A 67,823-nucleotide genomic window follows, 5' to 3' on the forward strand; every position below is an offset into this window, starting at 1 on the left:
GGGTTGCTTGTGTCGCCCCTGGGTACACCACCTCATTGTGCTGCCTTCCCTCCTGACACTATCCTGCCTGCCCAGAAAAGCTTCCTGCAGCCTGGTTATCTCTGTCTCAGTCTCACCCAGGCCAGAAGAAGCTCTAAACACAGCCCTGTGCTCCTCAGAGTCCACGTGTAGCCAGGGATGGGGCCAGCTGGATTTAGAGATCACAGCCCGTGCAAAACCCTGAATTCCCTCCTTCTGTCCTGCCCAATGCCCCCATGACAGCAAAGAGGACTGGTCACTGGTGGTATATTTATATATCAATACAAATAAAAACAAAACAACTCCCAAAAAAGTAACGACAACAAAAAGGTTTCTCTGAGAGCAAAATAGGAACATTTACAAATACTTCTGGCTCCGGCTTGGATCAAGTTAATGTTAAATACAAAAAAAACCCAAAAAAACAAAAACCTAAAAAAAAAAAAAAAAAACCCACAAAAAAAATCCCAAAAGAAAAGAAAATAAAACCTCCCAAACTCTGTGCCCTCCTCCCCCAAGATTATAAAAAAATAAGAATATACACATTCAAAGAGCTTATTACAGTATAAAGTTGGGGAGGCCCAGGCAGTGGCGGGGGCTGGGGCCGGGGCAGAGGCTCGTTGCCTCTCCAGGGTTTGGGGTTTACTCTTGCTCAGCGCTTTCCCAGCCCATGACTCAACGCAGGGCTGGGCCTGCGGGTTCCCAGTGGCAGCTTGGGAAAGCCGGGCAACCTGGAGAGCCGGTCGGTCCCCACGGCCCCGTCACCTCGTACCTAGTGACTCCCTCAGCGGCACCCAAGGGGCAGGGGATGCCTGCGAGCTCAGCACCCCCTGGACAACCCAATCCTCCAGATCCTCCCAGGAGCACAGCTGCTATCTCTCCACGGGGAAGATGAGACAAAGAAACAGGGGGGACACCATCAAGTATCCTTGTGCCTCCTGCGGGATGGGCACAGGAGTGGGTACTGGGTCCCAGCGCTGCCCATGAGGGGAAATAAGGGGAAGGGGGAAGACAAGACAGAGCCAGGACCAAACTCACCCCTCCAGATATCACAGCAGTGAGGTGGCAGGACAGCGGGGACCCTTGGGAGCTGCTAAAGGGGAGGTTGTATATATGTATCTATATAATAGCCAGGGGGTCACAGCGGGGGTATATTATATACACACATACATACAGACACACAGATGGAGCGTCAGGTGAGACCGAAGCACGTGCCTCTTCCTCAGCCCCAGGACTGGGAATACATTTCCTAGGACTTTGCAAAGCCCCTCTCTAGGTACATCTTAGGTGGTCCCAACAACAACAAAAAAAACTAAAACAAAACCAAAACAAAAGAACCCAACAACTTGAAGAGAAGACAAACCACCTCCCCAACCATCCAAACCCAACCGAAACACGACGGTGAGGAGTGAGAGCCCCTTCCCGTGCCGGCAAGCGGCAGCCACCGTTTGGGTTGAATAAGGCACAGTTCCATAGCAGTGCTGACAGCTGAGGTGCTCCGGCACCGCCGCCCCCACGGCTCTGCTGAGTCCCGGCGGGCACCGAGGCGACACGGGCAGCCCCCGAGGACGGGCAGCGGCGTCTGCAGGGAGGCGGAGGGTCTCAGTGCCCCGGCGAGCTCTTCTCCTGGGCGGCCCGGCTGTGGTTGGTGAGCAGCAGGCCCTCGCGCTGGGCGTGCTCGAGGATGGCGGTGTAGCAGAAGTAATACTGCTCGGGGGTCTGGATGCTGAAGGCGCGCTGGCTCCGCATGCGCAGCACTGTCTGGTAGATGTTCAGGGTGCCCACGTCCTGCAGCTGTGACAGGCAGATGTCCAGCGCGCAGAAGGTACCTAGGGACGGCGATGGGGATGGCATCAGACACCAAATGGCACCATCACTGCCCCTTGTGAGAACTGGAGTGGTGGTGCTCAGTCCCCCCACCGATCTCCTACAGGCATCTGGGCACTTCTCCCAGGTCTGATGGTTGTGGGAAGTCCTGAGGACACGTCTCAGGTCAACCAGCTCGCAAACACACCGTGAGTCCCCAGGATGGAAATGCCCCAGGGAAGCTGGACTTGTCACCCCGTCATCCCCAAACCTCCCCCACACCCATTACCTGTCCTGCCAATGCCAGCACTGCAGTGCACCACGACTGGGGGTCCCCCGGGGTGACCCTTGAAGCGAGGTCCCAGGGCGCTGACAGCCACTCTCTGCTGCTGCTTCACGGCCCCCAAAAAGTCAATGAGAGTGGCGGCGGAAGAGGGGACGCCATAATCTGGCCAGCTCAGGTACTGGAAGTGGGATACCAGCCGCCGCTCCCTGGTCTGGGGAAAGCGGGGGTTTAGACTCTCCTTCCTACTCTGACCCTTGGTGCCCCCATGCCATTCCCCCAGCAGGCAGCTGTGGCCACGCACCTCTGAGCTGTGGATCTCCAGGATGGTTTTCTTGTAATGGTTGAGGTTCTCTACACCCAGGTTGGTGATGGTCAGGGCCCCAAAGCACACCTGGAAATCCTTTTCCAGGGGCCAGTACTGGCCGCACTTCCTCCTGCCTCCCTCCTCCAGCCTGGGAGCACGACAACGACAAGCTGGTAATGTCCTCCTTGCCCTGCCTCAGACATCTCCCCTGCCACCCTGCCTTGGTCCTTTGGGGATCTCGCAGGGACCAAACAGTCTGTCCTTGACCCAATGTCCCACCTCTACGGGGCTCTGGCTGGCACCACTGCTGCTGGATCACTGCACTGAGCCCAGCGCTGCTTATTCCACACAAAAAAATGCTCCTTTTGCACAGAAAAAGAGGACTGTGTCCCTCCATGAGCACTCACCGGGTTGTCATCACGATCACCAGGACGTTCTGCTCCCACACCATGCGCCAGAAGTCACCGTAGGTGTTTTCCAGAGGCCCTGCAGGGACAACCCACACATCAGCGCAAAACCTCACGGATCTGGGCAAGCCCCTGCCCAGCTGCATCCAGCAACACCCCCATCACCCCCACAGGGAACCACAGCCCCTTCCTGTAGGGGCTGACCCAGCTGTGGACCCACGAACACAGCCTGGAGCTGTCACTGACTGCCACCCCCAGCACCGAGTCTCTATGGCTCAGCGCCGATCCCGCCTCTCTGCTCAGCCTTGGGCAGATGGGGCCAATCCAGAACTGGGATAGGGGCAGGGAGAGGGAGAGGGCTGCTATCATGGATGAAGATGGATCCCCTTGCTATCTCCCAGGAAAAACTTCAGTCCACTAGCTGGAAACTGAGAGGGGAATAAATACACCCAGGGAGGAGTAAATACACCCTGAGAGAAGGGGGACCTGCTGGGCAGTGCCCAGCTCCTGGGATGTCCCCCACGGCCAGTGGCTGACACTGGGCAGAGAGCTGGAACCCGTGGATGCATCAGGAGCAGAACAACCCCTTGTTGGCTCAGCCATACCCTGAGTGCCAATGTAAGCATTCCTCTGCTTGTAGCCATCCATGAAGCTCGCGTTGATGTAGTCAGTCAGCTGCAGGGAGAAAAGCATAGGTGAGATAAGGCCTCCAGAACCCTGGGACAGCTGTGCCAGCTTCCCACAGCCCTCCTGGGCTGGCTCACCTCCGGGCGGCTGTATGGCTTTGCCAGCTTGACACGGGTTTGGTCCAGGCACGGCACGTCCCCGTACCGGTTCTTGTCCTGGTTGTAGGGTGCCCTGGGAGGCGGGGGAGAGGGAAGCAGGGATGTATTCCAGGGAAGGCAAAGGCAGCATCCCTCCCTCTGTGCAAGCCTCTGGGGCCCGTAGCCTGAGCTCTGCTGCCATCACCTGGCCAAAGCCTCGGGAAGCAGAGTCCCAGCCAGGTCCTGGTCCCTGCTGTCCTCTGCGGCTCCCCCTCATTCCCAGAGGCTGCGGGACCCACAAAAGGGGCTCACGCCATCCCTAGGCTGGCCTTCTCTGTTGCTAACCCAAAGCACCACACCATGAAGAGGCCGATGGACCCCCATCCAGCAGCAGAAGTGTGGGGTGAGGGGGAACCCAGGTTTTTGGGGTGAGAAGGGCACCTGGCTCCCTCCCACCAACTCACAAAGAGCAGGCGAAGGTGCCGGCCGGGCTCCTGCGCCGAATGTCTTCGTACTCCTCATAGATGCCACGTTTCTGCTTGTGGCTGACATGATCCAGCAGCTCCTGGAGGGTGATGGACTTGGGCCCGGGGACGTGGACGGAGCCGTTATCTTTGGGGGCTGCCAGCGGCACCAGGATGAGCTCGTCCAGGGGGTCGGGGTGCCCGTTCTGCTGGGGCAGGAACCGGCAATTCCAGCTCAGAGGGTCCAGTTTGAGGGACCCTCCGAGGTACTCAGGGAGGCATTCCCGGGGCAGGTGATCCTTCAGCTCTGACATCTTCACCATCTGCACCTGTGAGAGGAAGGGGAAAGGCAGGGGTGACTCCAAGAAGGTTGGAGAGGATTCGCCGGGGATGGGGACAGGGATGCCAAAGGTCTGGTGCTCGGCAGCTTCCAGCAGATGTTGGCTGCATGGCGCTAACTGCTTCCACCACCCGGTCACGAAGGGAAAGCAGCCTCAGCCCTGCCCGCTGAGGGTCCTGCGCCAGGACAGTCCCATGCCAGGAGGGTCCCCACTCACCCGCTCCCGCAGCTTCTCCTTCAGCAGCAGGCTGATGATGGAGTAGGGCACGCGGAACCACATGGGTGCTCCCACGATGAAAACCTTCTTGAGCCGAGCTGGGAAGGCACCCTGTGGGTGTGAGGAGGGGGTCAGATCCACTCTGCTGTAGCAGGGGACATATCCCAGCAGAGGTGACAACCAGCACAGGGACCCCATGATGGCAATGCCACACCTGAAGTGTGCCTCGCACGCTCACAGCTGTGCTTGTTCTTATGAGTTGATAAGGAACCAAATTGCTTCCTTGGAATTAGGTAAGCAGAGGGTTTGGCTCTGCAGGGAGAGGTGAAGACTGGGAACCAGGATTATGCAAAGAACACACCCCGGCAAGTATTTACTCTTATTGCTTTTTTTTTTCCAGAGAAGGGAGGAGGCACCAAATGCCAGCACGATTAAAAAATAATTTGCATCTGTTTTCCCAAAAGCGCTGCCAGCAGCTGTGAGAGGAATCCAGCCTGGGGACAGCTGATCCCTCCCACCCAGCCACACCACAGCCACAGCCGGGTCCAGCCTGGCAAGCTCCCAGTGCCTTCCCGAGGACCTGCGGGGCTGCAGCTGGTGCTCCTCGGCCGAGACGTGGTCAGCGTGGTCTGGGGTGCAAATTGATGCCAAAACCACAGGACTTTGGGTTCTTGGTGAGCGAGTGGCCCACACACTGTCCCCAGACACCAGTCAACCCCCAGGCACCACCTTGAGCAGATTGAGGATCTTCTTGCTGAGGTCCAGCTCGAAGTTGGTGTACTGTGACCCTGCCATGTCGTAGATGAATACCAGCCCATTCCTTTGTGTCTCAAAGCTGAGAGGAGGAAAAGAAAGACATCAACCCCACAACATGCAACCACCTGACTCTTGCATCAGCAGCTCTGGCCCACACTGACCCCCAAAAATCCCTTCCCACACTTCCAGAAAGACCCACAGACCCAAACCTTGCTTCTGCACTTCCCCAGCTGCTCCACCATCTCTTCCTCCAACCCTCATTTAAGCCTGACTCGTGCCTTAAGCCTGCCTCAGAAGCATCACCCGTGATGGGTAAGTGAATCTCAAGGAGCAGTGAAGCTGTGGGCACTGACAGAGCTAACGAAGCCACTGGCAGGGTAAAAACAGAAAGAGCCCAGCAGGATAAATGGCAGGAGAATGTCCTGGGTTTGTATTTTTGGCAGGGCTCACGTTACGTCTGGCTGATGGTGGGGCTGCCTCCTCCCCAGCCAGAGCCTGCAGGAATTTAGGACTTTGCTAAAATGAACCCAGGGAGTGGACAGGGCAAGTCTGCAAAGAGCCTGGTTCAGGGCTTGGGGGATTTTGTCCCCCTCCTGAACAACTCCATGAGGAGGACTGGCTGGAGTTCAAACCAGGCAATTTCAAGCCATGGGGAGCAGTGATCTCCGTGGGAGGGAACGTGTTCCCCAGGGACCTTCCAGTGTGAGACAGGGTACCCCTGCAGAGGCAGGCTCACCTCTCCACAGCTCGGTCCAGCAGGTAGAAGAGTGCCTGGAGCACCACGTGCTGCACGCTCTTGCTGGGGTGGTGCAGCTTGGCTGTGAACAGGGCGATGGAGGCTCCCGAGGGGTCCCGCACGCTCTGCCGAGGAAACGGGGTCAGGCTCCCGCAGCACCCCCGGGGAGCAGAGCTGGGATAAGCCACCCAGCTGGGATAACTCCCTGGGGAGTTAACCCCACCTACCAGAATGGTGAACTTCCCGCTGAGCAGCTCCGAGCGCAGCGGCTCCTCGTGCGGCTTCAGCTTCACAATCCCTTCCTTCAGCCGCGTCTCCTGCGGGCAGGGAGGGCGGTGACAGGGGGCACAGGCACAACCCACCTCTGCCCCACAGAGTACCCAGCTGTCCGAGGGAACCTCTGCTCCATGGGATCATTTTCTAGCACACCCCCCGGTAACAGAAGGAACAGCTTTGCAACACCAGGTTGGAAAAGGCATGCATGGATCTATGTCCTTAATATATAGGGAAATGCTCTGTGGGCAGCACACACCAGCCAGGAGGGCACCCCATGAGCTGCTCCCAGAGGAGGGGAAGGGATTGGGATCGGCGAGATCTCCATGGCAACCTGCCTTGGCTGAAAAAGGATTTTCCAGCTGGATAAAACTTGTAAGGGAGAGAGAAAAGGAAAAAGGAGCAGGGGGAGGGTGGTCCTAGGGAGCAGGGATCTCCTGCAGAGCAGGAAGCCCTCAGGTGGGAGTTCCAGCCCCTCTCACTTACCCGGTAGGAGTGGAAGAGCTCGATGGCCCGCAGGACGTCGAACTTGCGGGCCATGAGGAACTTGACAGCCACATTCCAGGAGAGCGGGGACACATTGTACTGGCCTGTCCACTTGTTGATCTCCTCCAGGAACTGCTTGGTGGCCTGTGGGAGAGATCAGGGGCGAGTGATGAGACAGGGTGAGAGGAAGAGGAGGAGAAGGAGGGGTGCCTAAGGAGCATCCCTGGTCATTGTTGGAGGTACAATCCTCAACAGACCCAGCAGCTTCTCGGGGTGAAGCAGGGAACTCCACAACAAAAGGGGTAAGGGCAGTGGTGGAAAGGGAGCAAGGGGTGGGAAAAATGGCCTGGAGGCTGGGGGACACTTATGGAAAGGAGACGGGGAGCAAAAGGAGGATTTTGCAGGCAACAAACTCCCATTCAGACACCGCTCCCCCAGCACAGCCCGATCAGCTGGCAGTGGCCTCCTGGGGCTGCAGCTCCACCACGGAGCAGCGAACTTGGCTGTGGGAACACAGGCAGTGAACATGGAGGGCTGACCCTTCGACCTGCTAGAGGACACGGACCAGCTCGCCCAGTAACACCAGTTTCACACATACATGGAACACCAGGAGGGTCCCAGGACGCAGCTTTGCCTTCTGCTGTGGATTGATTCCCTGTCCCACACAGGAGCCCCAGGGGAGACGGGGCAGCGCAGCCCGGTCTTCCACTGCAAGCCTGCTCAAGGGATGCAGGCAGCATGGAAGGAGACACCAAAACGCCTTGCTCCCAGCCAGGCATATGCCAAAATAAAACAGCTTCCAAGCTCCCCAGAGCGGAGGATGGTGATGGAGAGTGGAGGAGGGAGGGGAGTGCTGAAGGCTGGCTCCGGGAGGCAGGCAGGCGGGGGTGTAGGATGTCAGGCAGCGGCACAAAGTTACCGGGAACTATTCAGAGTTACTGGGAGCTATTGAGCCAGAAAAGCTTGTCGGTGTTAATGACTTCCGACAGGAGGAAGTGAAGGGCCGGGGTTTATCGGCGGCGTGAGGCTCGGCAGGGACAGCGAGCCCCTCTCATGGGATGAGCCAAAGGAGCCCAGCTCATCGCAGGGGTCTGTCTCCCAGCACTCTGCAGCCAGGAGCTCCCTAACTTGGTCCCAGCGTCACACAAAGCAGCCAGGCAAGCACCACAGGAAAATAAATGGGGCAATACAGGAACCATCTTCAGCCTTAACACAGCACACATCCACACATCCAGGAATATATTCTGTCTGTAAACATATCCTACCCAATATATCCTGGGCACACCTCCACCTTGCCAGGGCATCCCCCAAGGCACCAGTTACTCAAAATCCAGGACTGCAGATGCAAACCCAAAATAACAGTGAAGATGATCCTTCCCCAGCATGTGCAGGACGGTCAAGGTATGTGAGTGAGAGCCAGGTACAACTCCCACTTCCCTCGGACAAAGACCAGAGCTGACTCCGCAGCCTGAGATGGCAATGATTCCCCAAGATGATGGGAAGAGGGGCCCAAAGGGCACGATGGCAATGAGAAGAGGATGCAACCTGTGGTTCAGGTCTGCTTCCTCAACATCTAACCCGTCACACTTCACACAATCCCATTTCCAGCAGCTGTCACGAGGGATGAAGGGCTTTTTGCAAGGGGAAGACGCACAAGAACAAGCGCTATCTTTGCAGGGCAGTTCAGCCATGAATTCCAGCTTTCCCTGAGAACAAAACCAAATTCCAAACTTACCAATGCCACCATTCAACAGCAGGGAGCCAGGCATTACAGAGCTGAGCATCAATGCCAGCCACAGCTCTGCCCCCTTCGTGCGCTCCACTGGGTTTCATCATCATTCCTAGCCCAATCCCAAATGATTTATACATGTCAATCCCAGCGGAGCAGGGATCGCTCCACATGCCGGAAACAAAGCCTGTGACCCAGAGCTGCAGCAAGAAGTCCTGTTTTGGCAGCACTGGGAGTGAAACTGTCCGTGGCCGGGCGTTTGGAACAATGCTGGTCTTTGGAGTGCTGGCGTCATCCACGTCCCCGCTGCGCTGGAGCAGGGTGGTGACAAAGCCACTGCTGCCGGAATCCAGGGGTTCTTCCAGCCCTCTCCTCCAGGCAGCAAACCTACCCTCCTTCTTCAGCGTGGGGAAGTGGGGGATAAATCTGTGAAAACTGCAGCTGGGCTGAAAACCTTCAAGGAAAATTGGTTTGGCACCTTGGGGACAGGCTGGGGAGGGAGCTGCAGAGAGACAGTAGAAGAGATGTCCCAAGGCTGGCCCAAGGGTGAATTTCCCCCTGGCTTGCTGTTGGTAACAGGGGAAGTGGAGGAAATCTTGATAGTCCTGAGAAAGATGAAGGGATGGCAGGAAGGGCATGTTCCAGCCCAAAGCACCACTTACCCACAAAGAAAAGGAAACTTCTGTTATTTTGGCTTCCAAGCCACCGAGGGCAGCACGAAAGGCAGCCTTCCCCACACCAAGCTGATGACCCAAACCTGGAGCCATTATTGCAAACATCTCTTCACCTTCTCCATCCAATACTCCCAAACAAACCAAACATCTCAGATCCCTCTCCTGGGACACTGCTCCCAGACTTTCCTGCCACTGCAGGATCTCCAAAACCCCTATTTCTGGAAGCTTTGCCCCCTCAGTGACAAAAGAGAAACGCAGATCTCAGGCACCTCTGGGGACAGAGGGCAAGGACACTCCCCATTCCTTGGGATTTTATCACCCTGGAGGGAGCAGTGCTGCTCCCAGGAGGAAAAAGCCTGGTAGCTCTGCATTTGCTCAGCACCAGCGCAGGCTGCAGGAGGGGCTCTTCCACGGAGGTTTTCGGCATCTCCGTCCCGGCCCTCCTAAACCTCTCTGTAGAAACGAAGGCTTTTTAAAGGAACCAACTGGAAAACCGACCATTTTGGAAGGAAAACAGGACCTTTTCTGCCTTCGCTCTGCAGTCCCCAGCGCCACCAACGTGGCCAATGTGACAGCCCGAGGGGCAGAGGGATGCCGGCAGCTCGCCCAGTCCCGCTCCCAGGCTCCACATCCCCATCCCGAGGGAAGCCCAGCGGCCGCGGGTGGGCAAGCCTGGGGAAGAGGACAAAGGAGGGGACAGGCAGGGGCTGCTCCGGCCACCCGAGGCGCCCCGGCCGGCTCCAGGGCCCCGTTCCCCGAGCCCAGCGACATCCTCCCGCGGTGACGCAAGGCCGGCGGAGGAAGCCGGGACGTCACGGGAGGCCCGGGGCGTGGGAAGCGCGTGCACCCGCATCCATCCCCACGCATCCATCCCCACGCATCCATCCCCACGCCACTGCCCACGGCAGGGAGGCCTGCCAGCGGGGCCACGCCGCTCGGGGGACGTGGGACCCACGCCCCAGCACCCACGGCACGGGCCTTGCGAGGGCTCCTGGGGAACGGGGGAGGTTGGGGGTTTGCGTGGATGGGGGCTGTAGGGTGGGTGCTGCGTGGGTTGGGAGGCTGCGGGTTTGGCGGCTGCATGGATGGGGGGGCTGCGTGGGGGTGGGGGGGTTTCCCATCGGGAGAATCGCCTCGCTGGGAAAAAAAACAGCCTGGCAACCCGCGCCAGCCAAATAACGATGGGAAAGGAGCGGTGTGGGGAAAGAACCCCCGGGGTCCTGGCCAGCACGACCCGGGGAAGAGGAGCCCGGCGGGACCTACCTGCTCCTCCTCGGCGCTGAGCTCCGCGGCCATGCTGCGCACCGGGCCGAGCCGGGCCGGGCCGGGCCGAGCCGAGCCGGGCTGGTCTAGGCGGAGGACGCCCCGGCGGAGCCCATCCCCGGCGCTGCGGGCACCGGCCCCTCCCGGCGGCGAGGGCGGCTCCGCCCCGGGGGCCTCGCCGAAAGTGCCGAGAAAATTAAAATAAAATGGAAAAAAAAAATTATAAAAAATAAATATCTATGTACGCGTGTGCGTGTGTTTGTGTGAGCCCCCCGGGAAGTTTGGCTCGGCCCGGGAGCGCCGCTCGGCTGGGCCGGGCCGAGCCGAGCTCCCGCCCCGCTCCGCTCTGCCCCGGCGGGGGCGGCGGCAGGAAGCGCCCGCAGCCCCCGGTCCCTCCTCCCCGTCCCCTCCCCGCGGCTCGCCCGACCCCGCAGGGCGGGCGGGGGACAGGAAGCCCTCCCCGGCGGGGGGGCGAGCGGGGGACAGCAGCCGGGATGGGGCCGGAGGGGCCCGGTCCCCCCCCGGCTCCGCGGCGGCTCCCCCAGCCCCGGTTCCGGCCGCGGCAGGCGGGAGCGCCGCCGCTAAAATGGTGGCAGCATCCTCCTCCCTTTGCTGGTGCTGGATAAAATTCCCGGCAGCCGCATCCTCCCTTGCTGTTACTGGATAAAATTCCCGGCACAGCATTCTCCCTTGCCGGGATTCCAGCCGCGCAGCCTTCCCCCCACGAGCAGGAGTCCGGGGTTTCCAGGCGTCTCTTTCCACTCCCTCCTCTACGATCCCTAAATTGCATTTCCCAGCCGAGCGCAGGTGTCAGCGCCTGGATGGAGAGTCCCGAAGCTCCTCCGGGAAGGAGCGGGGATCCCGGGAAGCACAGCAGCGGTCGCTCCAAAAAGCCAGGCCCTGGGACAAGGGGACATTTTGTTCAGCCGAGGAGCACTGTGCTGGCAGCGTGCCTACAGCCGGAGCCTGTGCACCTAACTGGGAGAAAATGGAAGTAGGGCAGAGGGAAGGGGCTGAGAGCCCCGGCTGGATGAGCGCTCCAGGCTGGCTCTGTCCCCCAGCGCCCCAGGCCACGTCTCCAGGTCGAGCAGCCTGCTCAGCCCTCCTGCCCCAGGCCAAATTTCAGCCCCCGGTGGGGTGACCCCTCCAGTGGAGCTGCTGCCTGTTCCAGCTGGGAGTGAGATCGCACCCAGCAAACAGAATAATCACGGCACCAAACTGTGCTGGCCCCTGCGACTTCCGTTTGACACCCTCCCTCCAAAAACAGCCTTTCGTTCCCAACAGGAATTGTAACGCAAATATTTATTTCTCCAGCCCAGCTCATGCTTTTAAAAGGGAAACTATGAGGCATCATCTGGAGCCGTCGGGAAGCTGCAGTCGCTTCCCTCTTGCTCTCCTCCATCAGCGCACACAGCCCCTCTACGGCTGTATTTCCTCTCCTTCCCTCGCTGGAGACCTTGGAAGGCTGCTGGAGGGCAGTAACGTGAGCTGCAGCTTTCTCTGCCCTAAGGGATGCACAAATCTTCCATCCAGATGCCCACCTCCGGGTTTAATTGCCTGACGGAAGGAAAACTGTGCTGACAGAAGGCTGGATGCGGTATCCCGCTCAGCGCTCTCCCTGCAGACATCTGCCAACCATGGAGAACCTGGGAGAACCAGGGAGAAGGTGGGAACCTTCAAGGGACTGGGAGGTTAAGGCAGTCAGGTGCTCATCCTCTTTCCCTGGGCCAGCTGCTTCACATGTTAAAAAAATAAAACTGAAACCAGAAACTTAAGCAGCTGTTTGAAAGCGACAGCTCCGAACACTGCGGGGCCAGGGTGCCACTTCCCTGCCGGGGAAGGGGAGCGGAGGGCAGCCCCCTCCCACAGCCAGGCCAGCTCCTGCTGCCCGCTGCTATCATCAATAGCGGCTGCACGGCCAGATGGTCGCACACAAGCCCGCACGCTTGGCACAGAAACCAGGCTTTTTCTGGGAATAAAAGCCTGGGGGGCTTTTTTCTGGGGGGTGCAAGGGCAGGATACAAGCGCGCCCGCTATCTGCAGGTGGCCATCCGCACTCTCGGTATCTCCTCCAGGGGAATTTCCATAGAGAACTGGGAGGAGAGTCCCCAGCGCTGCCTTGAGCTTGGTATTTCATTTCCCTCCTTTTCATCCCTCTCTGGAAATCAACCTGGGGACAGTGAGAACCATCATTTCATCCCCCCAAAACCAGGGAGGGGGAGCAGCCGGTGCTTAAAAGGTGGGATTGGGCTGGGATGAGAAAGACAGGACAAGAGACTGAAGCACCTCGATGTGCAGAGAATTAAACCCACACAAACGTTTCCTCTGCTCCAGTCAGCACTGGAACCAATTTTTCAATCCCTATTTGGGAGGCACAGCACGCATCCACCCTTAGGTAGCAGGAAGACGCTCAAGAATTTGTCTTTCTGAGAAACCTTTTATTTGGCACGATCAATGGTAGCGTTTTTCAGAGAGAACCCACTCCTTCCTCCCCCCACTGAGAAAAGCCTCGAGGAGAGAGAGGCTTCTGCCGAGCTCGCGCCGCACAAAGCCCTGCTCCGAGGCAGGTCCTGCTGCAACGCAGGGAAATTTAGATTTTCCCAAGAATGTGTGGGTGTGGAAAGTCCAGCCTTTGCATTTACAGCAGCTCACTGCAAACTTTTTGTTAGTAACAACTTTCATTGGAAAGGCCTCAGAAAACAGCTGGATCAATGTTTGAGAAGCCCCGATTTCCAGGGCTGGGAAGGTGGGGCTGCTGCAAGGGTCACAAGCAGCAGCTGCACCTCAGAGGTCCAAGCACTGTTCCTATGCTGGAGTTTTGCCAAGACTCTAACAGAAGCAGGGTCAGGAGCTGAACTGTATCCCTGCGCTATGGGGACAGATCATTTCCCTGCACAGGACTGCTTTAGCGAAGAACCAGACAATCCTGTTAAGGCCTCACAGAAATCCTGGCAAAGTGTATGTAATAACAACAAATACAAAAAATCCAGCAGCACCTGGGGCAAGATATTCCACTATCATGCCCTTTAAACAAAGCCATCCTATCATCATTACTCTGCCCCCTCTCAGGAGCACGAGGCACAGTGAGAAGCAGGGGGCCTTTTCCCTGCTCTCTGCCCAGCTGGCCTCTCCCAGCAGCTTAACTCTCCATCTGGCTCACTGCTCCATCCCGGCTCTCCGGAGACTTTTCTGGCTGAGGAGTGGACAAGTGTTCCAGCTCGTAGTGTCCGTTCCTCGCGGCCGCCTCGCCGCCGGGGTGGCCCTTTTCTGCCTCCAGCTTTTTACTCCTCTTGCTCTCGATGATCTGCTGGAGCTGCCGCCCGGCGTAGTCCGGCTTGGCCGTGAGCACGGTGGCGGGCACGGCGAGCCCCAGGATCTCGGGGACCATGTAGGGCCGGAGCCAGCCCACCAGCGGGGTGCTGCCGGGGGTGTAGTGGGTTTGCTTGTGGTAGAAGAGCAGCCCGTCGACCTGCAGGGAGGAGAGAGAATGAATGAAAGGGCAGAGCTGAGGCTCCTGCAGGTGAATGACCAGGCACCAGACAACGGCTCTGCTCTCTGTTTGCAGGCCAAAACCACCAGCTGGATCATTTTTCCTCAAGCAGTGCAATAAACAGCGGAAGGGAAAGGAGAAACCTGCAGAGCTGCTGCCCTGAAAGATCAGCGACTCCCAGATGGCTTTAAATTGTCAAAGGCAAATGAATCCAGCTTGGTGTCGGCACAGAGCAATGTCCTCTGGATGCTTTCATCCCATTCTGCAGAAAAGCCAGAGAGTTTCTGAATAAGGCAGCCCACTTTACTGGATTAGGGTTATTTTAAATAATACATTTGCAAAGTAATTAGCCCGAGTGTGTGACGCCAAGGAGCCCCGACTCCTCACAGCTCTTTCAGCTGGCTTATGCCAAAAAAATTCTTAATGTTTCCCAGGAGAGAACTTCTCCTAGCAATCAGTGACAGTTAAGGGCACTCAGGACTTCAAAGGTTTAGGCCCTAACTCTTGTGCTACTATTTCCACACTCTGCAGTGCTGCAGCTGGCTGACGTTTTCCCCACTTCCCCACCATGCTCAGGGATTCTCATCGCCCCTCTTCCCACACTTCCCAGGGGTGTGCTCTGCAAGGTTGGATCCTGCTGTCAGGCTGACTAATGCTGGAGGTGGTGCTCCTCTTAGCTTGCTTCACAAGCTCTTAAAAGGCCATTTGGCTACGAGGAAGAGTGGCTGAGTGGGCAGAAGAGAGAACAAGAGCCCACCTCGGGATGAAATGGTCCCGGGCCCCTCCCTGATCCTACAGCCTCCAGAACAGAAACACTGGCTGAGCACAAAGCAGCACATATCCACTTCTGTTCCACAGATGCTAACCTCTGGCAGAGAGGGTAAAGCTTCTAGCACTATTCTGTCCATAATTTTCAGTCACTGTTAACATCTTGCAAAATAATCCCAGAAAAGGGGGGATTTTTGTGCTAGGAAAACACAAAACCAGAACAGTAAACATCATGATGAGCTTGTGCAACCCCTCTGGATATATAAAGTGAAAAGCTTTTCCCCCACCCTGCCTCCTGGGAAGAATCAGATTTTGCAGCACTCCAGTACATCCAGCCCATTCCTGTGGGCGCATGGCACTTGATGAGCAACGGGGATTCTCCAGCACCCACAGGAATGCTTTGGTAAAGATCAGAGCCTGGAAGGCCTTCCAGATCACTCCAAACACCTTCCCCAAGCTGGAGAATTCAAAGGAGTTCAGCCTGGTGGCGTGAGGTCGTGTTCCCCATTCCCCAATTAAGTGCCTCCTATATTCCTTCCCGTTTACTGAGTTTGTTGGCCGGGTCCCTACCCTGAGTCACCACAGTGACAGTGGCCACATCAGAACGAGGACTGACGCTGTCCCTGAGGAACCTGAGGAGAGACTGGCCTGGCAGGATTTAACATTCCACGGCCATGCTTTCCAGATTTTAGGTGCTTAACAGTCCTCCCATTCCTAAACATCAGGGTTTCTCAGAGGCTTTGGCTCCCCTGCCTTCGTGGAAAGCATGGTTTTACTCAGATCTGTGAGAGGGACAGCAGCTCTTAAGACCCACTTCAAAAACCACTTGAAATTCAGAGCCAGTCAACTGATCCAAAGTCTACCAAATTCCAGGGAATAAGAGTCCACTGAATAGAGTGGATCAGGCCCTAGCTCTGAGGTTAGAGATTAACTCTGAAGAAGACCCAGATCTGAAAGCACTGACCTCCTCTGTGGCCACTACACATACGAGATCAAAAGATGCTGGGTCCAGACCTAAGACCACCTCTGTTACCCTCCCCCCACAGTCAGGATGTATTTTGCCTCCTGCAAAGTTTATTCTGTTCTGTGCCGTTGGTAGAAGGTGTTTTTGGGGATTTTTGGGCTCCCTCTTGTGGCACACCACAGAGACCCACAGCTCCCTTCTCCCGTGAAAAAGCACCAAGGTTCCCCTGGTATTGGGGCGGTTTTGAGCAAACATACACCACGTTTTGCTTCCTGGGGTCACACCCTGATACAGCAGAGGGCCTGGGGTAGGGGGCAAATCACAGCTGGATTACACAGCTGGAGTCTGTTCAGCTCCATCTCCTGCTCCAGAGTTTCGCAAGGGCCTCCTTTGTAGCCCAGAAGTTTGCTGCTCTGACTGCAGCGGGCAAACCCTCCTCAGCCTTTCCTCACGGGAGCAGATGCCTCAGGAAGGAATGAAGACTTTGCTCAGGAAAGCCAGGAATGACTGTTTCTATGGAGGCACTTGGAGCATTTATTACTGAGCAAGCCAGCTGTAAGAAAGCTAGGAAGCCTCATCAATCCATGTTCAGAGCAGGGTCTGGCAAGACCAGCAAGGCATTGGGACTTTCCAACTTGCTCTGATGACTGTCCTGGCTTTCACAAGCAGAAAGCAAAGTCAGCCCTCACAGCCAAGTTAGTGCCCATAACTTAAACCTACACCTATTTTAATGGCTAACTTGGGATGGGAGAGCATGAGAAACACTGTCACATCAACGTGGCTTTTGGCTTCATGGGACAAGAAATCTCTGTGGAGGCTGCTCCTGACGTAGGGCTGAGATTGGGCACTCCTAGGAACAGCTGCAACCACTGGAGGAGCTTTGGCTCACAGATGTTGTCACTGTCACCGGGTTGGAATGCCACTGCCTCCTCCATCCCCTTCCCTTGCAGTGACAAGTCAGGCAGGGCAGGCAAAGGCAGCCAGAGCTGATTCACGAGGGCCTGCGACTCACTGCTCACAACCACACGGAGCTGAGCAGGGCGGCACACGGCTTTGCCTGTCCTGCCCTTCCCCGAAGGTCAGAACAGCACAACAGCTGTGCCAGGGGACGTTTAGAGTGGATATTAGGAAATATCTTCCCCCAGGGGATGGTCAGGCACTGGAATAGACTCCCCAGAGCAGCAGTCATTAGCCCCAAGCTTGCCAGAGCTCAGGGAGCCTTTGGACAACACTCTCAGGCCCAGGGTGGGATTCTTGGAGCTGTCCTGTGCAAGGCCAGAGTTGGAGCTGGATGCTACTAGCAGGTCCCTTTCCACTCAGTACTGTATGATTCTACTTTTAAAGCTGATGAAGCAAACGCAGGTGTCCTGCTCAGTGATTTCTGTCACAGCCAACTGCCCCCAGCTCCAGTACACCTCAGGCACTCATCATGAACACCCAAACCCCCTAGAAACTATTGGGATCTTACCACCACCCTTCTCCTTCCTCCTCACCAAACAGCCAACTGCCTTGCTGGAAGCACCAACACCAAGGAAATGCACACAAGCCTGCCCAGGACAGTGGTCAGTACCAGTTTTGGCCCTGAAAAGGTCAGTTGACAATCACACTGCTATGTGAACCTGAGTTGTGCTGCTTCTGGAGGCAGACTGAGTGTCCTCTCATCCCAAAAGGCTTTCAGACACAGCCAACTGCAGCAAGGGCAGCGCAAACCCAGGGAGTGCCATGGTTTAACTCTTGCTCGTTTGTGCGGTTGAATGAGGTGTGTGACAAGGCAACAGATCAAACATGGGCATGAAGACATCCACCCCACACAAAGGAAACAGCAACTTGGCAAGCTTTCTGCAGCCCCAGGAGAGCAAATTCCCAAAGAGAGGGGATGCATCTCTCTCCCAGCACTGGCAGAGCTGTTGTTAAGGCTGGGGTCCAGGCCCCACCTGAGTGTTCTCACCTCAAAGGGAAAGTCTGTAGCCAGCAGTTCACACAGGCTGTCCGAGGAGCAGGGGAAGTTCTGCAGGCCCACAAATTTGTACTGGAAAAGTAAAAGAGGGTTAGAAGAGGCAACTCCCTGGTCTACAGGAGAACAAGTCGCTGAATCCAGCACTGGTGTGTAGGCAGCTATAAAGGAAGGATTCCTCCGGTGCAGGATTCAGCATAAGAGGGAAAGGGTGACGAACAGCTCCCACATATACTCCTGATACCTTTTTTCCCAAGCACCTAAGACTGCAGGAAGAACTTTTCAGGAGACCTGACCCAGAGATGCTCTTCTAACCAAAATAGAAAATGATGACCTCCGGGCAGGATGCAAAGCAGACAGACGTCTGCTCCAGGCTGCTGCCTCAGCCAAGCCAATCTTTCCACCCAGGAAATGAAAGCTGAAACGACCCCCCTTCCATTAGGTAGTTATCTTCTGGATATTCCTGTTGGGAGTCAGGACAGGATGTTCTCTGAACACAGACACCCTCACTGCAGTCAGCCCCATTTATCACCGAGATGCTCAGCTCACAGGAGCTGCTCTGCTTGGCCATGTCTGAGCAGACAAATCTCTCATGTCTGTACCCAAAATTCACATTCCAAGCTGCTGTGGACTCTAGGTCTGACCCCCATGTGTAAGCCTTCAAAGGAAGACTTTTTATTCTGGCTCAGCAGGGACTCTGGGTGGCAAGCCAGCATTCATCCTGACAACTTCAACGCTCAGTTTAAACAGAGGGGAGGCTTAAAGCTTTACAAACCCACAAGACTGCCAGAATAAACCCCATTGTAGTCAGACTGCCAACCAACACTGCTCCTGAAGAAACCACACTGGCTTTCCATTCCATTACAAGGGAAAGCTAAAAACAGCATGGAAGTTAGCTGATATCCTGCAGTGTGATCTCCCTCAGCACTTTGGATGGGAGGAAAAAACCCCACTAAACTCATTTACAATATGCAGTGGTTCTATTTACATCCTGACCACGGCATCCCATTTCATCAGATCTACACTTTGAAGCCTGATCTGCGGGGGGAAAAGGAAAAAAAAAAAAAAGGAAAAAAAGCTTCCACTTGTGAAAGAAACTGCTGAAGCCTGCTGAACAGGAGAGCTTACTACCCCCAGCCTCCTCCTCAGTACAAAAGGACTTACCGGATTAATCCTGCTTTTCTCTCCCAGCCCTCCCTCCTCTTGGATTTTTGAGGAGAGCCAGAAGAATCTGAAGTCAGTCTGTGAAAGGAGGCAGAGTTAGTGACCATTCACCACACATCACCTGGCAGCATCTGCCAAGAACCTTTGTTCCTCTGCACTCACCTGGGAGATTTATAAACTCGACTTCACCTGCAGAAACAGCACCCCAAACCCTGCTGCTCCCCCCCAAAACATGTACACACTTATCCAGCAGCCCTAAAGCTGCAGAGATGCTGGTGCTTAGGAGAAATCTCTGCCTTTTGCAGCGTGAGCTTCACGCAGTGCTGGAGCAAAGCAGCTCAGGGAACACCAGGGAGGGCAGGGCTCAGTACCTGGCAGTCATAAACGGGGTGTCCTCTCCAGCACATCACGTCCAGGATGTAGTAGGTCTGCTTGGCCTCGTTGTAGATGCAGTCCAGGATGCTGTACACTGCACACACAAACACAGGGAGGTCCAGACCTGCTCCTAACACTGCCCAACCCAGCTGGCAAACACGAGGTTCCAGCTCTCCGACATTAATCCTGCCCTGATGTCAGACTGCAGCGTGCAGAGGGATCCCCTCCTGCTACCACAAACTGCAGCCACAAAAAGCCTTGAGCTTGAGGAGTCCCACGAGGCTGCAAAGGGACCAGTCAGAGGCACAACAAGCAAGGACATGTTTCAGGAAATGGCATTTGCCAGACAATCCCTCTCTTTTTGGGGCAAAAAAAAAAAATTAATTCTAAGATGTATTAAGGAAGATGGCACCATACAAAGGTGTGTTAGAGGACAGAGAGAATGTTGGGGTTTAAGAGTGTCAGTCTAACAGGAAGCTTATTAAAAGATGTGGCAGGACACGGGGCAATGGTTTTAAACTGGAAAAGGACAATTTTAGATTAGCTGTTAGGAAGAAATGCTTTAATCAGAAGGTGCTGAGGCCCTGGCACAGGTTGCCCAGAGCAGCTGTGACTGCCCCATCACTGGAAGTGTCCAAGGCCAGGTTGGACAGGGCTTGGAGCAGCCTGTTTTAGAGGAAGGTTCCCTGTCCTTGGAATGGCAGTGGAACAAGATGAGCTTTAAGGTCTCTTCCAAACCAAACCATCTGGGGGTTCTAGGTGCTTATGTAGCATAAAGGTACCTGATACTGCTCCCATCTAGTTACCTCCAGGGATACAGAAACTGGCCTGAAGCTGATCACCCCCAGCACAAAAAAGGGGCACAGCCGTGGGCCTTGGGGGAGCTGGAGGAACACCACTGGGCTTGTCAGCACACACAGACTCCCCCTCTCTCTCCCAAATACCTCCTCACACCTGTACCTTTGTCACTGGTTGAGTTGTGCCGGTTTCCCCCTGGCAGCAGGGATGGGAACCTGTTGACACAGAAGCCACTCTTGGTGTAAGCTGCTGTTGTGCCCTGTGAGGAAAAAAGGAGAGAAAAAACCCAGTCAAGCCAGTTTTATGTTGGCTGTGAACGTCCTTTAGCAGCTGGTGGAAGCCCACTTACCCTGGAGGCCACGACAAGAGCCCGCTTCCCGACGGGACACACCACCACAACCCACTCCTGCTCCAGATCTGAGGGGACATCCACCAGCCACTCCGACAGCATCAGCTGCAGAGAGCCCAGGGAGAAGAACCAGTCAGTAACAACTCTCCTGATGTCATGGACAACAAACAGCTCAAGGGTAAAGCAAGGAGGTTTTGACTGTGCTTTGACACTGGGTGTTTTAAGGGCAGCTGGCACTGCTTGTAACCCCGAAAGGGCTCCTTCCCTCCCCTCTGATGAAGTCCAGCCTGCCTAACACATTCTTCCCCAAGTCTTTCTCTTGCTTCCCAGCTGCTGACTGAGCTTCAGACCACAGCACAGGGCTCACAGCCCTTGACTGGACACCCCACACCTTGGTCCCTGCTCCAGCACTTTATTTTTAAAAACACAGCAGGGCTTAGAGATTCCAAAGTGTCAGGAGTAAAGAGCCTGGACAAACTGACCTCTTCAGAGGTTGCCTAAGTGGCTGTGTGTTATCTAGGACTGATACAGCACCCAGGCTGATAAAACCCAGCTGAGTTTGCCCTTCTTTCCTTTCCAAACACAGGGAAACAGAAATCTTCAGCTGAATACTGCCTAACAGGGTACTCATGCTGCTGGCTGAGCTGAAATCTCCTAAAGCGGGGAACACGGTGATGCAGAATTAATGGTTGGAATCAGCGACCTTCGAGGTCTTTTCCAACCTAAGTGATTCTAAAGCAGTTCCCATCTCCACGTATTTTCCATTTGAACTCGGCACACTTTCTCTGCGAGCACCAAGCCGGGCAGGACACACTCCTCTCAGCCCCCAGATGGCCATGACCGTGGCCTCAAACCACCCCACATCCCTGCCCCACAGCCACACCTCGCCACGGGGACACAGATGGCTCCTCACCTGGTTGGCGTAGCGCTTGGGCAGCTTTTTGCCAGCATCCACGTCCATCGCCTCTTCCTCCGCATCTTCCCCTTCTCTGCCCTCCTCCTCGCTCTCCACCCCTGCCCAGTCGTCCTCCGCCAGCCTCCTGGCATGGTTCACGTAGTCCAGCCGCCTCCTGGGGTCGGGGAAAGAGCCCGGCGGGGCGGCAGGTCACCCACGGCACTGCCAGCCCGGGCCGCGCCCACGGGCAGCGGCGCGCCGGCCCAGCGCGGCCCGCGCTCCCATCGCGGCGGCTCCCATCCCGCCCGCCGCCGCGCTCACTCTCTCTGGATGCGGAGGAGGCGCTGCCGGCGCTCGGCCTGCCCGGGGCCGCCGCGGGGCTTGTAGGCGGCCAGGCGGGGGTGCGGCGCGGCCGGGCTGCAGGGCCCCGCCAGCCCCACGCCCGCCGCCAGCGCCGCGCTCAGCTCCTCCATGGCAACCCCGCGGCCCAACGCGCTTCCGCCCGCGCCGCCCGCAGCGCCCCCGCGTGGCGCGGAGGCCCCGCGCCCGCCCCAGCCCGCTCGTCCCGTGCCTCAGTTTCCCCGCGCCCGGGCACCGGGACGGGGCGCTGCCGGGCACGGGCGAGGGGGACTTCTCGGCAGGGACGCGGGAGCGGCCGCAGCCCCCGCGGGCGGGGATTCGTGCCCCCGGGGCCGGCTGCCTGCAGAGGGCGGCGTGCGGCTGGCCGGGCCGGGCCGGGCCGGGCCGCTCCCCGCCGCGCACCGGGCGGCGGAGCGGGGAGAGCTGCCCTACGTCACGGGAGGCTGGCGGCCGGCTCCGCCACCCCTTCGGCAACGGGAGCGGCACCGGCAGCGGAGCGGCCCCGGCGCTGCCCCGTCATAGCCAGTGGCAGCAGGACCGGCCCCGGCACCGACACGGGCACCACCGCCGGCGCCGCCTCCGTCCTGCGTGAGACCTACGGATTTCGGGGGAAAACCGGACCCCACCAACCATCGGGAAAGTCGGCCCGGAAAGGAATTGCAAAATCCTGGGATCACCGGGAGGTTGGGCAGGGTTTGGGGTCGTTCCCGGCGCCCTCCCAGCCGCCCACCGACGGGAAATTTAGGGTGTTTTACCCACAGGAGCCCCGAGAAAAATCGCTTTGGATTTATTTCCTCGTTGGCAGCCAGGAGTTTTCCTCCCGGAGAGTGAAACCTCGGGATCAGCCTCCCGGAGAGACAAACCCTGCGGGGACATGGCAGAGCCCGGCTCTCGGGCCGGCCGGGATTCACATCCCGGAGGAGCCAGGGGAACGCCGCTCGCGTGACTGGGAATCTTGTTTTTATCCAGGGAATGTCGTTTTTAAACGGGGAATGTTCTTTTTAACCGGGGCGCCGGGATCGGGGGGGTCACTTGGACATAGGGACATTGGCGTCACCTCGTAAGGGATTTTTCTCCACCTTTTTTTTTTTTTTTTTATTATTATTATTTTCCTGGGAAAGCGGCCAAGCCGTTTCCCACAGCGCGTGGTGGTGATCCCGGAGCCGCGCGAGCCCGCGGTATTGCCGGGACTGGGGGGGCTGTTTTGGCCGGGGGGGTTGCGTTCCGCTGGCTGCCCCCCTCTTCCCGACCCGGCACCGGCCATGGCGTTGAAAGCCAGAGCGCTTTACAACTTCCAGAGCGAAAACAAAGAGGAGATCAGCATCCAGGAGAACGAGGAGCTCGTCATCTTCAGCGAGAACTCCCTGGACGGGTGGTTACAGGGCCAAAACAGCCGCGGGGAGACCGGCCTCTTCCCCGCTTCCTATGTCGAGATCCTCCGCTCCCGCTCGGGCTCCAACTACACGGACTATTCCAGCAGCCCGGTCGGCTCCCCCGGGCACGATTCCTCCTTGTACTCGGCATCCCCCAACCCCGGCATCTCCTACCAGGGCAGTTTTGAGGATGATGATGATGACGACTGGGATGACTGGGACGACGCGTGCACGGTGGTGGAGGAGCCGCGGAGCGCGCCGGGCACCAACGGGCACCCCTCGCCCAGCCTGCCGTACCCAGCGGCCTATGGCCACCACCAGCACGCCGGCTACCGGCCCAAGCCGGCGCTGGAGAGGCAGGACAGCATGAGCTCCTCCAAGAGGGGCAGCGTGGTGGGCAGAAACCTCAACCGCTTCTCCTGCTTCGTCCGCTCCGGGGTGGAAGCCTTCATCCTGGGCGACGTGCCCCTGATGTCCAAGATCTCCGAGACCTACTGCATCGAGATGGGCTCCAGAGGCCCGCAGTGGAGGGCCAACCCCCACCCGTTCATCTGCTCCGTGGAGGACCCCACCAAGCAAACCAAGTTCAAGGGCATCAAGAGCTACATCTCCTACAAGCTGACCCCCAGCAACTTCAACTCGCCCGTGTACCGGCGCTACAAGCACTTCGACTGGCTCTACAACCGCCTGCTGCACAAGTTCACGGTGATCTCGGTGCCGCACCTGCCCGAGAAGCAGGCCACCGGCCGCTTCGAGGAGGACTTCATCGAGAAGCGCAAGCGGCGGCTGATCCTCTGGATGGAGCACATGACCAGCCACCCCGTCCTCTCCCAGTACGAGGGCTTCCAGCACTTCCTCTGCTGCCGCGACGAGAAGCAGTGGAAGCTGGGCAAACGCCGGGCGGAGAAGGATGAGATGGTAGGCGCCAGCTTCCTCCTCACCATCCAGATTCCCACGGAGCACCAGGACCTGCAGGACGTGGAGGACCGCGTGGATGCCTTCAAGGCTTTCAGCAAGAAGATGGATGACAGCGTCCTGCAGCTGACCAACGTGGCGTCGGAGCTGGTGCGCAAGCACGTGGGGGGCTTCCGGAAGGAGTTCCAGAAGCTGGGCAATGCCTTCCAAGCCATCAGCCACTCCTTCCACATGGACCCTCCCTACAGCTTGGATGCCCTCAACAATGCCATCTCCCACACGGGCAAGACGTACGAGACTGTGGGGGAGATGTTCGCCGAGCAGCCCAAGAACGACCTGTTCCTCATGCTGGACACTCTCTCCTTGTACCAGGGGCTCCTCTCCAACTTCCCAGACATCATCCACCTGCAGAAAGGTAAGGAAGCATTCTTCTCCCCAGGAATGGGCCCCACGTGAGTGGGAATGGTGCCGCAAGTGGGATGGGGATGGAATGAGGAAATCCTCCGTTGGGCCTTGAAGGGAATGGGGAATGAGGATGGGAATGGGGATGGGAACCACTGCCTATGCCCCTTAGGGGTGCAGTGTGGTCCCTGCTGGCACAGCCCTCCAGTCAGCCCTCCCTGGGAGAGTCTGCTAGGGCTGTTGGGTCCAGAGTCTGCCCCAGTGATGCCGTGGACTCTGTAACTGCTGCTGGTGCTACCCAGAGCACTGCCAGGGGTGGTCAGCATGGATGTCACTTCCCCCAGACCATGAGCAGGAGCCAGCACTGCTGCTGTTAGGTCTGGGGTGACCTGCCCTGCACCTCTTGTGCATCCCCACCCACTGCCACTTGTCCATCCTCATCCTCCCTTCCTGCCAAGGCAGTGGATGGGTGGCCAGCAGGAATACCAGAGTTTGCTCCCCCAGAGCTGGGACATGGCTGGACATGGCCTTGGGTCGGTCAGAGGGTCTGAGGGGGCTGTGCAGGGCAGTGGGATAGCGGACACACTAAACCTCTGGAGACAACCAGGGTTGCACTTTTCAAGAGTATGTCCCTGCACCTCCAAGCCCAGCAGGACGGTGTTAGCACCCCCAGGGCATCAGAGCTCCCCATCTCCCATTTGTCCTGGTTCCCTGGATTTGGTGGGATCAGGGGCAGGGAGAAGTGTCTGCTGTTCTCTCCCTGGGGCAGGCAGCAGGCAGGCAGGGCTCGGTGTCCCTTTGCACCCAGGCAGCCACGGTGTGGGTGTGGGGCCGAAGTCCACACACACTCCTCCTCGCCCAGCTGCCCGCAGCAGGGAGGGGACACCCACCAGTGTCCCCAGAGTTTGGAGGACAGGTTTTCCCCAGGGTGAAGCCAGGGCCGTTTGTGTCCAAGCATGCAGGGATGTCTGTGCATCACTCTGCATCCCTGGGGGAGGCTGGGAAGGCAAAGGGCGCAGGGAGGATTCAGTCCTGCCCGGGCAGCTTCCCTGCCTTTCCTCTCAGTGTTGTTTACCCATGGAGAGGGGCTGGATCCCGTCCGGAAGCGAGGCCGCGTGGGCAGAGCGGAAGGCAGGATTTGGCCTCCAAACTTTGCTTCTTCCTTCTCCTCCTCCTCCCCTCTGGGAGCAGGGCTGGCACAGCGGGAGCACTGTAACCCCGGGTCTGGTGCTCCCGGCAAGGGCCAGGGAGAAGGGAAGAAAGCCCAGTGCGGGCCAGATCCTGTTTTTAGTTTTTTAGCCTCTGTGCTAATGAGGGGGAGGAATGCAGGGCTGGAGCCAGGCAGGATTCTTTCGAAACCGAGCTGTAAAAAAACATGGAAGGAGAGGGAAAAACTGGTGTCAGAGCATCAGCTGCCTCTTGGAGTAGGAGATGCTTTCCCAGCTGAGCTCCAGACAGCACCACATGCCCTTGCCACATCCTGGTTCACTGCTTCCTGGGCTGGGGTCTCCCAGGGCTGCTCCTGACCCCCGTGCATGGAATGGCATGGAATGTTTGGAGGTCAGGCTTGGCTGGGTGCTTGACTGTGCTAACACTGCCCCATGTCAGCTTTGCACCCCAAGCCTTGAGTCACAGCGCTCCAGGAGCCCAGACCCCCAAAACCAGCTATACATGAGGCTGACTGCCCAGGATGGAAGAAGAGCTGGGGATGCCAGAGTCCAGAGGGAAAATGCTCCTGCTCTTGGCCTGCCTGGAGGAGGGATGGGTTTGATGGGCAGGGGGAGATGCAGGCACATCCCTCCCTTACATGGGGCAGGTCTGTGCCTGTGCTTTGGGGCCAGGCCGGTGGCCCGGCACGGGGGGCCGAGGGAGCCCGAGGGTCGCACGCATCCCCTGACGCTGCTCCCTGCCCCGCCAGGCGCCTTCGCCAAGGTGAAGGAGAGCCAGCGGATGAGCGACGAGGGCAGGATGGACCAGGAGGAGGCGGACGGGATCCGCAAGCGCTGCCGCGTGGTGGGCTTCGCCCTGCAGGCCGAGATGAACCACTTCCACGAGCGGCGCGTGGCCGACTTCAAGAGGATGATGCAGTCCTACCTGAGGCAGCAGATCGTCTTCTACCAGCGCGTCAGCCAGCAGCTGGAGAAGACGCTGCGCATGTACGACAACCTCTAACCCCCGTCCCGCTCTGCCCGCAGCCCCCAGGGCTCCTCGGGCCGGGACGGGCTGGGAACGGACGGGAACTCATCACGCTAGTGACCAAATGACTTCGGGCTTTCTTCCCCCTTCCCGGGCTGGCAGGGAAGGGCTCGCCCGCGGGCTGGCCGTGCCACCTCTTTCTTCCTTTCCCTGGGGACCTCCCACCCTGCCACGGGTCTGGCGGGAGCATGGGGGGGTCGTGAGAAGGTAGGGAAGGAAGGGAGGTAACGGTGCTGGGGTCTCTGCCCAGTGATTTTTAGCTTTCTGAAAACCCACTCTCCTGGAGCAGGGGTGGGTGCATCCCAGCCCACTGGGAGAAGAAATCCAAGCGGTCGACATTTTGCACACTAAAAGCTTTTCTGATGGAAAAGAAAAAAAAAGAGAAGAAAAGAGATCTTTATTTGGAAGAAATTTTTTTGTTTGTTTGTCACAAGATATTTTCAATATTTTCCATTTTTCTGCAGCATTTTTACCGATCAGTTTTTAAATAGATGCACAGAGGCAAAGAGAAATCTCTTTCTCAAGTATGGCTGCTGACTGGGAAAAGGGAAAAAAAAAAGGAAAAAAAGGGAAAAAAAGATAGCCCCAGAGCCTTTTCAATAAAATCATTAGTAGAAAAAACACCCCACCTCCTTCCCAGAGATGTCTGTGGAAAACAGAGCTGCTCCAGGATCCCGGGGAATGCTCTGCCTGAGCATCCCATGGCTTCCAGCCAGCTCTGAACATCCCTGTGCTGTGGGGGGAACGACCCCAGGAGGGGCTCCCACAGCAACCACGCTCCTGCTCTCTAAACAGCCCCCCAAGGGGCAAATCCTGCCCCTCTCTGCCCTGGCCGGGACAGTGTGCTGCTGCCTGGGAGACAGCAGGGCTGGCACGGGGGCCTTGTTTTTGAAGGGAAATGGCTGGGATAAATCACAGCGAGGAAAGTTAGGGCCGTCTTGGCCTGGCTCCAAGGATAAAATTAGCCCCGGCATGCAGGCCAGCGGGGTATTGTTAAACTAACAGCGACGCTGGGAATGCTGCGAGCTGCGCTCCATCCTCCCGGAGCCCTCCCCTGCCCCAGGCTGCAGGGACGAGCACTCTGAGGTACAGCCCTGCACGCAGCCTCCATCCAGGCAGGATGTGCTTCCTCCTGCATCCCACAGCCAGGGCAGGCCCCTTCACCATGGCCCCATCCCACCCTGGGTCCATCCTAGCCCAGTCCCATCCTAGCCCAGCCTCATCCCACCCTCGCCACATCCTGCCTTGGCTCCATCCTGCCCGGTTCCCAGCACGCTCTGGTACCATCCCACGCCAATCCCATCTCACCCCAACTCCATGCCATCCCAGCCCTGTTCTAGCCTGGCCACATCCTAGCCTGGCCCTGTTCCACTCTAGTCCCATCCTAGCCAGGCTGCATCCTCACATGGCACCACCCCACTCCATTTCCATGCCAGTCCCATCCCACTCTGGCCCCATCCTATCCCAACCCCATCCTACTGAAATGCCATCCTACCCTGGCCATGTTCTACCTTGGCCTTGTCCCACCCTGGTCCCATCCTGCCCCAGCCCCATCCCACCCCATCCTCATCCTAACCTGACCATATCCTTCCTTGGCACTATCTCACCCCATTCCTCCTCATCCCTCTGGCCCCATCCCAGCTCAGCAGCCGTGGGAATGCTGTGTAAGCCTGTGCTAATCCTGCAGGAGTGACAGGTCCCCAGCCCTGCTGGCCCTGCTCTGGATGACCATGGTGGCCTTGGCCCCACGTTGAGGCCAGAACGTGTCCCTTCCCCCAGCCCTGCTCCCTCTGGAGCACAATGGGCACTCGGATTGAGCCTGCCACCGCCATCCCCGGGCAGGCAGCCAACCTCTGGCACTGCAGCCAGAGCTCCAGAGCTGAGCCAACATCCCGGCTCCCCTGGACCTGCCTGGACAAGGGCATCCCCTGCCTGGGGTGCCCCGTTGTCACTCAGTCCCTGGGCTGTCCTGAAGATGGGGTGTGCAGCTGGAGCAGGGAGATGTCCCAGCGCCCCAGGAGTTCATCCTCTGCTCTGCTGTCCTGGCATGGGGACAGGGATGGGCTAAGGTTCCTGTGGGCTGCATGCACCCCTTCAGAAGGCTGGGCCTCAGTTTCCCCAGAGGTGGACCTGTGCTCTCCGTGGTCCTTCAGCATCCACAAGTCTCCCTTGCTCCACCATCCACCCCCTCTGTACCCTCATGTCTGGACCACACTCCCGGGACACAGCAAATCCATTGGCTACAACCCGTATTCCATTAGCATTCCTGCCTTTTCCCTCTGCCACCTGGCAGTAGGCAGCTGGGCCTTCACTGCACATGGGTGGGCATTCCAGAGTCTGCCTTGGCCAGACGGGGGGGGCTGAGCATCCTGCTGCTGCCCCCACACCTCTGACAGCATCCTGCAGACGTGCCAAGGGTTGGAGCACAGAACCCGCCCCGAGCATTTCGGTGGCGGTCCCAGGGTGCAGGATGATGGTGGGGAGGAGTCTGGGGGTGTACACAGTGCTTCACATGCCCCAGCAGTGTCTGTCACTGCCTTTGTTATCTGTGACACAGGCTGTTCCCTGCTCCCACAAGAGAAAAAAATCCAGGGCATAGAGAGCTGAGAGGAAGCACCGGAAACATGGAGCAGATCCGTTTCCTCCTCCCACTTCCCAAGGCTGCTCCTGCGTGGGAAAGCCAAGGCCGAGGCCCTGTGTGAGTCCCGTCAGTACTGACAGCAGGGTTGGGAGGTGGCAGTAGCGGTGGTGGCTGGAGCATCCTCCCTGGAGAGCACTGCAGCCAGCACCAGAGAGCCCGTGGCTGCCTCCGCTCCTGCGTGTGGCTTCCCGGAGCTCTTGTCCTGCTTCTTCTCTTTGGACCTCCTTCCACGATGGGAAGAAAACCTGGCATTCTTGTTCTGAGCTCTGAGAGACCAGGGTTTGTGCGTGGGCCGGGCTATCAGGCTGTAGGGACCACCTGTGCATGTATCCTGAGCCCAGCAAGATGCTCCAGGGTGGGCAGAATCAGCTGGGGTCCCGCAGGGACTGGCCAAACAGCTGGAGGGTGAAGGATGGGAATGCTGGGACAAGCAGAGCTGCTGATCAGAGCCTTGTCAGCCACACGGATACACCCACCAGTGCTCAATACTTCGGGATCAGCCACCAAAGGAGCGCAGTGACCCAACCCAGCTCCTCCCAAGCGAGGGGGAGCGCAGGGTGCAGCTGCTGGCGGGGCGGCCGGGCAGGACGGGGCTTGCTGTGCACGCCACGCTGCCGGCACACGCTGGCACGGGGGGTGGAGAGGCACAGCTGCCAACGGGGAGCAGGGAGCACTCCTGGGGGAGCGGGGAGAAGTCCTGCCTGCCCATTAGGGCCAGCAGAAACTCGGGGGAAGGAGCCAAGTGGAGTTTCACTGCCACCCCCACCGTGTCGGGAGGTGATGGGTGTGCGCCTGCCTAGAGGAGTGATTCCGGGCGGATGCGGGTGGGTGGACACAGGCATGGATGAGGGCAGAGGAAGACAGCTCAGCCTGCCAGCTCCAATCTTTTAATTGCTGTGCTTCTCAAATATTTCCGAAGCATGACCCTGAGTTGGCTCCTCCAGGCAAAAATACGAGCACCAGCTGGTTCCCTTGAGCACCCCTGTATTCCCTTGGCTGTGGATATAAATAAAGCTCCCTCCTGCTCCCAGCCCAGGGAAATGATGGCAGATCAGTGGTGTCTGTTTTAGGGAATAAGCTGGAAATCAGCTCTAATGGGGTCTGTCAGCCCTCCAGGTTCCCCCTACTAGGCACAGCCAAGGTGATGCTCAGGTCAGACCCTGTCCCACCTCTCTGTGCCAGCCTGGATTTCCTCTCTCCGGTCCCTGGGAAGGTGCTGAGCACGGGGAGGTCGGTCCTGCACTGCCAGCGAGCTGTGTCTCTGGGTGTGTTGTTTGTGCAGGAGGGGTGGGGAGCCCAGGCTCTGGGATGTGGTTATCCCTCCGTCATTGTCTGTCTGCCTTGGAGTTGCTGGGTGTGGAAACAGAGGTCAGGCTCAATTTGTCTGAAATTTAAATCGCAGCTGGGCTGGGGAGCCGTGGCAGGCACGGGGATGCTTTCTGGTGTCCGGGTCCTCACCACTCCACACTTTCCCTAGGACCTGGGAATCTCCTCTGGCCCTGCAGCGTAAATCCGTGCGCTTTATGTCACGCGGGCAGGTGGTGGGACAGGTGCCAGCACTGTCCCTGTGTGGGTTTGTTTGAGGTGCTCCCAGGGTGACGTTCCAGCTCTTCCCCCGGGCTCCATCCTGTCCTGCCGGGCTTGCTGCCAGCTGAGCCTGTTCTGCAGGCTGTGGGCATGACTGGCCCGAATCAGACAGGCACGTAGCAGGGAGGGAGGGCTCCCGGCATCCCGGGGCACTGGGCTTGGCTTGGAGCCCAGGGGAGGTACTGAGCCTCGTCACACTAGGCAGCTGTCAGCCTCGGCTCCGGCTCTGAGCTTTCCACACAGGACAGCTCCTACTAGGACCTGACCCCCCTTCACCTGCCTCGGTGTCCTCCTGCCCTCCCAGGAGACCGCTCCTCATCACCTGCCATCAGGCAGCTTGGCCTGTGTCCCCTGAGGGGACCCTGGGATGCTGCTCCTGGCTCCCGGTGAAGTCCAGAGCATCTCCTGGGGCTGCTGAGAGCTGCCAGGGAGGTTTCGGGATCGGGACAGAACAGCTGGAGCCCTGGGACCATGCCTCCCCAAAACAGAGTGGGGAGCCTGAGCTCAGGGGGTTCCTGTGCTCACTCCCAGAAGAAGTGTGGACAATGCTGTTCCAAGGTCCTGCAGCAGTTGTGATCCAGAGCAGTGGCGATTTTGGAAGCATGTGATGCTTAGGTGGGTCCCAGTCTCCTGAAGCCAGGCTGGGAATGAAGTCCCACCTTCGTTGAAGCTCTGCATTTGCATGGCTAAAGCTCCCCGGAGGGGGTTCAAAGCCAAAGGATCCAAGCTGCCCCGCGTGGTTTCTTTGTTTGCATTTGAATAGGTGCCTGGAAACTGGTTCAGTCACCTGAGCTGTGACAGCCTCCCCCCCTGCTCTGTGTTCATCCCTACCTGTGAGCCCCAGTGCCTCCAGCTCCTGCTGAAACCTGACCTCAGACCTGCTGCTGGTGTCACTCACCCAGGAGAGGTGTTGGATCCAGCCTGTCACAGGTGGGATGGCCATGGGGTCATGGTTCCCTTCCTTCTTCCCAAGATGCTCTCCGAGGACTCTGGGGACAGGCTGGGAGAACTGGGGGTGTTTATCTGGAGAGGAGAAGGCTCTGGGGAGATCTTAGAGCCCTTCCAAAGGCCAAAACAGGCTCCAAGAGACCTGGAGGGGGACTTTGGACAAGGGCCTGGAGTGATAGGACAGGTGGTGAGTGGCTTCCCACTGTCAGAGGGCAGGGATAGATGGAATATTGGGAAGAAATTGTTCCCTGTGAGGGTGGTGAGGCCCTGGCACAGGTTTCCCAGAGAAGCTGTGGCTGCCCCATCCCTGGAAGTGTTCAGGCCAGGTCAAATGAGGCTTGGAGCAACCTGGGACAGTGGAAGGTGTCCCTGCCCATGGAAGGAGGGTGGAACAAGATGACCTTTAAGGCCCCTTCCAACCCAAACCAGGCCATGATCTTCCTTGAACCTTTGCTAGCTTTATAGCCAGCTTGGCAGGGAAGGGCCTGGCCAGGAAAGTTCTGAGGTTGATTGGGCTGGGGTTTGTGTCTCATGTCCAGGCAGGAGCCCTCCTGGGCCCTCAGCCCTTCCTCAGGTGGGTGGGTGGCAGTGGCAGCACTGAAGCTGCATCTGATCCTGCAAACCTGGAATAACCCAATCCTTCACTTGTGAGGATTTAAACCCTGCCAGCAGAGCTTGGCCCCGGAGAGCCGCCGTCCTCGCTGCTGTTTTCCAGGTTACTGCCTGTCCTCCCCTGACCTCAGGAAGGGGATGTTTCCCAGCAGCAGGAATACAACCACAAGCCTTGAAAATAACCTGGTTCGCTTTCAGTGTTCCTTACAAAATAGGCCACGTTCCTTCTGTTTAATCCCTGGGCACGAGGCAGGAATTGTTGGGAAGGAAAACACAGCCCTCGGCAATGGAGGTGGATGCAGCCCCCATCCCCCACTGGGGGTATGTAAATAGTGAAGAGAATAAAAATGTGTGTTTGAATGAGCTGGGGAGGTGCAGAGCTGTGATCTGGAGTCAATGGCAGAAGTTGTCCCAACTGCTGGGAGCAGCACGGCCCTGGCAATCTCCCAGCTACGCCGGCGTGGGCAGCACGGTCACCCTGACCCCATTTCAGAGGGGAGAGGGTGTAATTTGCCTCTGAGCAGAAGGAAACCTCATTTTTCCCTCTAGATGAGGCAGGAGCAGGCTTTTGGAGGTGGGGAGCAGATATCTATCAGCCTCCCCCTTGGACCAAACAGGCTCAGAGGTGCCCGTGTCCTGTCCTGTGGGGCGTGGGGACACGGGGTGCCTGCCTGCACCCTGATGGTTTTGGGTGCCCATGAGATGTGCCAGCACCAGCTGGAGCAGAGCAGGTGTGATTTACTGCTCAGCAAAGGTTTGGCACCATAAACCCAGCCAGGAAAACTGCTGGCATGATCCAGGCAAACACCCCAGCTCTGCCACAGCCTTGGAGTGGGAGCACACAGGGCCATTGTTTAGGGAGGGATCATGTGCTGGATTTTATCTTGGGTGAGAGGGGTGCAAGTGGTCCCCCGTGGTCCCTGGGGGCTCATGTTAGCTTCCCACCAGACGTGTGTGAGCAGGATGTGCCCTGTGATGAGATTCCCAGCTGGAGCAGCACAGGGTATTATTGTTGGGTCCCATCCTGAGCTCAGCGCTCAGTTTTTCCTCTGCCCTCCCTCAGACAGTTTCTATTTAAGTTTTCAGGGCTCCGGGCTGGGGAAAATTTGAGCAAGAGCCCAGAATATGGTCCATTACCTCCAAATGTTGCTCAGCAGCTTAAAACAGGCCTGGCAAGGGAGACAGCTCAGGAAAACAGTGATGCACCTCGGAAAAGGCACTTTATTCTGTTTACTTCTGCCATACTGGAGTATACAGTGGAATACCGTGCTGGCTCCGCTTCTCTGCTCTCCTCTCCGGTTTCACACTGCCCAGGTGAGCTCCAGCCATCCCTCCCTGCCAAGTCCTGCCTGTTGTGCAACCCCCCCCAGGGCTCGGTGCAATTGGCTTCATGCAGCACACGGCAAGTAGAGAAAGAGCGAGGCGGGTATTTTTCCAAGTGGGTAGGGACTCCTAAATTCCCCTGGCATTGGCCACAGAATATTTTCTGAGCCTCTGCTCCAGTGTCTCAGTGTCTCAGTGTCTCGCCTAGCCCTGGGGAATTTGGGCAGCTTCATCCCCAGCCTGACTCAGCGCAAGCTGCTCCTCATCCCTCCTCTCTTACCAAGAGCTGTGAAAAGCACCCCTGTGGCGACTGTGCTGCCTTCAGAGGAGCCACCACTGGACCAGCCTGGGTGGCTCTGTGGGGACCAGTGTCATCAGGTGCCCCCCCAGCACTGTGGCCTCCATCAGGTTGCCCAAATGAGCGCCCCAAGTCAGCAATTCCCAGCGATGCTCAGGAATTTTGCCTGTCCCCAATTGCTTATGCAGTGCCCCTCTCCCCTGCCCAGACGGGGATGTGGGGCTACAAGGTGGGCTGGAGCAGCAGCCCCTGTATCCCCAGGGCCCTCCTGGATCTGTGGGATGCCAGCTCCCAGGGAGGAGGAGGAGGAGAGCCGGGAGGAGGTGGCTGGTGGTGCTGCAGGAGGGGCTGGCCGCCCCGGTGGTCTCGTGCCACCGCACCTGAGCCCTTCACACCCAGTACTGGTTGTTTTTCAGGGGGGGGTTGGAAGTCCGGCAGTACTGGAGGAGCTCGGGGTCTGGAGGTGCCCCAGAGCCCGTGCCTGGGGGCGGGGGACCCGTGCCCTTGCCCTCCAGGGTGGTGACAGTCGTTAGGGGGATGCTTTGGCTGGGGTCTGTCCTCCGGAAGGTCTCGTGGTCTGGCACGGCCCCGTTCTTGGCCTTGGAGGTGGGAGTGCCCTGGACGTGGTGCTTCCCCGTCTTGTTGCGCTTGTGCAGGTAGAAGAGAAGGGGCAAGATGAGAGCCAGCAGGAGGAAAATGAGGCAAATGGGGATGATGATGCTGAACATGTTGGCCTCGATGAAGCTGAGGAAGGTGCCCCCTGCCCCAGGGCTGGGGCTAGTGGTGGCACTGGGGGCCAGCCAGGGAGTGGGGGACACGCCTAGCTCGCTGGCATTGGGGCTGCTCTGCGCCGTGCCATGGGGCACTGGGGGTGAGGGTGCCAGCGGGACCGTCAGCAGGGTAACACCGTAGGATTTTGAGGCGTTGTAGGGCTCGATGCCGTACTCCAGGGATGCCAGCGCCGGTGGCACGCCGGCAGCCACCAGCTCAAAGACAAAGCTGTCCCTCTGCAGGGGTTGCTGGGTGTCCCCAGCATCCAGCACCTCCAGCCCCACCAGCCCTTGCTCCAGCTCGCTCTGGCTGAAGGTGTCGATCGGGGAGGTGGGCTGTCCTGGATCCCTGGATACCCTCACAAGACGGCTGGCACGGGGCGCCCTGCGGACCTTGAAGACCGGGACGCTCTTGGTGTGGTTGGCCAGCTCACTGGCATCGAGGACACTGGTGTCCAGGAGGGCTGTGCTGCCTCGAGGCCACAGGCTGCCCGCTCGGGTCTTCACCGCAGCACGGACGGTCACGTTCACCACCCCGCTCCTGTTTCCTGCCCGCGAAATGGCAACAAACTGGAAGTCATCCTCAGGCGACCTGAGGTCACTGAAGGTGAACGTCACCTCCCTGCGATCCAGCTGCTTCTGTGAGAAGCCCCGTGATGGCTTTTGGTTGACTTGCACCTGTCCAAACCTGGGGTCCCTGGTGATCCTGTACAGGACATTACCTGCCCCTCGTGGTGCGGCACCCAGCAGGTGATGCTGGGACACAGGGGCCCTGTTCAGGTCTTGGGGCACCTCCAGAAGTGCTGGGCTGGCAGTGGTGCTCAGGGCAGGCAGCACCTCGACCTCCAGTGAGGTCTGGATGGGTGGGTGGTGGCCACTGGAGAGCCTCAGGGCTAAGGAGCCTGGGGCACGGCTCCCAGTGGCAACAAAAACCACGCGGCCAGCATTGACATCCTCTTGGGTGAAGCGGCTGATGGGCTCCCGTGGGTTGTGTGCGCTGGCCACGTGGCCAGCGAGGGGTCTCTGGAGGACACTGTACACCATCTCCTGCGGGGCCACCAGTGGGTCTGCCACATCCAGGTACTCCTGTGACAAGGTGACCACGGAGCCTGGTGGGACCTGCAGCACTTCTTGCCGCTTCACCACCCGCGGTGACGCGGTGCTGCTGGTCACTGTTATGTTGAATGCTTCGGAGATGACCACCCCATCCTGTGGAGGACGGACAGACCGCTGTTCCTGGGGCTGGAGCCAAGCTTTGAAACTGAAGTGGTCTTTGGAGATGCTGTCCCCACCATGGGCATACACAAAACGCCTCGCTGCCAGGTCTGACTGCAGGAAAAATGGCCGTGACTGCTCCAGAGGCACACCGGCCACCAAGAGCTGTCCATGAGCTGGTGGCTCCGTCACCAGGAAGACAACATCATATCCAGCCCTCTCAGGGACCAGGATTTGGCTCAGGAGGTTGGAGGCATCCAACACCGAGGTGTCAATCTCAGCCTGCTGAGCCCTTGTGAGCTGCAGACCTGGCGAGAAAAGAATCAAGTAAGAATCAACTCATGAAAGCTGGTGAGAGTTTGATGCAATGGTGGAAGAAGGAATTGGAGGCAGTTTTAGATGTCTGATGTAATGTATCAGCCATGGAAAACAACACATTTGTCTTCTTCAGACAAACAAGTGCTCCTGAAGAGCTGGTTTGTCCCATGCTTCTCCATCCTACCCTTACCTTCATTTTTCCAAAGCTGAGTCAAGCGCTGGGGACAATTTTCCTCGAAGGAGATCAGGACGAGGAGGATGAAAGAATCTGAGATGGATGTGGGAGTGACCACACGGAAGCGGATGGCATCTTGGGCCAGCCAGAAGGGCTTGCCTGGCATCTCGTGCTGGTAGAAAATCAGCTTGCTGTCCACCTGAAAATTAAAAAAAAAACCTTGATCAGCTCCTATCTTGACTCTGGGATGGAGCAACCAAGCTCTAATTAGGTAAGAAATGGGGATTTTCACTAGCCATGGCATGGTAGTGACCATGGAGAGCTCATGGTGTTTCTTTACCAGGATGTAAAATTGTGGCTGCCCCATCCCTGGAAGTGTTTAAGGCCAGGTTGGACAGGGCTTGGAGCCCTGGCCTAGTAGAAGATGTCCCTGACCACTGGAGGGGAACAAGGTGACCTTTAATCTCCCTTCCAACCCAAATCACTCTGTGACTCTATGATGTTTCTCCCAGCAATTAGGGGAACTGAGGCTCAGAGGAAGGGTTGAGCTTGCTCAGCATCCTCCGAGGGTGAGCATAGCACAGAGGACCTTCCAGGGAGGGTAAACCTTTATGTCTCTGAGTGATGAAATAAAATAAGACCCTTGCTGGGCCCTGCAAAATTTGGCCCCACAGGAGAAGGGTTTTTTCAGAACAGGGGTGAAAAAATCGTGCTTGGCTCTTCCCTTCAGCAGCAGCCAGGCTGGCTGGCACTGCAGCAGGGAGATGGCCTAGGAAAAGAGATTATAGCTCCCTCAGCCTCCCCCAGTGCTAAATCCAAGGCTGGGGCAGCAGCTCTTAATCCCTCTTAGCAGCTGTTGGCAGAGCTGGGAAAGTCACAGCACGGCTGGAACCTTGTGCTGCCTCCTGCCCGGGATCAGGTGCCTGTGGTGGCACTGGGCTCAGACTGGGACCCCCATGCTGTGGTGGGGGTGATGAAGGGCTGTGTTTGGGGTTCTGAGGGGCTGGAGGAATTGAAATCTCACCTGGGCTTGGGTGAAGTTCCTGATTTCCTCCCCCTGTGAGGTGGTCAGCCTGCCCAGGCGAGGGGCTTGCTCGATGCTGTAGTACAGAGTGGTGGAGCTGGTGGGGCTATTGCTCACTGCCTGCAGGTTCTGGCTGGTGATGGGCTCCAGGGCACCTGGAAAACACATCCAGTATGGATTCCAACCAGTCACCATGCCACCTGCAGTCACCACCCACCTGCAACCTCTGCCAGGGGCATCTCAGCAGTGCTTGGGCAAGGACAGGAGTGCCAAGGGGGCCCCATTTGAACTGGGAGGATGGGGAACGTGCTGGTACCCACCTGGGCAGACAGTGAGGCTCTGCTTCCTGGCCAGGCTGATGACGGGCTCTCTCTGGGCCCTGATGAGGAAGAAGTGCCCAGGAGATAGGTTCTCACCATCCCATAGATCGAAGGCAAAGCCGCCATCCAGGGGTCCTGTGGAAAGCACAGACCTGGGCATTTGTGGGGGCCAGAGGAGATGCAGCTCCCCATTAAGCCGTCAGGGTTTTGCACCAGGGATGGGGTTGGCATCCCCTGCGGAGGCACAGTGTCCCCATCACCCTTGCAGGGGGTCTGGGGCACCTCAGTTCCTGCCCTACCTTGGTGCACGAAGAGGATGAGGCCGTTGTCTATCTGGGCCTGAGTGAACCTCTGGAGCTCAGCGCCGGGCGCTGACCTCAGCACGACCTTCCCGTTGGCCGGGGGCTGGATGGAATAGGTCACCTCTTCTGCTGGGGAGTCCTCATCCTCGGCACTCAGGATGTGGGGGCTGAGAACAGCCGTGGCACCTTCCCGCAGCTGGGGGATTGGGAGAGGCTGAAATCCCCTGCGATACCCCTGGCACCCCTCCCCTTTTTCCCATCCCAGCTCAGACCGCTCTGCTGGGTGCCAGAGCACATCCCAGCCCAACAAGGGCGCCTTGTCTGTGTCCTGGGGATTGCCTCCATCTTCTGGCCTCCTCCCAGGCCTGCGTCACCACTGCCGTGTTTGCCAGCACGTGCCACACAGCTGGGTCTGCGCCCCTGCACGGCATGTGCTGGAGGGCAAGTGTGCCTCAGTTTCCCCAGTTTCTGGAAGTGGAAAAGGGCACAGTGCCCTGGGGCAGGGACTGTGCCTTTGGCACCTTGCTTTGCAGGGAAGGGGTTTCAGTGGGGTGCACAAGCAGCCCTGTCTCTCCCTGGCTGGGTGTTTCTCCTCGCTCCTGCTCCCGTCCCAGTTCCCATCCCACCACCCCCTCAAAGGCTGCAGCAGGGCCTGCTGTCCCAGCAAACCCTCCAGGAATGACAAATATGTGGCTGAGTTCAGAGCCACTGAGGAACTTCCCAGAACCGCTTCCTCCCATCCAGTGGTACTGACCCTCCCCTGGGAACACTGCCACCCCAAAGTCTTGGCATCTCCCATCTCCAGCTGGAGGCAACAATTTTCCCCGCTCGTGACCCTGTGCCACATCTCCATCCTGGCAGACCACAGGGATGAATGCTGTGCTGCCAAACAGGTTCTGCCCACACAGCCCAGAGCTGCCCCTTTGCCCTCAGGATGCCTGGAAATCATGGGGTGCATGGATGGAGCCGTGCCACGGCTCACGTGGGGTGGAGGGGTGGGATGTGCAACATCCCACAGCATCATGAGGCTGGGATCTTGGAAATTTGCATCTCGGGAATCTGCAAGACAACACCCAGGCAGGCGCTGGAGGAGGTGCTCTGCTGGATGAGCTCTTTTCTGCTGTTTTCAGCTGGCCTAACCCAAAACATTGCTCGAGTGGGTGTGGGTGCCGACAGAGAAACTAAATCCCTCAGCAGTCCCCGCGGGATGGCAGAGGCAGGCTAGAAAACACAGCTTTGGAGAGGCAGGGTGGGGGAAGCGCTGCTGGACACAGAGCCGGGGCAGGAGCTTCACTGAGTTTTTTGGGCTGCTTCCTCTCCCCAGCACCCACAGCAGTTGGAATTGCAATCACAGTGGGGGCTTGGAGCCAAAGAAAACTCCCTGTGGGCAAAGCAGGGGGGACTGGCAGCCCCAGGGCACCGCTGTCCACTGGGAAGGGACAGTCAGGATGGCTGGAGTAGCTTTGCTCCCGGCCCAGAGCCCACGCTGCGGGAGCTGACCCATTTCTCCCTGCTCCTTGTCCTCTCTGAATTATTAAAGCCTTCCGCCTGGCTCCTGCGCTCGCTCGCTCGGCTCTTTGTGTTTGCTCAGCCTCCGTGTCGCCTCTGCTCCCGGGGAGAGCACACGGGGAGGTGGCAGAACAGCGCCGGGAGCGTGGCCATGTGCTCCAGGGTGGCGGTGGAAGCCTCTGTCTCAGTGGCATCCAGCCATCCTTCCTTCAGATCCAACCCAAAAACTGCTGCCCCTTCCCAAGGGGCTCCACTTTGGGGTCTAGACCCAGCCTGTTGTCCCTCGGCATGCCTGGAAACCTTTGTGCAATCCCTCTCCCGGGCCTGGCCTGACCTTTAAACACTGAAGTCATTCCTCACCAGAGCACAAACAGCAGGGCCGGGCCTCTCCCCTCATTCCCGTTGGGGGAAGGAAGCCTTTCCCAGCTCCAGAGCTCCTCTGGGCAGCTGTGATCACTCTTCCTAGGGTGCTAAGGGATTCCCATGGAAAGGCAGACAAATTGCTGCCTCAAACTTTATTTTTAGGAGGTTTTTTCTGTCTTTTCACCCTAATTCTTAGCCTGACGGCTGGGGGGAAGGGAAGGCCATGCTTACATTGGATGTCTGGAGTGGGGAAAAAGGGCTGGCACGGGCCCAGCAGCTGAGGGGGTTAACTTCTGCCTGAATTTTGGCCCAGGTGAGGCAGGTCTACAAAAGGGATTTAGTCAGAAGCTTCCTGGGCTGGAGGGGGAAAACTGGGGCAGGCACAGAGCTGGGGCTGGGGGTACCTCCCAAACTTTGCTGGTATCGCTCAAAATGGCTGTCTCTGGGGCAAGGCAGGGCAGCCCCCTCCCCGTGAGCATCTTCTCCAGAGTCCAGGCTCCCAGAACCCTTCCCAAGGCAACTGTGTGATGATCCTCATGGAATAGATTGCTTTCCAGCTGCCAGTCTGAGAAATCCCGGCATAGTGGAAGTAGGGGCAGGGGGGGTGGGGGGGGGGGATGATTGTGCTTCCGTGTTTTCCACTAAATTCTTTGCTGGAATTTTGCATTAGTGACCCCGAATGGGACAGGGAGGTGTAGGAAGCAGAAGGTGGGAGTTCAGCAGCAGGTGAGACCTCTTCCCTTCTGCCGTTTTCTGGGATGGACGTAAAGAGAGGTGTGAAAGCTGCCCAGATTGATTGAGTAATTCCAGCCTGCGTTGGTGAAACGTGGGCAAGCTGCTCTTGGAGCTGCCGGGGATTACCCCGCGAGCAGGGGCTGCGGAGGCGCTGCCGCTGCCGCCGTGGCAGCGCTCGCCGCGCCGGGCCCGCGGGGCGATGCTCCCACCTCGCGGCCGATCCCCGCACCAGCGGCGGGCCGGGCCGGGTGGGGGCGAGCACAGCTCGCTCTCCGCCTCCTCCAGAGCCTCGCCCCGGCGGGAACACGCTCCTCCTTTCCCCATTCCCCACGGCCCGCCTCTGGGCGGCAGCCCGGCTCCGCCGAACCCCAGCTCCCCGAGGCGGGTGACCGCGAGTGGAGGGGGGGTTCCCACGCGGGGCTGGCCACCCCTCCCCGCGGCGTCCCACCCTTACCTGCAAACCGGCGTTGACCTTCAGCCGCGGCGCCTTGGTGCTGCGGGGCAGGATGGTGATGAAGAGAGTCCGGGGATGGCTCTGTCGGGATACCTCGGAAGCGTTGGCCACGATGGTGAAACTGTCAGTGAGGGATCGGCGACCATCCTGACTGTACTGGATCTGCTGGTTCTCCACCTGCAGGACACAGGCCCCTCTGAGGAGGTGACCCTGAACCATCCAGGGAGGATGACGGCAACCCATCACTAGCTCAGGGCCAACCCTGCGGGTTCTCTGTGGGAAGTGGACCTGGATCCAGCCCACCATGGGCGCTCTGCCCGCATCCCCACCCCATATCCCTTATGCTGTATCTGGGGCTGCAGAGCAAACCCATCACCCCAAACGCCTTTATCCCTTCTGACGGGGAGAAGACTCCTGCATCCCTCCCCAACCTCCCACTGTGGCTGGGGGCTGGAGACCACCCCGGGCTCTCCCCAAAACCTCGGGAAAGCAGCCTGGTGGGCAGGTGGGTGCCGTGGGTGCTATACCTCACTCCAGGTGAAGCTGTGCAGCCCGCCCTGCTCGGGCCGCTGGCTGCTCAGGAGGGTGCCAAACCGGGGGGGCTCAAGCACCCTGAACTCCATGCCGAGAGCTGGGTAGTAAGCGTTGGGAATGCGGAGGATGCTCGAGGAGATAGTGGCAGAGCCACCTCCTGGCACCGTGATGTTGTGGACATCCAAGGGGACGGTGATGGGCAGCACAACCAGGCTGACCACCACCCCCTCCAGAGGGTCTGCACTGCGGGCGGTGATGTCCAGGACAAACTGGTCACGCTCCTCGTTGGGCTTGGAGTGGAGGTAGAGAACTCTGCCACTGTTGATGTCCTCCTGGGTGAAGGACTGGATGGGGTCCAGGCTGGGCTGCTCGTTCCCATCCTGGCTCTGCTGAAGCATTGCCAGGAAGCCGGAGGTTGGGGGGCTGCTCACCAGGTAGACTATGTCTTGGGAAGGTATCTCTTCGTGGGTCACCTGGAGTGTGGGGGAGATGAGGCATGAGTGGGAGGGCTGGAAACTGAGGCTGGGCTGCCCCACAGCCCACCTGCTGTGCAATCAATCCCTCAAAGCTTTGCTGTGGGATGGACTGCAAGAACCACCTTACTGAGACCACGCCTGAAGCCTCTCTCTTTGCCCCCTGGGCAAAGCCTGACAAAGGCCTTGGCTCTGAGCAGGTGGGAATAAAATGGAGTCCCATGGGTGACCATCATGGTTTGGTGGCCAGGGAAGCCATGCAGGCATGGGGAATGACAAGAGAAGGGGATACTCACCATTAAGTCCTCCTCCTTGATCCCAGCCGCTTCCCCCTGGAAAACATAGATCTCCTTGTGGTTGACTATGCTCAGGGGGCTGGGATGGGTGTCCAAGAACACGCTGATGGCCAGTGTGTCCTCTACTGCCACCTCATTTGCTTCTACAGTGAACTGGAGCTCATCCCGGGTGTTCCTGCTCCCGTTGTGGTGGTAGGAGATCTCTCCTGCCAGCAGGTCCCTCTGGGAGAAGGCCATGACCGGCTGCTCCCCTCTCAGCACAGTCCCCCACCTTGGGGGAGCGGTTATTAGGAACCGAATCTCTTCATCTGACCTGATGTCCATGTTGGTCTCCAGGCTGAGGACAGAGGAGTCAATGCTCCCTTGGGTGCCCTGGTGGATGACCAGACCAGTGTTGTTGACTATTTTGATGTAGGGGTCTGATGCCTGCACTTCCAGGAGGGCTGTGGTTTGGTGGAGGCCATCCGAGACCTGTAGCTGGATCCAGCCCCGGTCGGCCCCGGAATGGACGAAGAGGATCTTCTTCTTCCTCAAGTCATCCTGTGTGAATCGATAGACCTGGTGGCTTCTGTCATCGACAGACACAATGCTGCCAAATAAGATGTCCTTCCTGGTCAGCACCAGCTGTGCGTCGGAGAAGCCGGAGTCCTTGTCAGTGAAGGCAATGTGGTCAGTGGTCAGCAGGTGCTGCCCGTTGCGCACCACGTTGAAGACTCTGTTCACTGCCCGGACGGGGCTGTGGTCATTGACGGGTTGGATGGAGACCCTGAAAACGCCCCTCACCTCCTCGGCCTCAGACTCGGCACTGCCCTCACCCTGCCTGATGGCTACGAAGGGGATGTCATCCTCCAGTGTCTCGGAGTCATCGTGCTGGTACAGCAACCGGCGCTGGAGGATGTCGTCGTTGGTGAACTCCGTGATCTCCTCTCTGGAGGCCCAGCTGTGGGACGCAGCCCAGGCCAGCCTCCCATGCGCTGGCCCCTCAATCACCTCATAGATGTAGTCCATGCTGTTCACGCTCTGCACAAACAAGTGATCCTTGGAGATGACGGCCTGTCCACCTTCCAGCACGGTCAGGAGCACGTTGGTCAAATTTGGTGCATCGGGGTCCCCACCAATGCTGATTCTGTAGGTATAGACGGGCGAGTGCTGCTCACCAGCGTGGACACGGAACTGGAAGAAGTCCTCAGCTTGCTGGGAGTTCCTGATGGTCACGCTGTAGCTCAGGTGGTTGCCCTGCAGGTCCTCTTCAGTAAATCCAAAGCCTTCAGTCAGCCTGTTGCCAAGCAGCTCCAGGTTTCCCTTTTTGGGTGCCTGTACGATCATGTAGTGAAAGGGAACTGGGGCAGAGTTTGGATCTTCCAGCATTGCCTCCAGCTCCTTGCTGGTGATATTTCTGTGCCGCTTATTCTTCATCTGGAGGGGAGCCATGGTCCTCATCTTAATGGTGGCTCTTTTAATCCTTATGAGGAAGGTGTTGTTTGGCAAGAGCTTCTGGCCCACCTGGACTTTGAATCTCACCTCCTCCACGCTGTCTTCCAGACGGTACTCCGGGTCTGTGCTAAAATACTGGATGCGCCCTTGCTCCAGGTCTTGTTGGTGGAAGGACTCAACTTTTTTCCATTCCCCTCCCATGCTCCCTTGCTTCTGGACCTCACCATACTTCAGAGGCTCCGTGAGGACGTACAGGATGGAGACCCGTTGTTCCACGGCGTTTGTCTCCACGGACAGGTTGGCTGTGGTGATGTGTGCGGCCCCGCCTTGGGAGAGGGAGAGGCCGGTGTTATTGAGCAGGCGGATGTCAGGATCAATGGCCAGGATCCTCAGGGTGGCAATGGGGCTTGGGATGGTGCCATCACTCACCTGTAAGGTGAGCTGTAAGTTTGTCCCACTCTGGTGCACATAGACTACGTTGTCAGCTTCCAGGTCCCTGCAGGAGAACTCTTCAATGGGCACTCCGGGGTGGAATTCTAGCTCCACATAACCCTCCTCCATCTGCTGACCGTGCAGCTGGAATTCGAGGTCATCGCAGGACGAGTCATCATCCAGGACCTGCAGGATGTCGGTGGTCAGGTGTTTCCGTGTGTGCTTCAGGATTGTCATGTGGTTCCCATGGGGAAAGATCACCTGTGGGGCATCGTTGACAGGGTTGATCATGATGGGCAGCAGGTACACCTGCCCCTGCCGCAGGCACTCTGGCACCCCTTGCTGGGTGGTCACTGTCACCTCCAGCATCAGCTGGTCCATGGGCCCTTCGGAGCCGTCGTGGATATACCTGACTTTCCGATTCACAATGTCTAACAAGGTGAACTTCCTTCTGCTCCTGGACCCGGGAATGTCCAGCTCCAGTTGGCCATGCCTGGGGTCACTGGTGATGCTGAAGAGGATTTGAGACTGACGGATGTTGGCCAGGCTCAAGTCTACCGTAGGCTGGGCGTGTTTCCACTCCAGGTAGGTCATGCCCCCTTCAGAAACGATGAGGGGGCTGACGTGCAGCAGCCGGCTGATGTTGGCAAAGGCGGGTGGGAAGCTGCTGTCGGGCCGGCATGGTTCCACCACCAGGCCCGGTGCTTCGGAAAAGCCATTTGGAGGTGGGGAAGTAGATGCCTCATCCTGCTCATACACCTCCTCATAGTCCCAGTAGTGGTCCTGCTTCCCACAGCCTGCTGTAATGTCCTTTGTGATCACAGCATCCTGCAGGCTCCTCCTCTGCAGGTTTATCCGGAGGTCCTCCAAGCAGCCAGCAAACGAGTGGTTGGTCATGGTCCACAACGAGATGAAAGAAAGATGGTGCTCCCTCAGCCTTTGCAGAGCTTTTTCATCCATACCTCCAATGAAGAGGTTTCCCTGAAGGTCCAGGTAGTTGTTGATGCCCCGGTTGGATGTGGATGAAGCATAGTAATCAATCAGTATCTCAAACTTGTGGATGTCCGTGTGGACTTTGACGTAGTGCTGCTGCTCGTCGCTGATGAAGACATTGTTGTGCAGGACGATGACGCCGTTCCCCTTCTCCACAAACCCTCGCAGGCGCCCGTTGGAGATCTCCAGGTAGAAGAAGTCATTCTCCAGCCCTGCGTGGTAGATGAGGGGTGCCTGGGTGATGCTCGTCGTTATCACAAACTCGATGGTCGCTTCCTGCCTTGCGTCCCATGTAGGAAAAGCAATGTACGAGTGTGGCCCCGGGAACCCAAATGGGTCCTCAGGCTCTGCAGAGAACTGTGTGCTGCACCCTTCCTGGACACGGTGGAAGGTCTTGGAGCTGCCATCAGCAGACAGATGGGAGAGGACATCCAGGCCATTGAATGTCACCAAGTGAAGGCAACCCCTGAAGGGAGGGCTGGCCTCAGCAAGGTAGGGCAGGTCCAGCCTGCCTGTCCCGCCGGCATAGAGGCCATACTGGATGTCCAGCTCCCTTGCTGGCCCTGCGATGTCTGTGGAGCTGTTGTAGAGGCCATCGATGGTCAACATCATCCTGCCATCTTCCACCAGCAGCTCCACGTCATGCACTGCCAGGTTATCGAGCTGCAGCCCTGCTGGGGACTGCAAGGTCACCTCCTCCAAGCCCAACTGCAGCCTGGCCTACAGAGAAAGACACAAAATCCTCAGCTCAAGTGGGACCTCTCCACCTTCCAGTAACGCCTGCTGAAGCACGGACCCACACCCAGGTGCTCTCAAGGGTTTTGGTCCCTTGGTTCACTCCTCCACCTCTGGATGTGCTTCTCCTTCATCCTCCCCATGGGCCTGCCTTCTTCGTCCTGCTCCCTGAACTTTGCTCCTTTTTCACTCATTCTCAGCAAACCCCCGTCTCAGGACTGGGGTCCTCCATCTCCCAGTCCCACAGCTGGGCTCTTCCCTCACAGAGCAGCCCTGCCAGATGCTGGCTCCTCCTTCCTGCTCTGTCTTGCTCACTGCCCTCCATCCTTGCAACCTGGGCTGCTTCCAGCCCTTTCCCTGGGAACTGGCAGGGGAAATAGCAGGCTTTGCTCCTCGTGGGCAGCAGCCTGGAGCCTGCCTAAGTAGAGGGTTAGCTGGTGAAACACATGGTCTGCAATAGGGACACCTCTGGCCAGTGGCTCGCTTGTTCTTCTGCTTTGGTTTAATGTGGTTGGTAGCCCAGCCCAGCCCAGGCTGCAGGAGAGGCAGGATGTGTGCCTCGGATGCTCCCTGCTCTCTTCCATCATGGTGGATGCCAACACCATAACCACAACAGGGAATTTTATTGCTCTGTCTTGATTGCTTCCCATGTTCCAGTTGGGACAAGGGAGATCTTTTCTTTCCCTGGATCCTCTTGTCTCACCTCCTCACAGCTGAGGGTGCTGTGCACCGTGTCTGACCACACAATGCACACAGGGTGTCAGTGTCAGGGTGTCCCCGTGACCACCCCCAGCATCACCCAGGCAGTGGGTGAGTAGTTTCCCCAAAAGGAGCCTGTTTCTCTGTATTTAACCAAATCTTCCAAGACTGTGTCCACTCTCCTCTTGGTGTTCCCTGTCAGGGGTCCTGGCAGCTGGGCTGCCCCTTCATCCTCTCACTGGATGAAGCCACAACACAGAGACCCCAGCCTGGGGAGAGGATGGGGGTGCCGGGGTGCTGACCTGCAGGCGGCCGGCTTGCAGCTGGAGCAGGAGGTGGTCGGGCTGGCCGGCAGCCAGGAAGAGCAGCCCATTCCCCTGGCTAGTGAACAGCTGCAGGTGGAGCCGCACCGTGCGCGAGGCGTCCGCCAGAGGCATCTCCACGAAGCTGTCCCCAAAGAAAGAGGCTGGGGAGAGAAGGGAGAAAGGTCAGGCAGGGAAGGACACCTCCTGCAAGCCCCGTCCAGGTGGGTGCTGTGATTATAGAGCCTCCCGAACCCATCCATCAGCCCTTCCGTTGTTTGCCATCTGACAGGTTGCTGGAGTCCAGCAGCCTAAAAAGACCCTTGGGGGAGTCTGTTTTTCTGATTTTCCTAAAGAAATCCTGGAAGGGCTTGGGTTGGAAGGAAACTTAAAGCTCATCTAGTCCAAGTCCCCTGCTACGGTCAAGGACATTTTCCACTAGCCCAGATTGCTCCAAGTCCTGTCCAACCTGGCCTTGAACGCTTCCAGGGATGGGGCAGCCAGAGCTTCTCTGGGCAACCTGTGCCAGGGCCTCAGCACCTTCTGATTAAAGGAATTATGTTTCTCCTCAGTGCTGGAGAAATAAATATGAGTGCCAGTGATCCATAGGTGGATGTGAGAGTGGACAGAAACCTCGGCTCAAAGTAGATGCCTGGAGATGCAGCTGGAACGTGTTCAACACCCAGTATGCATCAGCCCTGGAGGACTCAGCTCAATGGCATGTGGTCATGAAATGACAGACTGTGTCACAGGGCAGAGGCAGGAGAGTGCAGGATTAAGAGTACAGGGAGCGGCCAGGCTTAATTTTAGAGCGCTTTTAGTTTTTAGCTGACTCAATGCATGCATGTGCATCTCACACATGTTAAATGTGTGTGGCTGGGGCATGCAGCCACCCATCCTGCTTGGCTCCAGCTCAGCCTGTGGCAAAGCTCTGTGCTTAAGCATAAACACTCCAGCCCTGTAAGCTGGAAATGTTTGGGGAGGCTATGTCAGGGATGGGGGCAAATGTACATTTTCAGTCCATATGTAGTCACAGGCTCTGCTGGAGTTTATATGTGTGAAGCTTTCCTGCTGTGCTTTACTAGAGCACTTATCAGATCCACCCAGCTGCCAACCTACACTTAGGTTTGGGGTCCCAGATCTGTCTTGCTGAACAAGAATAGGAATTTGGTTTTCAGAGTCCCAGCCCCTGATCTCTTTTGGAGGAGGCAGGGGTGGATGTTGGATGCTGGGTGACACCAATCTTATGCACAGCGAGGTCTGGGTACACATCTGCTCTTACATCCGCTTCCCTGGATGCATTTTCCTCTTGCCCAAATTTCTGTGGGATGATCAGGGTGGGAATGGGCAATGCAGGCTTTGCTCACAGGGTGGTGCAGTAAGTGAAAACCCAACCCAACAAGTGAAAACTCAGCCCGGCAGGACAGCCACAGTCACTGAGGCATGAGGCCATCTGTAGAGGTGATGGCAAAAGTTGGTGTGGCAGGGACAGAGTTGGAGCACTCTGTTTTAGCTTTTCCCATTTTCTTCAGAGCTGAGCCCTGCAGTGCCCTGCATGAGGGAAGCTCTTCTGAGCCCTTTGGGAATGGGGAGACCTCCTTGTCCAGGACACCACAAAAAATCATTTCCTGCCACTGGCAGCAGAAGAAAGTGCCTCAGTTTTCCTCTGTGGTCTGGAAGGATGACGTGGGTGTTGCAAGGACCATCACCCCACCCGTTCTGGACAGGGAGGAAATGGCACCATGGAAATATCTGGCCTTTGCTGTAACACCGAGCCCTTTGCCCAGCCCAGGGCAAGGCTCTCAGGGTGCCTGCTCATTCCCTGGCCCTCGTGTCTGCTGCTGGCATGGGGCACTTTGGCTTCCTTGTCCTCTTCAGCCCAGCCAGTGACTCACAGGAGCTGTGCTGTTCTCTGCAGGGCTCCGTCCTTCCCTGACCTGCTCCCTCCTTCCCATGGTCCCAGCAGAACCAGCCTTGCCCAGTGGCCAAGGCTGGTGGGTGCTGGGGCTCTCAGCACTGCCTTGTCCTGGGGCTTGGTGAGCAGAAGTGACGTGGCACAGTGGAAAAGGGAATTTTCCTGTCCCTCCTTGCACAACCACAGGCACACGTGCGTGCACATGTGGTCCCCAGAGACATCCATGTACGTTATGTGCTGGCTCCTGATGAGCTTCCCTGTGCATGCTCCATGCTCCAGCTCCCATTGGGATTTTGCTACATTTTAGTGGCTTCCCCTAATTAGAAAATGTTTTTCAGACGGGTACTGAGTGGCTGCTCTCACAGGGAGGGAAAGCTTGGCTGGGCTGGACCCACCAGCAGCTCCCATGCCCGCCCAGGGGGTGGGCAGTGTCTCGCTGTGGGCGCTGGGGATGAGGGTTTGGGGCTGCTCCAGCAAGACCAGCTTGTTTTCCAGTGTGCCAGGGGGCACCAGCTCCTGCAGCCAGCACATTTTGTCCTGCCTTCACTCTACCAAGGCTGCCAGAAATGTTTTCCTTCTTCTCTCATAAAATACTACTAATAATAAAAAGCTCCCAGAGGTGTGGATGCCTAGGCGAGTGGTGCTGTTTGTTGGGGAGGAGGAAGGACCCTTGCCGGGATCCAGGAGGCACTGGAATTTTTCTCCAGCAGCAGAGGCAGTTACTGCTGTTTCTCTTCCCAAATTCCTGCTTTATTTCAGGGCCACTCTCCTCCTCCCTCATCAGCCCAGCCAGGATGTGAAGCCACCTGGCCTGTGACATTTCACTTTCACAAGGGACCTGCAGCTTCTCACCTCTATCTCCCCTCTTCCTTGCCCTCCACTTTGGAAAAGACACAGAAAACATGGATTTTTTTTTTTTTTTTCCAAATGCATTTTGCTCTGGAGGAGCCTCCATAGGACAGGGTGCCCCATCCTGGTCCATCACTTGGAGCAAGGAGGGACTTACAGGCACTCATCCCCATCCCTGGGCAGGCTCAGGTGAGATCCTGGGATCATCCCATGAGGATGCGTTCCCATGCCCCAAAAGCACCTATCTCAAGTGATCTAAGGATGCCATGATCATACCATAGGAGTGTTGTGCCCCTCATCCCTGGATGCAGATTCCCAAGGGGGCCCCTCCTTTCCTGTCACGGGGAGCAAGAGGTCCCCATGTCCTGGCCACGAGTTGGAGTGGACACCCCGGATATCCCACTCATCCCGGATAAAAACAATTGACATTCCCAGCTTGCTGCGTCCCACAGGAAATCACCATCCGTGCCTTGCCAAGCCGATTGAAAGGCGTTGACGAGGCGAGAGGAGCCTCTGTCACAGTTTCCGAGCAGCCAGCCAGCAGCCAGCAGATTATAGACTGCAGTGTCACTTGGGTTTTGGGGTTGTTTTTTGTGTGGTTTTTTTTCTTTTGCATTGAAAAAAAACAAGGAGACGAGCCAAAAGCTCTAAGGAGGGCTCTGGGAGCGAGGCCCCGGGAGCGCCGGGCTGCTCCTGGGCCGGCCAACAGCGAGGGCTCGGTGCGAGCCGGCCCTGCCCCGGCCGCCGGCCACGCGCCGGCCCCGGGCGCTTTGGCCCTCTTCCCCCGCTCCTTCCGATGAAAACACGGCTGGTTCGGCCTCTCCAGCGGCTCGGTTTTTGGAGTTCAGGGATTTTCCGACTGGGGGAGCAGGAGCAGAGACTAGGAGGGGGGGGATCCCCATCTGCTCAGGGGGCTCTGTGCTGGGTGTTCTCCGAGTGTTGGGGCTCAGCGAGGCTGCTTTGGGCTCTCCTTTGTGTTTTAACACGCATCTTAGCACAAAAACTTCTCCCACCTCCTTCCCAGCACGTAGGAGGTTGAAGGAGCCAACTCCAGGCCCAGGCGAAGGGAAGTACTCGCAAAGCTCAGCTCAGAGAGGACCGGCACTGGCCACGCAGGGCTATTGCAGCAGGGACACGGCTCCTGGGAATGTGGGAGGGCACGGGGGCTGTGGGTGCGTGCTGCCCTGCCCCAAGGCTCCCACCCCAGCGTGGGGCATCCCCAGCCCTGCCGCAGGACAGCCAGCTGCATTTTGGGGTGCAAGAGGAGCAGCACCGGGGTACAGCCGAGCCCCGGAGGGGCTGCAGGGTCCCCCACGGCTCTGTCCACAGGAGGACGCTGAGGTTGAGGAGGAAGGAGCGGAGCAAACCCTGCCCGAGGATAGGGGTGTGGAGTCGGGGAGGGGCTGGATGCTCAACAAGGCTCCATTCAGGCTGCGGTGGGGCAGGTGGGGGCCAGGGCCGGTGGCCGGCTGTGTTTGCAGGGAGGGGACTGGAATTCATTAAAGCAGCTCTTTAATGACCGCAGCGGTGCCAGGAGAGCCCCGTGCAGACACACGCGCCCCCCTGAAAGGCTGTCTGTGTTCGCAGCCGCTTCCCATCCCGGCCACACCGCTTTTCCAACGGTGGAAAAACAGCCGGGGAGTGAAAGCTCCTTGTTGCCCGAACAGCCCCGGGCTTGTGCAGCCACTGGAGCAGCCCAGCCCGCCGGCTGCCCTCCTTCCTGCCCGCCTCCCTGTGCCAACAAGCGGCCCCTGTGCCGACGCTGTGCCTGGTGCTGGGGTGCTGCGGGGCCGCCCCAAGGGCAGCCTGCTGCATTCCTTCTCCGCAGCCTCAGGAGCTGGTTTTGAGGCCCTCGGAGTTGTTCGGGGTTGGTTTGGTTTATGTAACTTTTAAGGTAGTGAGGTCACCCGCTGCCAGCCTCACTGCGCTGCACCCCCATCCGCTGTGCAAACGCAGGAGGGGCTGGGGGATGTGAACATGGGAGGGGTTCAGCGGAATGCCAACACCAGAGGGGCTGGGCCTTGCGAACACTGGAGGGGCTCAGAGGTGGCTGCCCAGCCCTGGGGATGCTGCTCAGCAGCTCGATCCCCTCCTGTTCCCCCCAAAGTGTGTGCTCAAGGCTCCCGTCCCACTCCCAGCGCAGGCAGGGTGGGCAGCACCGGCGCCGTGGGTGGTCCTGGGGGCTCAGGCTCCCTCGTCCCCAGCCCGGCTCTGATGCCCAATGGAACCTGTAGCCCCCCGGAGCTGGAGCTGGAGCTGGGCTGTGCCCCTGTCCCCACACAGGGTGAAGGGGCCACGGGGAGAAGGGATCCTATGGGCTTTTGGAGAAAGGCTTCATTATGCTCCACATTCCCTTCGTTTTACGGTGTGGTTTTATTTATGGCCAGGGAAGGAAATGAGCAGCCTGCGAGGAGGTTAAGGCAAACACGGTAGCCCTCAGCTTTGGCTGGGGCTTTGCTGGGGGGACAAACGGGGGGCTGCTGCCTTCAGATGTGCCCTGAGACCCGAGCTGAGCGCCCATCTTGGTCCCCACAGCAAAGAAACCCCCGTGCAATGGAGATGAGCTGGGTTTAGTCTGCAGCAAGGGCATTCAAATCCAGCAGGGATCACACCACAGTCCCCTTGTGCCTGCCCCAGGAAAGCCTGGGGCTCTGCCTCAATATTTATGGGATGGGGTGTCATGGGCACAGATCCATCCCTGCTGTGATAGCTCCTGGCACGCAGGAGGACTTTTTCTTTTATCCCCAGTCCCAGTGATTCCATTGACTGCTGCTCCCACATCCTGAGCCAGGGCTGTGTGTGCTTTTCCAACCCCGGCAATGGGAATGAGTGCTCTGGTGCTCGCCTCCCATCCTCCATCTGGCCCTCCCTCACGGCGGGGCTCCCAGGGGCTGGCGCTTTCCAGGAGTGCTGGCCAGCAGAGATTGCTGGAAAGCAGCACCCACAAAACCACCAGAAAAGCCATAGCTGGTCACCTTCCTAGGTCTGCCGACCACCAGAAGTGCCATCACCTTTGTTTTGGGTGTGGGAGGAGAGTCCTGGCCAGGGGTGCTTTGCTTCGCCCCCATCCCACCCGGGTGGCCTCTGGCTTCAGCACGCGGCTTTGAACCTCTCCTCCTGTGTTTATTCCTTCAGTTCCTCTCCCCTGTTCCCTGGCCAGCTGCTCTCCGCTCGCCTTCCCCAGCCTGACAGCTTTGGGGAAAAACAGCCTTTTTACAGCCCACGGATTCTGGGGTCAGGGGAAAACATGAAAACATGCCCTCTGCTAACTCTCTGCTCTCTGGGAGGGGGCTGGTTGTACCTTCCCATGTCCTGCCAGTCCCCAGCCCCTGCCCAGCGCCTGTGCCTGCTCCTGCCTGCCTTCCCTGTCCTGATGGAGCAGCTTTAGGAGCTGTGATAGCTGGAGGCCATAAAGCAGGGTTCAGGAGGCTTGGCTAGAGCTCCAGAGCTCCATCGCTTATCCAGCATGATTTTACGATGATTCAAGCACAGCCCTAAAGCTGATGGTATTTCCTGAGCTCTCCTGCTCGGCCAGATGCAGAGCCATGGAGGGGAGGGCAAGGAGCTGGGAGCCAGCCTGAAGCCCCCCACAAAGGTCACAGTGCTTTTGGGAAGAGCTGGGAAGATTGTCCCTGGAGCGAGCACCCCCAAAGCCTGGCAGGAGCAGGGATGAAGAGCGTTTAACGATGTATGGCTCAATGGCTCCGGAGGGACTGAAGGAATAAGCCCAAGCTGGAAGCAGTGTTTGGAGTGTTTGCCCTGGGAAGTGAAGCGGGGGGAGAAAGTGGGAGGATTTGGGGAAGCAGGAGGCTCAATGGGGCTTTTGTGCCGTCCCCTACAGCGTGACTCAGGCTCACTCAGGCTCCCGCTGCCAGGAGAAGTTGGCCTGGAAATACTGTATCAGCCCCAGAGGACGTTGTTTCCAAACCATTCGAAGTCGGGTTTTGTTCTATTTTTTCTGTCTTCTTCTCTCTCCCAAGCCCTCTTCCCCTGTTCTCGCAGGCTGGCAGGTTTTCCAGCTCCACCCTGCACGTCCTGGCACCCGCTGCCACTGTGTTCCCTACCCCAGCTGCTTCCCACCCAGTGAAGGAAAAGCTTGCAGAGCTGCAGAAGGGCATGTGGTGGCATAGGAGGGGAAAATCCCAGCCAGCCCCGTGCTGGAGGAGCTGGAGGATCTTGAAGGAGTGGGGCATCTGGGTGCACATCCCACCTGCAGGTCCCTGAATCCCATCCCTGCCTGTCCAACAGAGCCAGTACCTGTTCCCAAGCTCATCTCCAGACTCAGTGAGGGGAAGCAGCTGGTGGGGGGACTGGAGGAGCCAGGCCAGGGGATGCTCACAGACATGCCTGGAACGGCTCGGTGTTACCGGAGAGATCCTGCCTGGTGTCAACAAACAGCCCGCGGCCGCCGCCGGAGAGGGGCCGACTCCAGCCGCCCGGGCTCTGATATTTCCCAGCCCTGCTGGTGTCAAGTGGCTCCTGACGTGCCAGGATGGGGGGAGTTATCAGCCAAAATTGTGGGGGAAGAATGAGCACGAGCGGGAGTGTTGAAACCTTGCCAGAAGATGCTGCTTGCCTGAACTGCAGCATCCAGTGCTCAGGGATGGGGAAATGTATCAACAGGGATGGAAAAACGTGCAATTGCGGTGTAAAATGTGTAAATTGGGGTGATTCAGCTTTAGCTGTGCTGGTAAGGCAGCACCCACAGCACCCTGAACCCCACAGGGCACCAAGGACCACGGCCAGGATGAGCTTTTGGTGATGCTGACAGCTGTGGGGGGCAGAGAAAAGTGTCTCCACGGACAGAGAGGGGGTTTCCAGTGTGGATGGGGGAAAGAGAGGATATTTTTTGCTCCTCTGGGGCTGACATGCTAAATTTTCTGCAAAGAGAATTAGTATTTTCTTTTTCCCTCTGTTTCTAGAGCTGAAAGCTCTGCCTTCTCCTGTCCTCTCCTGTCCTGTCCTGTCATCTCCTCTCCCCCCAGCCTTCCAGAGGTCCCCCCCGCTGCCCTGCCTTGCCTCCCCTCCCCACTCCTGCTATCCCCTGACTTTTCCATCCATGAGAAACACCCGCCGGGGTGATGTTTATAGAGAAAATAAATGCCTGCTCTATTTGTAGCACGGGGGGAGGCCTGGCAGGCAGGGGGGCTGTGGGGGTGTGGAAGCTTGTGCTCACATCCCCTCCCAGGCCTGCAGGGCTTTCTCAGCCACATCTACTTTGGGCCAAGAGATTTCCCTCTCTTCTCCCAAGCTCCCAGAGGAAATGACCCTGGTGGGCTCAGAAATTTCTGTGGGATGGGATGCTGAAAACCTTGAAGCCCTTCTGAAGCCCAGGCAGAGGCTTGGAAAGGGAATGGGAAATTCCTGCTGCCTGCCCCTCTCTCTGCCAGCGCTGCACCACGCCTGGGGTGTGAGATGGTCGAGGATGGGGAGCACCCATCAACACGGCTGGGGATGGCACCACGAGCACTTGGTGACTCCAAACCCTCCCATCCCTCGCCTGCCTGCAGCAAAGAGGAGAAACAACTTCCAGAAAGCCAAGAACTGGGCAAAAGTAGCAGCAGGGATTCACAGGGCCATCCCGAGCTGACTCACAGCTCAGGAGGGCTCCTTCCCCAGCCAGTGAGTCATGCTGATGGATCCATGGAGCTTCTCTGCCTCCTTGTCTGGGAGGCACGTGATGGGCCCGGCCACCTCCAAACCATGCTGTTTGCCCCATGACTTTGTCCACTCCCAGCAGTTTTTGGCAGTACCCACCCTTCTCAGGGCTGCTCTGGGGCTGTCAGGCAGCCAAGGCAGCCCCCGGGCACAGGGCAGCTCCCAGAGGCACTGCCCGGAGCCACGCAATGGGCGGCACACCCCGGGGAAGAGGGATGGAAAATGGGAATTTATCACCCTCATGGCTCCACAGCTCAGGGCACAAACATCTCCCACCCCACCCTGATGCCAGCTGAGAGGCTCTGTTTGGTCTGTCCTGAGGGTGAAGGACGAGTAATGGGTGACAAATCAGGCAGCAAACCTGCATGGTCCCTATCCTGGGGCTGGGAAGAGCTACAGCAGTCCTGCTCCTATGGATTTTAGCCTGGCTTTGCAGATCCCAATGCTGCCCTGACTCCCAGCTCTGCTTTGCAAAGCAAAGGCTTTCTGAAAGGTTCTCTGACTTCATAGAATGTATTTGGGATATACTTCATAGAATATATTCATATTCTATCAATACAACAGACTAAAAATTATCCTCATGTAACAATAGCTAACAATATTCTGCTATATTGGTCAATATATTCTATTGGTAGTATATATTATATACATAATATATATTAGCAATACATTATATTAGTAAATTCGACCTCCCTTTTTTTGGTCTATTTACCTCAGGAAAGGTCTGAGGGGTTTCCCATCCCAGTGCAGCATGGCAATGTCCAAGCAAACACGGGGCACGATGGAGGCAGCTCAGGAAGGGCTGGTTTGGGAATGAGGGAGCTCTGATGGACACCTTCCTTTCTCTGTGTCTCCAGGGGTTTGGACATACAGCGTGGTGAAGGGGCTGCTGGCAAATGAGCCTTGGGATGCCCAGGTGAGAGCTGGGAAGGGCACAGGAGTTTCTAGGAGTCTCCCAGCTGAAGGCTGGGGGTGATGCTCACACTCAGGCTTCCCAAAAAGGAGACAAACGGAGCCCAGCACCTGGAAAGGGCCACGGGAGCAGCTCTGGGGAGCTGAGGCTGGGCTGGGCCAACGCCTGTTGCGAACAGTCTGTGCTTGGAGCTTTATTTAGGCACGCAGGCTCCCGCCTCCCAGGCCCTGTTCCTGTCCAGCCTTCAACCTGACGTGAGCTCCTCGGGGTGAGCTTAACCCTGTCCTGCAATCCTGCAGGAATGCGCTTATTATATTTTTGCCCACAGCCCTCTGTTGCTAAATATAAGAGTGAGACAAGAATATTCCTCCCCGATTCCCACGATACCAGTTTGCGTTCTCCCCCCTTTTCAGCATTTTTCCTGTTCTTTCCCATCAGCTGGAAACTTTTCCAGCTGCTGAGCTATGACCTTAAAACATGTGGCGCGACCATAAAAAAGAAAGTTTGAATACATCAGTCAGATTTCCAGAAGTGGAAGAAAGGAAGAGCCGAGGTGGCTCCGTGGAGCTGAGGAACCTGGAGAGAGCAGAAGGGATCCTGGAGGACACCCCAGGGCAGACACCGCTCCCTATCCATGGGCAGGTATCCTGGACATGCCAGTATCCCACTTGCCTCCCCAGGACCCCGTCACTGCCTCTGGGGTCTGCCTAAACTTTGGAGGGTGTCACCCTCCAAAGCCAGGAGGGTGGGTTTTTGGCACCCACTTGCTGAAATCTTGGGGTGAACGCTGCTCACGGGGAGTCTCCACATCCAATTCTCTCCTCTCCCCTCACTCCAAACCTCCAGTAGCAGGAATTTTGGGGAAGGGGGACCTCAGCCTGTGGGTGACCTCACTGGGAACCAGAGGGGAGCCAGGCTGTCAAAAAACAGTTTACTAAAGCTTCACACTCTGATGTCAAGAGGACAAGTTTTATGAGTGTTTTTTCTTTTTGTTATAATCCTGTATTTGATGAAGTGCATGATGACTCTTCCCATGCTGGGCTGGGCAGGAAGGCCCGTGTTCCTGAACCTGAGCTTGGAGGGAACACAAAACCCAGGCTTCACCCCAAAAACCTCAGCCCCATGCTCAGCACGCTGCTCGTGGCTCTCCCCGATGGGGACACAGGGGTGTCCCGCGGTGGGCAGCCCATGGGAACAGCTGAATGAGTGCTGCTGGGCTCAGCAGGGATGTTCTCAGCGGCAGGGGGCTGGTGGGAAGCTGCTGCCCAGGCCCAGGGTCACATCTGTTTAGAAACAGTCCCCAGTACTTGAAAATGGGGGTAAACCCCCTTTTCTTCCCCAGCCCCATGTGTTGACCAGGGAGGTGCTCACTGATCCCCAGAGCCTTGTCACAGCCATGGGGGGAGTCACCTGGGGGAGTCTGGGGATGTAAGTGAAAGCCATGAGGGTTTTGGGGTTTTTTGGGGGTTTCTCCAGTCCCTTCACCATGAAACAGCTTGGGACTGCCAGGGCAGCCCCCAGACCCACCCTGGACACCACACAAGCAACAGATCCATGTGGGGAAATCCCATCCTGGGATGGAAAGGTCAGGGCTGGGAGGAAGGAGACCACTCTGTTCATTAACAAAAGGGATTTTTTTCCACTCAGCTTGCCAAGCACCCTCCTATTTTGGTGCACGACAAAAAATAGAAAGAACAAGGCCTAAGGTAATGAAAGGAGCATGTCCCAGAGGCCACCTGCTCTCTGGGAGGGAACAGGGACAGCAAGAGACCAACAGCAGCCGTGCAGGTGCTGAGGGCCACAAGGCTGGGCTCTGGGATCATCCTCCTCCTTGCACTGACACAAGGTGGGATGCAGAGGTGGGTTAGGAAGCAAAAGACTGGAGGTTTTCATTAGTCCCTTTGGGAACTGCTGGGAGCAAGCTCCTGCCTCACTGCTGGTCAGAGTCCTGGTCCCTGGGGGGAAGTTTGGGGAAGAGACACTGCTCAGTGAAATGATATATCATTTTTAGGGTGAGCTAGGGACGTGAAAGTGCTTTTTAAATGGCCTTCACGTTCAAAGCTGCAGATGCTGCCGATGCGATGCAGTGCAGTGCCCAGTCAGACCCAGGCGCAGCCTGGAGGGTCAGACCCGTCCCAGTGGAACGAGACCCCGTCCAGAGCCGCAGAGCCTGCTGAGGCTCAGAGCACGGCAGGGGAGGGAGCAGGGCTGTGGGACGGCTGTCGGGATGCTGAGGCTGGACACACGTCCCTGACAAGAGCTGGGTGGGCAAACCTGGCTGCTCTATGGAGAAAATTGGGTATAAATCCCGCACCTCTGTCCCGCCGGAGCTGCCATGCCCAGCGCTGACCCTGTGCCACCACGGGAGGGACCCTCAGCCCCGGCTGGTCCCCGCTGCCCTGTCACCCCAGGGCTTGTCCCACAACCCGTCTGGGGCTGTGCTGGTGGGAGAGGTGAGCCACTCACTCACCCCTCGCCCCGGGCCACCAGCCACCCCAGCGCCAGGACAGCCCCGGGAGGTGACACACCCCGCAGAGGCTGCGGCTCCCTCCCTCCTGCCGAGCCCCCGCGATGAAGAGGGGCTGCCCTCGCACACGGCTCCCGTGGCAAGGCCAAACATGGGCACGGAGGGCTGGCGAGCTCCCTCCCCGTGGCGCCGGGCTTGGCGGGGCAGCCACGGTGCCTTTCCCCCGCCGGCTGGCCCTGGCGCCGGCCGAAGCTGCTCCGAGCCGCATCCCACACAGAACACGCATGGTGTGCCCCGCGGGAAGCACCCGGCGAGGCACCCACCGCCCTGCGAGCCGCCCTCTCCCAGCCTCGGCTTCCCCCAGACGCCTTGCCCCAAAACACTGTGCTCCTGCCAGCTTGGCCACCTCGGGAAGGACAGCCCGCACTCGTGGGGCGCCCATGTCCGCAGCGCTCCCCGCTGCCTCCCCAGCTCTCCCAGGAGCAGGGTTATCCCGAAGGATTTCCCACCCGTCACTCCCGGCTGGGCTGGGGCACGGGACTCACCTCCGGCCGGGGGTCCCGCGCTGAGGGGCTGGGGGTGGCCGGCCAGCAGCAGCAGCAGCACGGTGGCGATGCCACCTCGGGCACCCATCGCGTCCCCCGGGGCTGCAGCAGCGGCGAGGGCTCCGGGACGGCACAAGCTCGGCCGGCGCCTGCTCCCAGCCGAGGGCTCCCGCTACTACTATATTTAATAAAGCGGAGCGAGGGAGGGACCTGTAACTTCTCCCGCCTGTCAGAAAGGAGAAATTCGCTCAGATTACAAACCCAATTTTCCCTCTTAAAGAGCTAGAGGCCCTCGCCACCCACACCCGCTCCTGAAAGCAGCCTTGTTCCCGCCGGGCGAGGGGAGGGAGGAGCGGGGACAGAGCCCGACGTGGGGTGCGAGGGGCGGCTCCGGAGACACCGCCTGCCCCGGGCTGAGCAGGATGTCACAGAATCCCAAAATACTCTGAGCTGGAAGCGACCCACAAGGATCATCGAATCCGACTGTTAAGTGAGCGGCCCATGCAGGGATCAAAGCTTGGAGTTATTAGCACCCTGCTCTAACCAACTGGGCTAATCTCCACAGATCCTCTGGTACTTCTGAGGGAGCAAAGCCAGTTCCTGGTGTCCGCACAGACCCAGATCAGTGACTCGGTCCCAAAGCTGCTGTTACCCACCCCTGGCCCTATTCCTGAGTGGCCCTGCAAACCTCACACCTCTCTCAGCTGGCAATCAGGATGACCTTTGGCACTCAGGGCTCACAGCACTCCAACTGTGTTAGCACAACACTGGGGAAAGAACTTTCCAGCTTCTCCTCCCCGTGCAAAGCTGATTCAGGACAAAGCCACGACCCTTTAGAGACCCAGCATCCCACCCAGCCTGGCTCCCCGCTCCTTGCTCATCTCCCATCTTTCCAAATCCCATCCAAAGGTGCTCCCATCTTCCTCCTTGGCTCTTGTTCAGCACACCCCTCCTTCCTCATGGATGTCTGGATTTCAGGCCCTTTTCCCCCCCGTGCCATGCTTGGCTGATGGATTACATGTGGCTTGTTTCCTGCTGGGTTAATTCTAACCCCTGTAGGGCCCTTGGTGTGACTTTGCCGTCTTTGGCAGCATTTACAACACCTTCCAGCGTACAGTCATCTGCAAACATAATTAATTTGTTGTTTACTTTTGTTTTCAGATCATTAATAAAGACATTAAATAAACCTGGGATGCTCTGTTTTTTCAGTAACTTTTTCTGAGTAATTGCCAGGGGCTCGGTAAGTTCATTAGCTAATTCTGTTTAGTCTGGGGGTTTCATATTAGCCAGGCTGGCTGATTTGTACAGATTCAATTTTGCAAAGTATTCCCTTTCCTGCTCTTTATCTTAGGGTCTGCTGAGGGCTCTGGGAGGCTTTTCTCTGTCTGTGCCCAGCAATCCCCTCTCCTTGCCCCTCTTAGGGGCTGCTGAAGGAAGAGGGGGGTGCAGGGCTTTAGCCTTCAGGGTGGAGTTCGAGCTCTCCTGTCCCCATCGTGTCATAGGCAACCGATGGGCTGAGCACATCCATTCCTCTCCCACCTACCAGGACCATCTCCAGCCCACCAGAACCACCTCCAACTCACCAGGACAATCCCCAAACCACCAGGACTACCTCCAGCCCACCAACAGGCATCCCTGCCTTTACTTCAGGCTCTCTGTCCTTAGGTTTGCTTTGCTCACTGGGCCACTGGGAAGAAGCCACCCTTTGCCAGGGGAGCATCTGACTTGGATGAGGGCAGCAAGTACAGCCTGAGCAAGGAAATGGTTTCAAGACACCTGAGTATCCTCCCTCTCAAGGATGCTCAGGGTCTACTCCACAGGCAGGAGGCTGGTGGGAAAATATCCAAGACAAACCTGTCCACAGCAAGGACAGAGGAAAACTTCCACTGCTTTTTAAAATTTTTAATATTAAAAATACTTAAAATATTTAAAATACTTAAATTTTTATATTCCCCCCCTCCAACAAGGAAATCACAACTTCTGCTTGAAACTTCCTGTGTTATCCAGAGGAACATCCCCAGCGAGTCCTGCCGCAGGCAGCCTCTGCCGCCCCCCTCGCCGAGCCCCGAGCACAGCCCTGTGCCCCACATCTGGCCAGCACATTTCCCATCCCTCAGCCAGGCCCCGGCGGCAGCAGGGGATTTGTTTTTCCCTTTCCCAGCCAACATCTGGCTGAGCGGCAGAGGGGCAGAGCCAGCGTGGAGCGGTGTCTTTGCCCTCTGGGCAGGGCTGGCAGCCTGGCTCTGCACGGGGGACCCTTGTCCTTCCCCTGCAAGGCAGCTCCAGCCCCGGGGAGCCAATGCCAGTGCCAGTGCCAGCTCCACTGCAGCCCTTGTCCTTTGGAGAGTGCCCACCGTGGGGGGCTGGAGGCTTGGGGGCACTTTGAGGAGGAAAAAAGAAAAGAAGAAAATTTAAATTCTTTCCTTCCCCTGCAGTCCTGGGGCCGGTGTTTGAGGCAGCCGCTGTTCCCATCCCTTCTGGCTGCTCCCCTCCTCCTCTCCGTGCTGGCTGACCCGCCGGCCTCCGGACGCATTTATTTATCCGAGCCCAGCTTTATTTAGGATGTGTTTCCAGGGCAGCCGGTACGGAGGGAGGTGTGGAGGGCTGCTGAGGGGGTCCACAGCTGCAGCCCTCCACCCAGAGCCCTGCCATGCCTGCGGGGCACCCTGCCCACATGGGCACCTCCCGGTCACCCCATCTCTCACGGGAACCCCACCTCACCCACTGCATCTGAGCCCTGTGTGGGCTGGCCAGGCTGGGAGCCCTTTCCATGGCAGAGCCCTTTCCATGGGAGAGCCCTTTCCCTGGACAGCTCTGTGGCCTGTTTGCTTGGCATGGGCAAAGTCATCCCTGGCAACTATTTCCCTGGAATGCCAACACTCACCTGCAGAGAAGAGGCTCCCTGTGCACCCTTCAGTAAAGCAGAGCTCAGCTCCTCTACTTGCCTTTTTCCCCCAGAGCTACACCCTGCACCCTGGCTGGGCCTTGTGCCAGGGCCAGGCTCCCCTGTGCACCCACCACCAGCACAGGAGGGGGTCTGGGGGTCCTGATGCTGTGAGGGGCTGCAGCTGGGGAAGCAACTCCGAGGGAGGAGAGCGGCAAGCGTGCTTGGAGCGAGCGCCTGAAATATCCCATTCCTTCTCCTGGAAGGAATATCCCATCCGGCGCTGGCAGGAGAGAGCACATTCACGAATGCTGCTGGGATTTAGCTTCTCAGCATCTGCCTTCCCATGTGCTGGAGGGATTACAAAAGGAAACGGAACAAAGCCCTCGGATCTGAGCTGGCTGAAGCAATGCCCTGGCCGGAGGTGGCGGGTGGGCCTGGCCCAAGGTGGCAGGTCTGCAGCCTTGGCCATGCACCCCTTCCCCCAGGAGCAGGGGCGCTCCCCCGGGGTGCTCGGGGCAAAAGCAACGTGAACCTTGTGTCTGTGGTTGGGAACAGCTGGGCAGATGTGCTGGGCTCACCCAGGGGGCCAGAACAGGATGTCACAGGGGTTCTTCGGTGTTTCTGACGTGCCTGTTCCATCTTGGGATGAAGTCAAGGAGGAAGAGGATGCTGCAGGGAGCTGGGGATGTTGGGGGCAGCTGGGGGTGTTGCAGCAAGTTGGGAATGCTGCAGGGAAGTTGGGAATACTGCCTGCCTCTGCATTAGATGGGGGAAGCACAGTCCAGAGCCTGTTTCATGTCTGCAACCACCAACAAACCAGACTTTGTCCTTGTTGTGCTGTTAATTTAAGGAGACAAACAGTTGGGCATGGGGTGCTAATTGTTCTGACAAGCTGCACCTGGGCTCTCACCACGCCCTCCACCCCAGCTGCCCTTAAATTCAGGTGCCTTCACCTTTTGCTCCTTCTCCCTACAGCTGTGCTGTGGCATGGGGCAGATGCTAGGCCTGGGCACAGGGTCTGCCCCCCTTACCCAGTCTGGGGGAGCCCCTTCCCCTCAGAGGACTGGGATGTCCCCAGCATGGTGAGTAAACCTCTCCTGTCTGTTCGCTTGGTGACACTTTGCACTGCTGCCACCTGAGTACCTCACACGCAGCCCCTGTACGGGGATGGGGTTTTGGGTCCCTGAAAAGTCACGTGCTGGGGCTTTGGAGCTGTGCTGGACCATGGGACAACCCCTCTGGACCAGCCCCACAGCTCTGCTGCTGCTCGCCCAGACCCTGTGAAGGGGTTTGATGTGAGGTGTTTTATTTACACCTGTGGGGGATTTGGAGGGCTGTGACTGTGCTTCCCTGTGACTAATGCCTTTTGCTCTTCCTTGAGCACAGAACACATCACTCCCCAGCATTAGTTTTAAAAAGGAAATCAATACAGCCCATTTATTTTGAGCCTGGATTTAGGATGCCTTGGAAGAGGAACTGAGTTGTGATTTGGAGGCAGCAGGATCACCGTCTTCTCCAGGGCTTGTCAGACAGAGGAACCAGCTTTTAACACTAGGTAGATATTGACTGATGTGTTCTCAAGGCACTAATGCCCCACTGTGTGAGTGGGGAATTCTCTGAGGGCATGGGAAGGGCTTGGAGCATGTGGGAGAGCAGTGGTGAGCTGTGCTGGCTGCTCAGGCTGATTGCGTGTATCCAGTGAGGTCTCAGGATCTGACTGGGCTGTGGCAGGGCTGGGCTTGGTCTCGGGGACCTTGTGATAGTAGAATTGTAGAGGGTTTGGGTTGGAAGGGACTTTGAAGGTCATCCAGCTCCTGCCATGGGCAGGGACACCTTCCACTATCCCAGGTTGCTCCAAGCCCCGTCCAACCCGATTTTGAACTTTTTCGTGAGGCAGCCACAACTTCTCTGGACAACCTGTGCCAGGGTCTACCCCTCACAGGCAGGACTTTCTCCCCGATATCCAATCTAACCCTGCCCTGTCAGTTTGAAGCCATTCCCCCTTGTCCTGTCACTCCACGGCTCAAGCGCAGTGTCTGCTTGAAGAAATGCTCTTCCTCACCAAGGCAGAGCTGAAATCCATGAAAACCCAGCGCGAGGCCGGCGCAGGCTCCGGCAGTGTCTGTTGGCAGAGCGCTGGGAGCTGAGGAAGATGCGGGTGGTGCCTGCAGGAGGAAGGCTGGGGCGGCCCTGCTGGGCTGGGTGTGACAGCGAGCGTGTGCTCAGGGTGCCTGGGTGTCCCAGGGAGTGTGGGTGCGGCACCCTCCCGCAGCGGGCAGGGCTCTGGCACAGGACAGGGCTCGGGAGCGCTGGCAGCGGCCGCAGCCCAGGAGATGGCACCAGCGCTCCGCGCTCGCCCGGCCAGCGACGGGAGGGAGGCAGGGATGGATGGAGGGAGGGAGGGATGCTCCCGGAGTGCAGGGTAGGGGTGCTCCGGGGGTTTGGGACGGCCAGCTCGGGCCGTTGTCTCTCCCAGGTCTAAGCAGGTGGGGACACGCTGGGGACGGATCCCCCTGCTCCTGGTCTGGCACTCGTGCTAATTTGGGAGGGTCTTACCTTGCTGCTGTTTGGCCCCTTGCTGTCCCTAAACCAGCCTGGGAAGGTGTGCAGGTGCTGCCTTCCCAAACACACATTTGCAGGCACACCAGGAGCACCAGAACAGCAGCAGCTCAAATTTTTGGAAAGCTCTGGCTGCTGCTTCACCTGCTTTTCAGAGGAAGATGAAGGTGTCTTCTTTACCTGGGAAGGTGGTGGTTGCTCCAGGTGTGCTGACCTGGCCACGGAAGATGCTCGTACTCCCTCTCTGCATCCCCAGCAAAGCTCGTGGTGCCTGAAGCCCCCAAAGCTCTTATTCCTCCCCATCTAATGTGTGGCTAAATAAGCAGAGAAAGATGCCATGACACCACCCCAGCACTCCCCCCTTTCACATTGCTCCAGCTTCCAGTGCTGTGGTTTCCCTCCCAGTCAGGTTCAGCCAGGGGATTTCTCTCCCGGCAGAGGAACCCATCTGTCTTGGAGCAGATTAGAAAGATGTCACTGCGCCGGCACAGCCATTTATCACGGCGGCTGGGGAAATTAGCAGGGCTCGAGCAGGGAGGAGGGAAATTGGGCTTGTCCTGGAGCTCTAAGTAGAGGTTGTGGGGAATTCTAGCTGGACTATTTCTAGCTTGGCATTAGTTTGTCCTGAGAAGAAAACCAGAGCCTTGGATTTCCACCTCCAGGTCCTGATACGACAGAGAGCAATAAATTCTATCAAAATTCACAGGGCAGAATAGCTGGGATCTCTCAAGCATTGGGGTTTTATCCAAAGGCTAATATCCTCCTTCCAGTTGTTAATTCCAGGAGCCAGGGTATAAATGAGGCTATAACAACAGGGGTGGGACAAACCACATCACCCTGTTGTGGTTTGCAGGGTTACCTGCACCTCTCTCTAGGTGGGAGCAGCCCGAGGGACAGCAGTGGGGCCTCAGTCACTATTTGCCAGCTGGAAACATGACAAAACTCAGGAAAGGCAATAAAAATTTTAAAAAATGCATTTTTGCAGCCACAGTGCTGCAAACAAATGAAGAGTAAAATGCAAATTAAAACAGATAAAAATTCCTTGGCAGTGTCCCCTTTAAGCATCATATATTTTTATCTTGCCCTGGTTTTATTTGCTGGAAAGAGAAACATAAAGAGAGAAACATTCAATTAAACCTGCTTGTCAGCTGGAGCCCCCAGGCTGTGTCACTGGGGGCTGGAAAAGGGGCTCTGCCAGGAGTCTCCTCCGCACTGTCCCCATCAGGGTGGGCTCGGGGTGCCTGGGACCGTCCCTCGCCTGTCTGCTCGCCCACCACAACCAGCTGGTGGCACAGGGCTGTATTTGCAAGGCAGCACTAATCACCATAGTAACAAGGGCTGATTTCTGCCAGGATTTGTCCCCCTGGCTGCGTGGCACAGTGGGGCCGTGTCCTCCACGGAGCAAGGAGTGTCCTCAAGGACGCCCTTGTGTTCTGCCCTCTTCCTCTTTGTGACAGCAGCCCCTCCTTGCCCATCACCTGCTGGCTTCCTGCCTGGCTCCTCTCTGCGCCCTTTCCTTCTCTCCCCCGCAGCACCTGGACTGGTGCTCCAAGGACCCAAGTCCTGCAGTGAGGAGGTCCCATAGATCCAGGGGTCAAAGTTGAGGCTTTTGGGGCAAAAACTGCCATTTCAGTTCCATGTGGGGACTCTGGTGTCTGCACTCACACTAACACGAGAGGGAGGTGCTTACAGGGTGGTTTCTGCTTGGGTCATCGTCTTTTCCTGCTGGAGGGTGAAATGTTGGAGTTCCCATGAGCTGTTTCAGTCCACAAAGGTGAGCAGCAGTTTCTAGATGGCAGGAATGAGGATGAGGGCCAGCTGTGAATCCCAGCATGTGACATTTTCCTGTGAGTACAGAATCTATGGAAAGAGTCAGAGAGAAGGCCCTGGGGATAAGTTTCTCCCCAAACCAGGCAGGGCATCTGTGAACATTCCCTGCCTGACCAGGCAGAGCAGATTCCCAATAAAAACTGGTAATGAGGGGGATCCAGATCATGTGCTGGTGGGAAGGAACCAGCCACTGGCTTTTTTTCTGTGAAGGTACAAGGCAGTGGAGAAGATGCTTCCAGAAATAATCCCCTTGTGAATACTTAGACTTGTCTTGGTGGGAAGGGAATCTTCTGGCCTGGGTAGAAGGTGCTGGTTAGCAGTGGTGTGACAGCAGCAGCTGCAATGTGGATATCTGTCTCCTCATAACTAGAGTGAGACCAATGCCTTATTCCCTTGCATGAATTCATCAGCTGGCAATGACTTTCTGTCTCCATTGACCCTGGGCTGGGGCTGAGCCAGTGACATGGAGGAAAAAGGATCTATTTACCCATGAAAAATACTCCTGAGGTGTCTGGAGCCTCTTTGAGCTCCAAATACTGGTGGGACCATGGATGTGCAGTGTGTGGGGAGGTGCTGGGAGGACTGGAGCACACAGTAAAGGGAGCATGAAGCATTGCTGAAACCTCTGGTGGTGCCCATGAGACGTGGGAGAGCTGTTCTCTGGGCATACCAAAAATGTCAGGGAGACTGGCAGCTCAGCTCGCCTCTTGCCAGGATCCTGCAGCCCACCAGCAGCTCCACTGAGCCCCTGGAAATCTGTCATCCCCTGACATGGCACAAATAGAGCTGTTTCACTGGAAAAAACCCAGACAAAACATCCTCTGTTGTGTTTCCACTTGCTGTGCTCTTGGTGAACCCCCGGCTGTGTGCACTCGAGTGCGCCTGGGTCACACTGCAGATGGAGACAGGGAGGTAGAAATGACAGAAATGGCACAAGAGCCACCAAAGACTGACTCTTTGGAGAAGGAAATGGGGTAAAAATGCTGAAAGGTGAGAGAAGAGCCCCATCCCTGAGGCATGGGTTTGCTTCAGCCTGGGTTTCCATCACCTCCTCAGCCTTTTCCAGTCAATGTCCCTCTTCCCCCACTACTCCTACATCCTCTGAACCTTTCCAGCTGACCCCATGCACATTCCCAGCCTCTCTTACCCCATCAGAACCCCCAGTTAAGGAGCTGTACCTGCTTC

At 57.7% G+C, this 67,823-nt stretch overlaps 4 protein-coding genes across 4 annotated transcripts; 1 reads left to right on the forward strand and 3 right to left on the reverse strand.

The window, feature by feature from the left end:
- Positions 1–268: 268 nt before the first annotated feature.
- Positions 269–11,506, reverse strand: PTPN9 (protein tyrosine phosphatase non-receptor type 9). The gene is made up of 13 exons (XM_068204397.1): positions 10,521–11,506; positions 6,855–6,998; positions 6,323–6,412; positions 6,096–6,220; positions 5,333–5,438; positions 4,604–4,714; positions 4,047–4,375; positions 3,583–3,676; positions 3,424–3,493; positions 2,819–2,897; positions 2,409–2,559; positions 2,111–2,318; positions 269–1,844 (listed from the first exon to the last, which is right to left on the reverse strand). Exons 1-13 carry the CDS (start codon positions 10,551–10,553, stop codon positions 1,618–1,620), a joined length of 1,767 nt encoding a protein of 588 aa, XP_068060498.1. The 5' UTR covers positions 10,554–11,506; the 3' UTR covers positions 269–1,617.
- A 1,431-nt stretch (positions 11,507–12,937) lies between these two features.
- SNUPN (snurportin 1) lies at positions 12,938–21,756 on the reverse strand. The gene is made up of 8 exons (XM_068204385.1): positions 21,599–21,756; positions 21,296–21,452; positions 20,383–20,487; positions 20,196–20,292; positions 19,232–19,329; positions 18,861–18,938; positions 17,691–17,771; positions 12,938–13,989 (listed from the first exon to the last, which is right to left on the reverse strand). The coding sequence occupies exons 1-8, from the start codon at positions 21,748–21,750 to the stop codon at positions 13,660–13,662; spliced, it is 1,098 nt and encodes a 365-aa protein (XP_068060486.1). The 5' UTR covers positions 21,751–21,756; the 3' UTR covers positions 12,938–13,659.
- A 978-nt stretch (positions 21,757–22,734) lies between these two features.
- On the forward strand, positions 22,735–26,663 carry SNX33 (sorting nexin 33). The gene is made up of 2 exons (XM_068204386.1): positions 22,735–24,340; positions 26,246–26,663. Exons 1-2 carry the CDS (start codon positions 22,900–22,902, stop codon positions 26,497–26,499), a joined length of 1,695 nt encoding a protein of 564 aa, XP_068060487.1. The 5' UTR covers positions 22,735–22,899; the 3' UTR covers positions 26,500–26,663.
- A 6,849-nt stretch (positions 26,664–33,512) lies between these two features.
- CSPG4 (chondroitin sulfate proteoglycan 4) lies at positions 33,513–60,022 on the reverse strand. The gene is made up of 10 exons (XM_068204387.1): positions 59,363–60,022; positions 47,016–47,179; positions 42,421–45,999; positions 41,645–42,124; positions 41,118–41,294; positions 38,054–38,252; positions 37,755–37,889; positions 37,435–37,589; positions 36,426–36,609; positions 33,513–36,225 (listed from the first exon to the last, which is right to left on the reverse strand). Exons 1-10 carry the CDS (start codon positions 59,448–59,450, stop codon positions 34,322–34,324), a joined length of 7,065 nt encoding a protein of 2,354 aa, XP_068060488.1. The 5' UTR covers positions 59,451–60,022; the 3' UTR covers positions 33,513–34,321.
- Positions 60,023–67,823: the final 7,801 nt, after the last annotated feature.

This window comes from Anomalospiza imberbis, chromosome 13 (genome assembly GCF_031753505.1).
Source record: "Anomalospiza imberbis isolate Cuckoo-Finch-1a 21T00152 chromosome 13, ASM3175350v1, whole genome shotgun sequence".
Lineage (NCBI taxonomy): Eukaryota > Metazoa > Chordata > Aves > Passeriformes > Viduidae > Anomalospiza > Anomalospiza imberbis.

Coding starts and splice junctions, on each gene's coding strand:
- SNX33 (XM_068204386.1), top strand. CDS start 22,900: ATGGCGTTGAAAGCCAGAGCGCTTTACAACTTCCAGAGCGAAAACAAA. Junction 24,341..26,245: donor CATCATCCACCTGCAGAAAG/GTAAGGAAGCAT, acceptor CTGCCCCGCCAG/GCGCCTTCGCCAAGGTGAAG.
- PTPN9 (XM_068204397.1), bottom strand. CDS start 10,553: ATGGCCGCGGAGCTCAGCGCCGAGGAGGAGCAG. Junction 4,376..4,603: donor AGGAGAAGCTGCGGGAGCGG/GTGAGTGGGGAC, acceptor TTCCTCTCACAG/GTGCAGATGGTGAAGATGTC. Junction 3,494..3,582: donor AGCCATACAGCCGCCCGGAG/GTGAGCCAGCCC, acceptor TTCTCCCTGCAG/CTGACTGACTACATCAACGC.
- SNUPN (XM_068204385.1), bottom strand. CDS start 21,750: ATGGAGGAGCTGAGCGCGGCGCTGGCGGCGGGCGTGGGGCTGGCGGGG. Junction 21,453..21,598: donor CTCCTCCGCATCCAGAGAGA/GTGAGCGCGGCG, acceptor CCCCGACCCCAG/GAGGCGGCTGGACTACGTGA. Junction 20,488..21,295: donor CCAAGCGCTACGCCAACCAG/GTGAGGAGCCAT, acceptor GGCTCTCTGCAG/CTGATGCTGTCGGAGTGGCT.
- CSPG4 (XM_068204387.1), bottom strand. CDS start 59,450: ATGGGTGCCCGAGGTGGCATCGCCACCGTGCTGCTGCTGCTGCTGGCC. Junction 46,000..47,015: donor TGCAAGCCGGCCGCCTGCAG/GTCAGCACCCCG, acceptor CTTTCTCTGTAG/GCCAGGCTGCAGTTGGGCTT. Junction 36,226..36,425: donor TCAGCTTTGGAAAAATGAAG/GTAAGGGTAGGA, acceptor TTTTCTCGCCAG/GTCTGCAGCTCACAAGGGCT.